This window comes from Coffea eugenioides, chromosome 3, assembly GCF_003713205.1.
Source record: "Coffea eugenioides isolate CCC68of chromosome 3, Ceug_1.0, whole genome shotgun sequence".
Lineage (NCBI taxonomy): Eukaryota > Viridiplantae > Streptophyta > Magnoliopsida > Gentianales > Rubiaceae > Coffea > Coffea eugenioides.
Genome location: NC_040037.1, coordinates 369442 through 423024, shown reverse-complemented (window position 1 = coordinate 423024; position 53583 = coordinate 369442). Strand labels below are relative to the sequence as shown.

The 53583-nt window shown below is 37.7% G+C and overlaps 4 protein-coding genes across 4 annotated transcripts; 2 read left to right on the top strand and 2 right to left on the bottom strand.

Annotated features, from left to right (window-relative positions):
• Positions 1-6480: 6480 nt before the first annotated feature.
• LOC113766839 (gibberellin 2-beta-dioxygenase 2-like) lies at positions 6481-10513 on the top strand. The gene is made up of 3 exons (XM_027311000.1): positions 6481-6860; positions 8893-9256; positions 9993-10513. The coding sequence occupies exons 1-3, from the start codon at positions 6481-6483 to the stop codon at positions 10254-10256; spliced, it is 1008 nt and encodes a 335-aa protein (XP_027166801.1). The 3' UTR covers positions 10257-10513.
• A 246-nt stretch (positions 10514-10759) lies between these two features.
• LOC113765079 (alkaline/neutral invertase A, mitochondrial) lies at positions 10760-15908 on the bottom strand. The gene is made up of 6 exons (XM_027309129.1): positions 14787-15908; positions 13932-14097; positions 13202-13413; positions 11830-12323; positions 11645-11693; positions 10760-11391 (listed from the first exon to the last, which is right to left on the bottom strand). Exons 1-6 carry the CDS (start codon positions 15594-15596, stop codon positions 11038-11040), a joined length of 2085 nt encoding a protein of 694 aa, XP_027164930.1. The 5' UTR covers positions 15597-15908; the 3' UTR covers positions 10760-11037.
• Positions 15909-19516: 3608 nt separating this feature from the next.
• LOC113764887 lies at positions 19517-22575 on the top strand. The gene is made up of 4 exons (XM_027308929.1): positions 19517-20705; positions 20781-21751; positions 21956-22188; positions 22548-22575. The coding sequence occupies exons 1-4, from the start codon at positions 19517-19519 to the stop codon at positions 22573-22575; spliced, it is 2421 nt and encodes an 806-aa protein (XP_027164730.1).
• Positions 22576-35987: 13412 nt separating this feature from the next.
• On the bottom strand, positions 35988-37950 carry LOC113764886 (transcription factor MYB108-like). The gene is made up of 3 exons (XM_027308928.1): positions 37734-37950; positions 37126-37255; positions 35988-36937 (listed from the first exon to the last, which is right to left on the bottom strand). The coding sequence occupies exons 1-3, from the start codon at positions 37948-37950 to the stop codon at positions 36250-36252; spliced, it is 1035 nt and encodes a 344-aa protein (XP_027164729.1). The 3' UTR covers positions 35988-36249.
• Positions 37951-53583: the final 15633 nt, after the last annotated feature.

Here is a 53583-nt window from a genome sequence, read left to right as displayed (position 1 = left end):
TATAGTTCTATACATACATATATGCATGCAAAAATTTTCTATACTCTCTGCTTCATTTTCTATGTGCAAGTAGTAATCTCATCTTTTATCTGCTGGTAGTAATTAATAAAATGTCTATCTTTCTTTTTATAACAAAGGAGAGGTGAAATTTAAAAGACTGAGAGGAAGGGAAAAAGTAATTTTATGAAAAAACAAAATCATGAGTGGGAAGGGTATTGATGATTTGCTCCATACATATACATATATGTATGTACGTATGTATTCCTAGCTAGTTGAAGCTGTTATCGTACAGCCGGCAATGGGGCCAACATTGCCGAACGATTTTTCAACCATGGGTAACATGCTAACCTGGCCTTTTAGCTGGACGGACCTTTTACTTTTTAGTTTTCACTCGTATGATTCGTTTGGCGAAAAGTAGGCGATGTGATCATTCTTTGTCAAAGTCACCGAGAACACCTCTCTCTCATGCTCAATAATGCCTTGACGAACAAATTTCTTCTGGACCGGGGGGCGGGGTTCCATGTTATTATCATCTCCCTAACATGTCCATTCATGATTTCTACTTGGAATCTTTTTCTTAACAAAGTGTGCGGTGCCTGAATCCGATGTGACGGTAAACTTTGAATACAAACGCATCTTAATTGGCTCCGTTTGACAAATGAGTTTTTTTGACTATCTGTTTAAAACTTAATATTTATGTTCATCAGTTCCACATCATCACTATGATCAACAAGATCTCGCGCCCTACTTATTGTATTTTGCCTCGAAGAAAAAATGTTAGAAACCTTTGAACACTTGAGGATTATCATATCGTGCTGCCTACTTTCTGAAGGATGTTATTTGTGCCTGTATTAATAGCACGCTCAATATGTGTGCAATGATTAATTTTCTATGATTTTGATTATTTTTACATAAATAATACTTATACAATACTTAGAGAGTGGTTGTGGATAATTATTAGTACAATACTTAGGTGGTTATAAATAGTTGTGTTGGCAAAAATGTAATTGCATGGATAGAGGCCAAATTATTTTTTGAAGAGTATGATTGAAAGTTCAAAAGATGATAACAATTGTTTACACTCACGGCCATGCCCTATCTTCATACAATTGTATGTATCGATGCTTAGAAGGGAAATTTTTTTTTTAAAAAAAATGCTCACTACTTTGTTGCCTAATTCCAACAAACAGGCCTCTCTTGGCCCAGTATTTCAGGCTGTCCTTGGTAACTGGGTTAGGCTTGCGGTCTCTGACAAGTAAGAAGAATCCAAACCCGATCATGTTTAGTGGGCCCACGAAGACGGCCTTCTCCACATACTCAACCCACCATTCCCTGCATTACACGCACCCATAGCACAGATTTTGGGTTCAATAGCATGTAGACTCTCCCTTTTATCCAAAAAAAAAAAAGAAAAGAAAAGAAAAAGAAGACACCGTTAGGGATAATTGAAGCCAAACCATTTAGAAGTCTATTTTGAGTAAAAAAATATACTGTAATAATTTGATGTATGTGAGATAAAAATGTGATATAAAAATGTTGTCACGAAAAACATAAAAAAATTTTATTGGAAAATTTGCAATCCAAACAAGGTTTTATAGCAAAGCTAAGGCCACGTTAGTTAGTTACAACAGTGCACTACTGCACACTCTTATGATACGGCAGAAATAATCCATCATATTCATCTACTACTTTGTGTGGAAATGACTCTCATCGTGATTTAGTTCGGCCTCAAACCTCCTTTTATGACCAAACGGAAAAAAATAAATTAGTTTCTTGCCAAATAATCATATTGCTCTGGTCGTGCAAAGGTTATCAATCATGCCATTAGCCTAACTCCATAGTTGCACTTTAGCTCGCAAAAAAAAAAAAAAATCCAAAAAAATTCAAAGTTGAAATAGGTTACTCAAAAGTTTTTCCAAAATTTGTGTATAAACTGTGTCTGGGTACGTGTTAAAAAAATCCAAAAAAGAAATTGTAATTGTTTGACATGGCAGAAGGACCAACAATTTCAAACTCTACATCAGATAATTTTACACTTGTTTCCTGCGTTAACCCGATGTAGATGGCCAATCATCTGATTATAATAATGTAAAACAAAAGAATAGCAGTAGTGTCAAGTGATATTATAGTATCATTTTGTGAGGGCCCTCAAGAAATAGTTGTAAAACTTCACTTTTTAGATTCATTTATGATTGATTCTAAATTGATTATCAGCCTAAGTGATTCATTTACACTTTATCAATTATTTGATCAGTATCTTCTATTAATGATTTTCAATTAATTAGAAAGAATATTTGACAAGAAAGATATTATTATTGATAGAATTTAAAACTTAGCTTAGGAATCAATTATTTAGAAAGTTCTCTAACCTAATCTGTAAATAACTTGCAATATTCCATTGCTTTACGGTATTTTTGTTAGGCATAAACTAGAAGTGGCCTTACAGGAAAGAAAATATCTAACAATTCCTACACCTCTAAATAAGAATGAGCTATTGAAGAAGAAAGCAAGCATGCGATCGACACAGAGACCACAATAGCAAGTGGTAATCCTCTTTTTATCTTATTAATTACATGTATGTGTGCGTGGTTTAACAATAGTCTAGTGGTAATTAACATATTGTGAGGGTAAGTTCTGCAATTTTATTACTTTACTACCACCACCTTTTAGGGACAAATCGTCAGCGTCAAACTACTACATTTTACCAGCTTTTGAGCACAAAATTAGTTTAGGCTCGAAAACCCATAATACTTGCTACCATTCTCAACAGGGACAACTATCACTTTGCAGTAGCAGTAAGTTTGGAAGATGAGTATAAGTTTGCAGCAGCGAGTCGAGAATCAAAAAGATCATGAGGATTAAGTATTTGATTATGTAGTTTACTTACCGCCCCTTTTTATTGACTTATCAGCGTTGGTCGGTACTTGATTGAGTGAATCTGCACCAAGAATTACGTGCAATTGGAGTTCGTTTCCAAGGTATCATGCTCCAAAAAGTCCAACATTGGATACAAAATTTCTTTCTGGGCTGTTTTTTAATGTTTAGTGATCAAACGCAAATCTCAGTAGTCGGTACAAGAGTGCGTCGAGCGACCAACCACTACTAACAAGAGTGTTAACGTGCAGTTGTTTTCAAAGATGCATGAACCAAATTAACATCGCATCGCCAAGAAAATGAAAAGAAACAAACACAATATGGCATGTTTTGAGCAGTGAAAGTCACGGGGGGAGAGTACCATCACATCCACAACTCCCATTTCAATAAGGGGGTGCCCCCCGACGCCATGCTCCTGATCATCCAGCTGGTTTGAGCAACAAATGTAGACCAAATAGGATAGCTCAACTTTGAGGACCCATTCAGATTCTCGTCTTTAGTTTGTGTGATCGTTAGTCAATCGTATTAGTAGTATTTTGAGGAGTGGTGCTGCTGGTCCCATGCCATATTGCCATGAGATGAGATGAGAGGAGAGAGACCGCCATTTGCCCCATTAGAATTTAGAAACCCACTCCTTTCCTTTGGCAACTGTGAATGACACCACGGATAACACTACTGAAAATAGAGAGTACGGACTGCAGCAGTGTTTCCCGGTTAACTCTCTTAATAAAAGTCTCCTTGACATTTTCTTCAAGTCTATTATATTTGTTTTGGTGACTTCATTTTGGTGAGTAGGAATGTGTTAATTTTGTACATTGTTACTATTTCACAATAATAATAATGTTTACCTTTCTTAGAGATGAATGAACCAACTCGCCCTCCCCCACCCCCACCCCCCTACAATTGAAGAAAAATAATAATGAAAGAAGGGAATAAACCCCTTCCCACACATGGCATGGTTGATAAAACTTTTCAATCTCAAAGGAACTAAGCTTCAACCCCTCTTTTCATCTAAATCATCTCCCATCGCCCTTACGATACAGCATGTAACTTTTGACCCGTCCACAAAATTGATGTGTTTAGAAGTTAAGAATGAAAAGAAGAAACAAGAAAGAAAATCCCATGCATTATGCAAATTAATCACAAAAGCTGGCTCACTTTCTGGGCTCCGAAATGGCCAGGCCGGGGACCCCCAACAACGAGATGAGACGGAGTTATAGAAGTCTCGAGCAAATATGTGGCGGTGGCCACATTCATCTTGACATCACCACGATTGCATTGCATTTGCATTTGCGTGGTGGCAAATTTTGAAAAAGTTTCGTACGTACTCAATAGTGCAGTCATGGCCCCCCAGCTAGAGCTAGAAATAGAGAGAATTACTAGAAAGCTAGCCACTTCTACGAGACCACGAAAGCAACTGGCCCTTGTTGACCTGACTCGCTAGCAAGTTTTTGAGGGAAAGTTTCTGAGTCAATCTAAAAAAAAATCTCTTGTATCATTTGAAAATCCAAAGGACGTCCTAAGTTCCTGAAATACGGATTACTTGCCATTTGTTACATTAATGATGTTATCTCCTGTACGTCCATAGACCCCGAACCATGACTTTTACTTTTACCACCCACTAATATCTACTACATTTGTTGTGCTTATCGATGTTCCCACCCCCTTTTCGAAATAATTTCTATATGTAGCTTCTCACCCACCCCTCCCCCAACCCCCCAGCCCCCCCCGGGGAAAAAAAAAAAAAGAAGAAGGAATGAAAGAAAGTGGTAAACATTTACATCAGTCATCGGGGCCACATCCACAGAAAGAGACGGACAATATAAATCTAACAAATAGGATAGAGAGGCATGAATGATCCAGCGGCGGTCAGCTGAGGATGCTTTTAAGCAATCGGTCTTCACCGAGTCTGAGAAGGGAGGGGGAGAGTGACAGAACAATGCATGGGAATGCAATGCAAAACCTGGTTCCAGCTTCGCAGGTGAAAGGGCTATCTACAATTTATTGCACACTTTGATTAATTATGTAAGTGCCCAATTAGTATATATATATATATATACACACACACAGACACACATTCGGATATTTCAGCAACTTTAAGAGCTCCTTGACCTATATATTTTATGCTCGGCAATCTTTGATTCCTATAAATTCAATCAATCATAGAGGTATAGTCAGCGATAAAAAAAAAAAACAGAGAGAGGATCATTCGAAATGCGAGATCAGAAGGTGTATTAATTAATTATGAATAAGGCCTCAAGAGTCAAGATTTCCACAGAATCAAGACTAGTTTTTTTTTTTTTATTTGAAGGATCAAGACTAGTTCACATCATATATATATATATATATATATATATACTAGTGTAAATAAATATATATATATATATATGATATATGATATGATATGAGAGGAGCAGTGGAAAGTCTTCTCTTGTGATTTTTATTTAGTATGTTGAAAGCGATCCATCGTAACGGTGGTTGGAGATTCCACAGCCCCAGCTGAAAGCTTCAAGTAACTAATCATATCTTAATCGGTCAATTTTAGCATTGAAAAAATCGGTGGCTCCACGGAATTACAAAAAAATCTACGATTCAGGTAATTGTCTGATGGGTGGATGCCTTATATGTGTCTGTGTGTGTGTATATATGTGTGTATATATATGTGTGTGTGTGTGTTTTGTCAATTGGATTGATTGCTGGGTAACTAACAACCCCTCAAAATGCCAGACCGAATTGAAAACATACGTAACCAATTCCGTGTCATTGCTAAAATGATTGTCTACCAGAATGAATTATTAGAGAATAAGAAACGGAGGAATTAATCTGGTACGTACGCACGTACTTCTTTCTCTGGATTAATTGATTGTGCTGAATAACTAACATTTGCTTAGCCTCTATTGTAATGTCGGTACGCCCGACATTACAATAAATTATTTCCGGCGCAGGAGATTTTTTTTAATTTATGTGTATAGTAATGTAATGATGTCCCCTATTTAATTTAATTTAATTACTACCACCACCATGCCAAGTTTAAGTTTAGGAGGCAATGGTGACAACTTCGGGTAGGAAAGAAGAAGAAGAAAAAAAAAATGAGAAGGTCAGCATCGCCTTGTTGTGTGACATCGATTTGCTTAGCTTCTGTTGTTCTGACTGGTGATGTCTACCTTTCCTTTCCTAATTTGCACAGATTCATCTTATCTTTAACCCCACTCTTTCTTGACATGCCGTGACATATCAAACCCTCTTCTTCATACTAATCATATACTCCACTTTATTTAATGCACACACATTAATTCTACACACACACACGCACGCGCACGCGCACAAACACACCCACTCTCTCTCTCTATATATATAAATTTATATATATACACACACACACGTATGTATATATTAATATATATATATATGTACTATATGTAATTATGTACTATATGTATATGTAAATGGAAGTAGCATTTACTAGTAGTACATGTTTATGTGCATTTATATAATGACCTGCTGCTCGCTCATTCTATCTGAGCCTAAGGTAATATAATAAGCCTAAGCCCTCCACATCCTAATTTCCATCGCCTTTTCTCCCCCTCTTTTTCTTGCAAACAAGAAATGGTGGTGGCAGCTCCAACTCCAGATGGTAATGAGAAAACAAGAGCCACCGAGCTCCCTGTCATTGACCTTTCGGACAGGAGGTCCGAGGTCTCGAAGCTGATGGTGAAAGCGTGCGAAGATTTCGGGTTTTTCAAGCTCATCAACCACGGAGTTGCTGATGATATCATTGCCAAAATGGAAGAACAAAGTTACCAGTTTTTCGCAAAGCCCTCCTCCGAGAAAGAACTAGCAGGCCCTTCTAAGCCCTATGGCTACGGCTGCAGGAACATTGGCTGCAATGGAGACGTTGGAGAGGTTGAATATCTCATTCTTGATGGCAACCCTGCCTCCATTGCTCGCTCCTCCGAAACCATTTCCGCCGACGCTATCGAGTTCAGGTAACAGCAACAACCTCCTGCACTAAAATCTTCCTGCTGCATACATTTGCATGTGTTTTCTTTTTACACCATGCCAGCAACTCCGTCCCTCTGTGTTTCTTGGTTTTGTTAACTATAAATAGCAAGGAGCTAGCGCGCGGCGTTGACAGTTGAGTTGAAGAAACATCCATATAGACAACGTAAGCGAGCACTAGGCACGTTTAATTAATTATTATGGCAAATTCGAGAGCTTGGCTCCCTGATTTATCCTGCAGGTTGAGATTTTGAACTTTAGTTGGAGATGACATAAATGTGGAAGATAGATGCCTTCTTTAGCGATCGATTGAATGTCACTAGAGCGTCTCATCTCAGCAGTAGTAGTACTGTAGTAGTAGTAGTATGATTTATTTTAAGGGTTCCATCTACTTTGCGAGCTATGAATGCAAAATAAAAATGTCACGCCTTCTTCAATAGCAGTAGTAGTGTATATATATATATATTTAAAAAAAAAAAAAAAAAAAAAAAAAACAGAACCAATCTTGGTTGTCCATGCATCTTTAATTAATTAATTAGGTCGTCGAGGCTATTGATTGATTATGCCAACTTGCATATGTATATGTTTCAGACTTTGCTCTTCTTGGCTATAATTCGTTATAACTAACCCTTTTTTGTTTATGGCTCACACATACGTAACACGTACATATAAACAGATATTTGTGAAATTAAATGATTTAGAGATTTGTGAAGGGGACTTGGTACTAAGATAACATGTGATTTTAATTAAGAAAATTAGGAGGAGATGTTTTGCACTTAAAACTAATCAAGTCAAGAAAGAGAGAGAGGCCATTAATTAAAAGCTCAACAAAAAATCCACTCACTCGTCTTGCTTGCTGATTAAACGTTAAAAGCTATCGCTGATCGAGATGCTGATTGGAGACGATGAATATAATATGGAGTACACTAAAAAAGAAAAAAAAAAAAATCTAGGGACACATTTCCATTTCTTCTACTACTGCCTACTGGTATGTTAAATCTAAGTACTATACTTACTACTACTTACTTCTAGGCTATGGCTGGCGCCTGGCTATTAGTAGTAGTCATTATTATAATTATAATTACACAAAACACGATGAGTCTTTCTTTTGACTTCTTGTCACATTAAGTCGGCCGGCCAGCCCATAAATTGGTTGGATTAAGAGAAACTCTCTCTCTCTCTCACTCCTTCACACATTTAATTTAATTCGAAAAAAACACGCTTTCCTATTTTATTTACTACAACTACTACTACTATTTATATAATATATCAGAGGTTTTTTTTTTGTTGGGTATCTGATCGAAAGTCGACGTGTTGTTTCATAAAATATAAATCAGTAGTACTGGACTAATAATTAATTATTTTTCCTTTTTTTATGCCTCCGAATCCTTCTTTGCCAATAATGAATAAAGAAGAGAAGTTATGCCACGAAATGGAGTGCATAATTCACCGTACCGGAGATGTTTTTAATTTTGTGAGACTAGCTGAATTTCCCTACATGCATTATATTAATATGTAGGGAAATAAGAAATGTAGCTTGGTCTGCTTTTGAAAGTACAAGACGTACGTACTTTCAATTTCAAACCATATCATATCATTTAATCAAAAAATATATATATATATATAAAAATTGCAGGAACGTTCAATTGAAATACAGTAGTAGTAGTACTACTAGAATCAACTGACAAGTCAAAACGATCATCATTGTGGCGAACAAGGTCCAATCAAATCAATAAAAATAAAATAAAAAAATAAAAAGAAAGAAACTGGAAAGCTCCCAGATGGATACGGTCATTTTCTTCCCAGTGGCCAGTTTAGCAGTTAAACTCAGAAGAAAAGTGGCAGGGCGAACTGACTGCAAAAGCAAAAAATGCTCTCAGATGAGACCATTCTTTCCATTAATTCCAATAGCCATAGCCTTATTATTATTAGCTGTGATGGGCCATTTTCTGTATTTGTGCCGCGGGGGACTGATGAATGAGTAGTGATGAGTAATGAGGTGAGGTGAAACGGTGGCAGGTGCGCAGTGAGGAGTTATGTAGAAGCAGTTAGGGCGTTGGCATGCGAGATATTGGAGGTGATGGCAGAAGGGTTGGGGGTCCCACACACCTCAGTCTTCAGCGCCCTCGTCAGAGACGTCGACGCTGACTCCCTCCTCAGGCTCAATCACTATCCCCCCGTTCCCCATTGGGACACGTCACCTTCCGACCCTCGCCATCAAAACCCTCGGATCGGCTTTGGCGAGCACACTGACCCTCAGATCTTGACCCTCCTCAGATCCAACGACGTCCGTGGCCTCCAAATCTCACTCCACGACGGGGTTTGGGTCCCGGTCGATCCCCACCCCCAAGCCTTCTTCGTCAATGTTGGTGACGTGTTACAGGTCCTCCTCCTCCTCACTCCTTTTTTTTTTTTTTTTTTTTTACTGCTAATTTTTTTTTTGGTTGTTTTTTGTTTAAATAAGTACTTACTGCTGCTGCTGCTGGTGACAGTACCACTAATATATAGACTGACTAATAAGACTGAGGATACTAAATGGTAATCATAATTCATAGCCGTATATTATATATGGTCTGGGAAATGACATGAATTGACTGATTGCTGCAAAAACTGAAACTGAAACTACTGAAACTGAACTGGAGGAGTGGGGAGTTTTCCTTTCCTTTGATGGAGATATCTGATCTGATGCAACAATAATGGAATAGATTTCAGAGCGCAGTTGGATTGACGGATGCCCCAATTCTGATAACAATTCATTCCCTCTCTCTCCCCCTGCTCCCGCTTAGACCACAGGCTACAGACTTTTTCGATTCCCTCTTTTTTCTGTTTGTGTTCCGGGAGCAACATAGTAGTAGGTATCTATTAACGCTACCTAGACACCACAGTTTTAGTAACAATAATAATTTATTATGAGACAGAGTAAAGATTAATTTATTATGGAGTACTCTAAAACCACAGTTGACTCCACATTCCTATGATACATACGCTTTGAGTAACTTCTGATCTGATCTTTATGGTGTCGTCGACAATCTCTCTCTCTCTCTCTCAATAAGAAAAAAGAAAAAAAATCTCTAGTGTCTAACTTTGTGCAACTCTCCGCTGCTGATGTGATGCTGAAGGCCATGACAAACGGGAGGTTCTTGAGCGTGAAACACCGAGCCACGGTGAGCTGGTACCGGTCCAGAATGTCAATGGCCTACTTCGCCTCCCCACCACTCCGTGCAAGGATCGGGCCAATCCCCGAAATGGTGACGCCACACAATCCGCCCCTTTACAGATCATTTACGTGGGACGAATACAAGAAAGCTACCTATTCTCGACGCCTCGGAGATGGCCGTCTCAATATGTTCAGGTTCCAACCAAACGATGAGCTCGGAAAGTGATTTGGCCTATATTATATGCTTCTCGACCCCCCCGCCCCAACAACAAAACAATAATGATTTTGTACCCTCGGAGAGGAGTTCTCAAGCTTCAATCCTTTCTTTCCACAGGTTTTGCCAACTATGTAGTATGTTAGGTGTGGGATGTGTGCCTTTCTAAATGGACACCATGACATTCGATCTCCTGATCAGTGGTTCTGTTGTAGGCCTCATTTCATTGTCAATTAACAAGGTCATCACGCTGCTGCCACTTTTGCACCGTTCCAGGCTTTATTCCCATTAGTTGTTGATACCCTCACAACCACTGCTAGGTAGGTCAAATTCGGGGAAAAACAAGAATTGGCTTGTGCCCACAAGCCTTTTGGGACTCTTTTCGAATCTTCTCCTAGACGACTCTTTATCATGTCAATATCATCTCAATTTCGTCAAATTAGACGGGTATATGAGCAGGAATTCATGAATGCGGTTAGCAAGTAAGAAAATATCATTGCTGAGGTTGACAAAGATGAAATAAAAACTAACACTGCTTGCATAAAATGATGGTCTCTACGTTGATAGAATACAATTGCGTTTGTTCATTCCCAGAATCTTATGACATGTCAAAAAGCAGCAGCTTCTGTTATGTGTGTCAAATGGAATACACAACAATAATTATTGTCAGCACGGTTAAAATTTAGCAGCATTATTTATTTAGAAGTAGTTTATAATTAAAGCGCCAGCCAGGCAAGGTGATTGTCGCAGGGTTGTTCTCAAATTTCCACTCGAAGAAGCATCTCAGTAGTGTCTACTTTATTTGTGGTAGCAGCGGCTCAGACACACTAGGTGATCTACTCGCAACACGTGCACACTTTGTTCGCCGCCCATTTTTGTTCAGCCCGCATACACAGTTCTCCAGAATCTCATAATCTTCATTCCAAAACAACATTGAAGCCATCTCTGGATTTTCCAGTAGCATTTTAGAGGTAAGGTATCCAGCAATTGTCCACGTCTGATAAAGTCGAGACTGTTTTCCTATAAACCTTCCATGTCTGGTATCATAATATTCGGGCCACTGATCCACTAGAAGCCTTTTCTCAGCCGAAGCCAATGCTCTGCTTGCTAATTCTGGTTTGCCCATCTTCATGCAAGCCAGCGTGAACTGAAACATCATGAGACAGCCATGTGAGAGAGAGAATTAGAGGGTGGAAGAACTACAATGCAAGTATCCCGCTCTCGCACGAGTAAATGCATGATATCTGACTGCCATTTTTTCTCGCACACAGTTTAAATTACTGCACTTGAGTGAAAAATAAAACTTCTCAAAAATGTTCTCCTTAACATCTCTCTTCTTGTAGTTACTGAGCTGAAAATCTTATAAACAGACAATCCTCACACATTTAGAAGAAGCTTACCTGCCACAGCAGTGTTGGCCACGACCCAGCATTATGATAAGACCATGGCCTACATGCAAATTAGATTTTGACAATTAGATGAAGTCATATTAGAGCATGAATGCACGAAGTAGGATTTCACGGTGAGCCAACCCTACGATATCGAGTGCATAGAAGCAAAAGAAATAAAAAAGACAGATGCTCACGTATTTTTAGGGTCACTGCCTGTGATAACGCGCCATTCTTCGCACTCCAAAGCCGGATAACATATCTTAAGAGGCATGTCTGACACAAGGTCATCCCATTTGTCTTCAATCAAACTGAGTACACCTTCATTTTGCGTAGGCGTTCCCAGCGATGATATAATAGCCCAAAGATTTCCAAGCGTGAAAAATCTAAAATCCATATGAGCAGGTTGTAGATTGCCAATAAAGTATCCGCCATTCTCAGGTATCCAATCCACAAGCCAAGATGGAATCTGCTCTGGATATATATTAAATTTGTTGATCGCCTCGGTTGAGTATTCTTCTGTCTTGTATCGATATATTTCGTTGATCTTTTTCATGTCCACCCAATAATACTCCCTTATGTGAAAAGAAAGTGCACTGAGACGGTTATTGATAGCTGCAACTAGCTTCTTTGTTGAATCATTGACAGTAAGCATCTCACGGGAACAGCGTAGAGCTGAATAAAATAAAGACTGAGAAGGCACCAAGTTAACACAAAATCAAATTCCCATAATGGAAAAAGAATTTTAAAACAGTAGCGAAAGAAGAGCAATTATGCGTGTTCTTCGTGAAGACCTATGCAGGAGGTAGCGAAAGGAAGATTGGTGAATATACTGGACTAGAACACCTACCTAGCTATCTAGATGGACAAAGACTGCGCTACTTGCCTATGGTCAGACAAATGACTGCACATCCTTAGACAACTCTACTCCAATTCTAGAGTTCATCAAGCAACTGGATGTGAATCAGCTAAAATTGTTGAGGTTTTGAAATGCAAAATTTCTTCATACAACAGCTGGATATGAAATCAGCTAAAATTGTTAGAGTTTTGAAATGCATATAATAGGTCAATAAGACTCATGAAAAGGGAAAGAAAGACTTCAATTGAGGTCAAGAGCATACACAAGTACCGCTGTAAGTTACCCTACCAACTGAATAGATGAAAGTGGCTCGCATTAAATAGCAACGGAAAAGCAAAAGGATGAAGCAACCTCTCAGGCATTGAAAAACTTTTACGGTAAAAGCAATCAGAATTTCTATTACTATTGACTCTTTTAGTCCTATGGAACCGAAAAGTTACAAGAAGGTTAAAATAAAAATGGAAACTGAGAGTATACATGCAATGGATGTAAAATGAGAATTTAAGTGATGAGGAAGATTTCGCATTCAATTTTTTGCAAGGACTTAAAATAGCCATGTCAAAAGCCAACTTTTCCAATAATTCACCACATATGGCATAAGTAAGAAAATCAAATTAAGATGACTTCCTTTGGTTCCATTTATGTCACATTAAATAGGCCTTACATGCAAAATAATTAACAGTAGGTACACTAACTAAACAATCACTTACTTGGATTTCGAGAGGATGGCCATGAATACCCATCCTTCTGTCAATCATGCAGGACCCATCAGTGACTAAGAGAGTAGGAAACATATCAAAACCGTCAGTCAAACACAAATTGAGTATCCATCTGATGCCTGTCTGCACATCAACCCTCTCTTGCAGAGAATAATCCCCTGTGATCTTTCCATAAGCTCTCAACAGAATTATCCACCACAAACCTGTCACATTTTGGAAATACCATTATTATTAGCCAAGCATACCCCCTCACCCAACACAGGAAAAATTCACATGCCTTTGAATATTCGAATGAATTGGGAAGGGCATCAAGGATGTTGACTCAGATAATAGGCAGACCTTTAAAACATGCATACAAACAAAAGATATGCAGATGTAGAATTTGTAGAAATACCCATCTAAATTCTGAGTTCAACATTTCACAGACTTCAAATGGAACCATTTCAGTTGACATGTGACATCATGCTCCAAGATCAAATTACACTAGCCTCAAGCATTGATGAATGTGGTTCAGGAAGAACTAAAAGTAAAATGAAATTTGAGTTTGGTTTCCTTAAACGAATGTTCAGATTACTGAACAGAAGAAACACAACAATTGACAATGAGCAGGTGTGAAACTGGAGAGAAATTCATGATGCAGCAGTGAATAAAACAAAAGTTGAGTCGATATACATCTTGAAGAACTTTTGATGGATCAATTTCATAGCAACTGCAACCTTACCAGAATCAACAGGTGCAACACGTCCAATAGCAGATTCACCAAAATCAGGATCCAAAACATCCTCAAATTCTCCATTTCTTCCTTCAAGAGGCACAGCCTTAACTTTAAAACTGGCAGGCATCAACCCCTGTCCAGGGCTGTGGCAGTCCACAGTCTTTTCCCAACTCTAAAAAGTAAGCAGTGCATAACTTTAGTTGTATCCATGCAAATGTACTAAAAAATAAGCTGTCATGCATAGAAACTTACTAACAAAACAAGGAAAAAGCTTAACTAATCTAATTTGTAACAGCAAGGCAAATAGAGCTCAATAACTCATTAGATATTGAACAAAGGAAGGGAAAAAAGAAAAAAATGGGTATGTCAGGGGAGGATTAAAGGTAAGACCAAAGTAAAGGTCCTCCATAAGGATCCAACCCTACCTTTTTACCGATATATAACAAAGTTGTTTCAGGACATATAAGAAAAAAAATGCACCAAAGGAAATTGTTTGGACATACAAGAAAAAAAATGCACCAAAGGAAAGTGTTAATCCAATTTGAGGGCGGGCTCTCTACTAATAAATGACCTCAAATGCTTGAAGACTAGTAACAGCCCCAGAAGAATTATCATGAAACTTAAACATTTGAGATGACAAAGAAAAATATTGCAGCATGCAAGAGTTTACACCATAAGAAACCTAACAATAAGAGTTTACAGTTTACAACATAAGAAACCTATTTATGTATAAAACTTCATGCTCACCTTAACATAACTCTAACAGTGAAATTGACTTTTTTTTTTGGGCCACCCGGGGGGGGGGGGGGTGGGTTTGTGTGTGTGTGTGTTAGACAGAGACAGGTTTACATATCACATTACCTGTAGTTGTAGGGTATGAAGCAGAAAGTTCTTGACAATTTCTCCTTCACCATTAAGCAAGAAAGCAAGAGCTGAAGGGACAAAATCACGAATGAAGACTTGATCATAGTTCAAAGGCAGCTTATCAGCAGGATCAGCAGCAGCAACAGTCCCCACAGGGAGTCCACAATAATTTACAACAGCCCCTCGAAGCAATTTCCAAGCCTCTTTTTCTACCTCAGACACCTCTCTCTTCAGGGTCGATCTAAAAACCATTGACCCATCCGAGCGCTGGTTGAGATTATCTATATTTACACCTAAACTATCATTTACCTCTACCCTAGCTTCATTATCTTTATCTTTTTCTACATTTTCCAGTACCTTGTGAGCCTCTTCAATTGTCTCAATCAACAAGGGCTTCACACGTAAATCTCCTCTAACATAAATTTTCTCAAAGCTGTTTTGATTAACTTTAGATTCAATGGACGTCGAATGGTTCCTGACATCCGACGCAACATTTACTTTATTTGAAACAAGTCTATCATTACTCGTATTAAGTGGACAGCCAGAAAAAAACCTAGATTGTCCAGAATCCGAACCAGATAAACAAAAAGCTCTCCAGTTCGGAGTATTTGTTCTAGTAAAACCTACAACCCTATTGCTAGAATCAGGTAAATCATTCAAATTCGGTTGTAATTTCGACAAATTGTCAGTAATCAAATAATTAGAATTGAGAAATGGGAATCCGAAAAGGGATGAATTCTTGCAGCTAACTAAGATTCTACGACAGGGTTTCATAGTGGAAAGTCCAATACAGCTGCTGGTATTCATTTCTTGAATTCGGAACAAAAATACGCAGCGAGCTGCAGGAGGGTCTGTAGTAATATAACCCAAAGCTTTATAAAAGTCTTAAGCTTTGTGTAAATATTATAGGTCGAGTGTCTATGTACAATAGCTCTATGATATCTAGAAAAGTCAAATCTTTAACAACAGATAATACTAATGATTTATCTAAAACGAGCTAGGATATAAATATACAAAGTTGTTCTTTTTTATAACGAAATAAAAATGTAAATGAAAAACTGAAATGAAAGGGAACTTACAGTTGGAAGGAGCTGAAGAGAGAGCGTGTCTGAAGATAGAACAGAGGTAGTTACATGTGGGAAGCCAAAGGTGGGAGTTGAGAGGGGTTTATATAGAGATGCTGGCAGTTGCGGGCCGGAAACTTCCTTGAATCAACAAAAGCAGCAGGTAAAAACAATTTTTTTTTTTTTTTTAAAAAAAAAAATTTTTTTTGCGCCCTTTGCCAAAAAAGGGTACGCTAGTATTTTTGTGTTTCCAGTAATGAACCTTGCGCGTGACACTTGAGTTTCACAAAATTTATCTCACAAGACAAGAAGAAAAAAAAAAATGGGGGACGGAAGACAAATAGTTTCTTGTAATTTTGCGTCTTTTGTTCTTATTTGTTAGGTGGGGACAGGCAGCAATATAATAATTGTACCATGTTTTTCAGAGGCCCTTAACTTTATTAGATCTAAAGGTACGTTTGGCAAAGAGGAATTTATCCTTTCCAGTAAATACTCCACTATGGCATGCAAAGTAAAAAAGGAAACGTGATAAAATAAGGAGAACTGATATATAATATGAGTAATATCATAAAAAAAATTAGTACATGTTAAACTCGTTTATCTGTCGTGTAATATATTCATGTAGTAATGTTACTGTTAATTATTCTTTTTTTTTTACGCGTCAATTGGAATAAAGAAATTGTACGCGTCAATTCATAAAAATTTGAAAGAGTATAGATGTTACAATTTCATTCCAAGTCAAAATGTTAGATAATTTGCAACATACAAAAAAAAGTTCATTTATAAGTGTATGAAAGGATCATTCTCACCCACAATGCATATATACAGAATATATGAAAGGTGAAAACTTCATGCTTTTTTTTTTTTGTCGAAACGATAGAATTCATACTTCTAGTTACATCTTGCATATTCTTATCTTTCATCCCTTTTTCAGTTTTTCCTGCGTCTTCTCAACATGTGTAATTCAAATACGTACGTACGTACGTACGTACGTACGTACGTACGTACGTACGTACGTACGCGTTTTTGGTTGGGGGCTTCCTCTTTGAATTGTCGTAAAAAAAGAATAGACGAGGGGGTGAGCAAGAGTTTATCTTTTGCTTTTCTTCCCCCAGAGAGGATAGGACTGATGAGCAAGCAGTACTACAAATTTGGACCACCTGCAGTGTCGGCTATAGGAACCTCAATAGCAAAATGTGCGCAAAGCCGTTGTCCAAACGCTTCGCTCACGCTTTAACCATTTCTCATGTGTCACCGGTCGTATGTTTTTGTCTGGATGTATTGAAAGATGACCGGATTGCCAAAGCTCTATCAGATTTTCCACTCATAAATAAATAATCAATGTATGATGCGTCGTGAATTTTCCACTCCACTCATAAAAACAAAACACATTTTGTGTGATACATGCATATTTTTAGAAGAGATTTTGGACAATTGAAATATCTTAAAATGTTGTTGTGCTATTTAAGAATCAATTTGGATGGACAGAACTGAGTTGGGTGATTTGAAAAAAAGATATATAAATCCTTTCACTCATATTAAATTAAAAAAAAAAAAGGACTTAGAAAAGTCTACCTGAAAAAAGTGACAGCTAGCTAGCGTATGCATCCATCGGGGTTGTTGGACAAGCACATTATCATGGCAGCCCCTTAACAAATTATGGGCCTAGAGAACTGGGTTCCTTTAAAAATAGTTTAGGCAAACGGGCCAACTGATTGATGGTGGGGAAATTACTATCAGAGTTGACTACTAGTATAAGATTTTTGATCGGACTCCAGCTTAAGCGGCTGGGAGAGAGTTCTGAAGTGGGTTGAATGCTCGAATCCATCGGAGTGGCGGCCTAGCACCCGTGAAATCTGCAAAATGAAACCCAGCAGCCCATTATCATTTTCTCCTTTGGGTCGCCAGTCGAACGTGCGTAAACAGGGACTATATATCTTTGTTTATGGGCTTAGAGCGGAGGTCTTCCTTTGCATGTTAGGAAAAATGAAAGAAGTCAAAGCAACAGCAAATGGTACTAATACAAATACTACTAAATCTAATCCGAAGAGAAGTCAGTTTGTCATTTGGAAAGAAAAATAAAAATAATGAGGCAGCTGATGATAGGGTGTTAATTGTTGGTATTTTAATTATTAATTTTCCCTTCTATCCCTGACAAATATTGTGTTAATTGCTGATATTTACTCATATTTGGTATCGGGACTTAATTTCAGGAATGAAGCAGAAAACTACCAAAAAGGAGGGACTTTATGGAGAATATGGAGACTTCTAAGGGCTTCAATCCTTAGGCCTTGGATTGGTGGGGACCACAAAGCTATAAGTCATTTGGGCTCTTAAAAGAAAGGAACGTAGAGAGACTTGGGAGAAGAAGGAATTTTGGAGACTTTGTCCACATGTGTGGGGACCACCAGAGAGAGCTTTGAGTCATCTGACTTTTGGCTTTTTAAGGGGAGGACGTACAGAAGAAAGGGGACCTCTAGTTTAGCTTTTTAGTTTAGTTCTAGTTTCCTTTCTCTGGACTGGCCTCTGACACACGCCAGGTGTTCGACAATATTCCCCAACGGGAAAAACATCTTTTATTCCTTGCTTTCTAGTAAAAACGCAATGCCTTTGCAATCCAGTACTTTTGGCTGCAATTCAACTATGAGGAGTGGCTAATTTCTTCATCTAGTCAGAGGTTAAATCGAAGCTTTGGTTCGACAAAACTGTGAGATCGAATTGATTTCCCTACGTTCTTTAATTTGCAAGTGTTTATATATTTCCTGTTCACTTATGCATATGATTATTTCTTGCAATTAAATACTTGATCACTGTTTAATTGTGTGAGTAATTAACAGCCATCTAAGAGTGCTCAATCCGTAATTGTTGGGTAATTTTAGTGCATGTGGCAAGTGATATGATTCAATTGTAGTAGAAACTTTTGAGTCGTTGTTGTGGAAATATATGATATAGCCTAAATAAACCGAGCGTGTGTGTTTGTTGGTTATAATTGGTGGCCAGTCTAATGATTAATGCTGTCAATAGGTTAAATCCTAAGAGCGTGTTTAGGACTGCTTAATTGGCTAGGGCAATAACTACAGAGCTTGTTGTGGTTATCGAATCAGTAAGGTTAGGCAGGTTGTCAGAGCTTGTTGACAACCATAACCAGTTTATTTGTAAATGAAAGATTTTATCTCTGCATCTGTGATCAGTGATTCGAACCATAAGTGGAGATTATACCTTTGACTAGAGATTTTCCTTCCGTCAATTTACTTTATATTTTTAATTTGAGCAATTAAATTAGACAGTTCCATATCAACTTCCCCCATTTTTATTTAATGTTACATTCATTCAAAATAAATTCCCAAGTCCCTGTGGATTCGACCCTGCTCGCTGCTATATTCGAATTTTGTCTTTCACGTAATTAATACACTTTGGTATATCGGATCAAGCAAACTCTGGCACCAGGGTGAAGCTAGTAACCCATTGCACAGCCTAAGTCCCTGCTCCAGTACCATAGTGGACTTAATTCGTGACTTAAGAGTAGGAATTTTATTTTTGCTGGTTTGACACCCAACAAATTTTGGCGCCGCTGCCGGGGACTTGGTGTCAAAATAAATTTATTTTCTTTGAATTATATTTTCTTTGTTTATTTTTTATTTTTATTTTTATTGTTACTGGTTTATGCCTAGATCTTCTCGTACAGGTGAACTGCAATATAATCCTGAGATAGAGAAAACTGCTCGTGCATTGAGAAAAGCAACAAGAGAACGAGCAGAGGCATCCTCCTCATCTACTGGACATAATTCAGTAGTAGATTTTGTGGATTCATTTAGTGAGACGGAAGAGATAGATAGCACCATGGCTAATGAACGGACATTGAGAGAATTGGCTGCACCAGATTTAAATCAACAGCCTCTATGCATTACTTATCCTACATTAGAGGTTGCATTTGAGTTAAAATCTGGACTAATCCATTTACTTCCTTCTTTTCATGGCTTACCAGGTGAAGATCCCCACAAGCATCTCAAAGAATTCCATGTGGTTTGCTCGACAATGAAACCTCAGGGAGTCACAGAGGAGCAAATTAAATTAAGAGCCTTTCCATTTTCCTTAGCCGATAAAGCTAAGGATTGGCTCTATTATCTGCCCTCTGGGTCAATATCCACATGGACAGACATGAAGAAGCATTTTCTAGAAAAATTCTTTCCTGCATCCCGAGCTGCAAGCATTAGGAAAGACATCTGTGGAATTCGACAATTCAATGGAGAGACTCTACATGAATATTGGGAAAGATTCAAGCAACTATGTGCTAGTTGTCCTCATCATCAAATTCCTGACCAACTCCTCATCCAGTATTTTTATGAGGGTCTGTCCCAAACTGACAGAAGAATTATTGATGCTGCCAGTGGGGGCTCCTTAGTGAATAAAACACCCACGGAGGCAAGAAATTTGATATCAAGTATGGCTGCAAATGCTCAACAATTTGGAGACAGGCAGGATAACACGACTCGTAGAGTCAATGAGGTAAGTAATTCTTCAATAGAGCAAAGATTAGATTGTCTAACTTCTTTGGTTGAAAAGTTAGCTATAGGACAAATGCAGCAATTGAAAACATGTGGAATCTGCTATGGTTCGAGTCATCCAACAGATATGTGCCCCACACTCCAAGATGATTCGACTGAGCAGGCTAATGCAGTTGGATTTCCAGGACCACCTCAGAGACGGTATGATCCCTATGCAAACACCTATAATCCAGGATGGAGGGATCATCCTAATTTTAATTATGCAGTAAGGCCACCAGGATTTTCACATCAGTCACAATATCAACCTAGACCTCAACTTTCACAGCAACAACCTGCTCCTAAATCAGGTATGTCACTTGAGGATATTGTGAAATCTTTGGCTACTAACACTCAACAATTTCAACAGGAGACGAAAACTAGCATTCATAATTTGGAGAATCAAATGAGCCAGTTAGCTTCCACAGTCAATAGATTGGAATCCCAATTATCTGGAAAGCTACCTTCGCAGACAATTGTCAACCCCAAGCAAAATGCTAGTGCCATCACATTAAGAAGTGGCAAAGAGTTGCCTGAGCCGAGCAAGAAAATTTCTGAACAAGCAATCGAGGAAGAGCTCGAAAAAGAGGGGAATGTGTCTCAACCTAGAGCCTTGGAACAACCAGATTTTGGAGAAAAATCAACACAAGTGGTTACACCTCCGCCTCCATTTCCTAGTCGACTGGCAAAGTCCAAAAAGCAAGAGCACGAACAGGAGATTTTGGACACTTTTCGAAAAGTTGAGGTAAATATCCCTCTTTTAGATGCAATTAAGCAAATTCCTAGATATGCTAAATTTTTGAAGGAATTATGCACTGGTAAGAAAAAGTTGAAAGGAAACGAGAAAGTGCATATGGGAGAAAATGTTTCGGCAGTTTTGCAGAAAAAATTGCCTCCTAAATGCAAGGACCCAGGTATGTTTACTGTCCCTTGCAAAATAGGTAATATTAAAATTGAAAAAGCTATGTTGGATTTGGGTGCTTCGATAAATGTTATGCCTCGTTCTATTTATAATTTGATGAACATTAGGCCTTTAAAAGAGACGGGCGTAATAATTCAACTGGCTGATCGATCAAATGCCTATCCTGATGGAGTTTTGGAGGATATTTTAGTGCAAATTGATAATTTGATTTTTCCTGCAGATTTTTATGTGCTTGATATGGAGGATGATAATTCTAATTCATCTCCAATACTGTTAGGGAGACCATTTTTGAAAACTGCTAGAACAAAAATTGATGTTTTCACTGGCACATTGACTATGGAATTTGATGGTGATGTTATTAAATTTAATATTTATGATGCCATGAAATATCCTGGTGAATCTCATTCAATTTTTGTTATAGATGTAATTGATTCTTTGGCGCAGCAAAATTTTGAATTTAATAATGACGATGCGTTGAAGGTTGCTATTTCTACTGGTCTCTGTCAGGAAAATTTGCAAAAGATAAAAGGGAAGTTTGTTTTTCCTTTTGAATTGCAGGAAGTTATTTTTGAATTGAATTCTCTTTGCCCAGAATTTTCCAATGTGTCTTACTTGGAATTACCTCTGTCTCATTCACAGCTTTTGCCATCTATTGTGCAAGCCCCGAAGGTGGAATTAAAGCAGTTACCGGATAATTTAAAGTATGCATTCTTGGGAGATGGAGATACACTCCCAGTAATAATTTCCAGTAAATTGACTGCTTTAGAGGAAGAAAAACTAATTCGGGTGTTGAAGGACCACAAGGAGGCAATAGGATGGACAGTGGCTGACATAAAAGGATTAAGTCCAGCCACTTGCATGCATCGCATCTTGTTAGAAGATGGTGCTAAGCCTTCGAGAGAGGCTCAACGGAGATTGAACCCACCAATGATGGAGGTAGTGAAGAAAGAAGTTTTAAAACTTCTTGACACAGGTATAATCTATCCCATTTCGGATAGTAAGTGGGTAAGTCCTGTTCAAGTAGTTCCTAAAAAGACAGGAATTACTGTTATTGAAAATCCTAAAGGTGAGTTAGTGCCCACTCGAGTTCAAAATGGGTGGAGAGTTTGTACCGATTTTAGAAAATTAAATGCATTAACTCGTAAAGATCATTTTCCATTGCCTTTTATTGATCAGATGTTGGAAAGGTTGGCAGGAAAATCTCATTATTGCTGTCTTGATGGTTTTTCAGGTTTTCTACAAATTCCAGTGGCGCCTGAAGATCAAGAGAAAACCACATTTACTTGCCCTTTTGGTACATTTGCCTATAGACGAATGCCTTTTGGTCTTTGTAATGCGCCTGCTACATTCCAAAGGTGTATGGTTAGTATATTTTCTGATTATGTGGAGAATATCATAGAAGTGTTTATGGATGATTTTACTGTCTATGGTAATTCTTTTGATGAATGTTTAACTAACCTCACAAAAATTCTTAAAAGGTGCATTGAGACTAATCTTGTTTTAAATTATGAGAAATGCCATTTTATGGTGGACCAAGGCATAATTTTAGGCCATGTGGTATCTGCAAAAGGAATTGAGGTAGATAAGGCTAAGGTAGAAATTATCAAATGTTTACCTTACCCTGCAAGTGTGCGGGAAGTTCGCTCTTTTCTTGGCCATGCAGGTTTTTATAGGCGTTTCATCAAAGATTTTTCAAAGATATCCCATCCTCTATGCAAATTACTTCAAAAGGATGTGGTATTTCATTTTGATGATAATTGCAAGAGTGCATTTGACACGCTCAAGGGATCATTGACTTCAGCACCAGTGGTTCGACCACCAAACTGGAGTCTTCCTTTCGAGATAATGTGTGATGCCAGCAATTTTGCTGTTGGTGCAGTACTTGGCCAGAAGGAGGGCAGAGCTTCTTATGTCATTTATTATACCTCGAGGACCTTGGATGGTGCCCAGTGCAATTATTCGACTACGGAAAAGGAGCTTTTAGCTATTGTTTTTGCTTTAGAAAAATTCCGTTCTTATTTACTTGGCACTAAAGTCATTATTTATTCTGACCATGCAGCTTTGAAATATTTGCTCAACAAGAAAGAGGCCAAACCACGACTTATAAGGTGGATTCTCCTACTCCAAGAATTTAATTTGGAAATTAAAGACAAAAGGGGTGCCGAAAATATGGTTGCTGATCATCTCAGTCGTTTGATCAATAGTGAAGGACCTGCTCCCTTGAAGGATAATTTTCCAGATGAGCATCTTTTTGTAGTTCAAAAGACAACTCCCTGGTATGCTGATTTAGTGAATTATCTGGTTACTAGAACGCTACCTAATGATTTGTCTAGAGCTCAAAAGGAAAAAATTAAAAGTGATGTTAAATATTATGTGTGGGACGAACCATACTTGTGGAAATATTGTTCTGATCAAATTATTCGCAGGTGTGTGTCTACAGAAGAGGTTCCATCAATTTTATCTTTCTGTCACTCATATGCGTGTGGTGGACATTTTGGCCCTAAGCGAACTGCAAGAAAGGTTTTAGAGTGTGGTTTATTTTGGCCAACTTTGTTTAGTGATGCATACTTATTTTGTAAATCATGTGCAAATTGTCAAAAGACAGGTAATTTAAGCCATAGAGATCAAATGCCTCTTACTCCTATACTGGTTTGTGAAATTTTCGATATATGGGGTATAGATTTTATGGGTCCATTTCCTTCCTCTTTTGGTAATATGTATATATTACTTGCAGTTGATTATGTCTCAAAGTGGATAGAGGCTAAGGCAACTAGGACTGACAATGCTAAGGTTGTAGTTGATTTTATTAAATCTCATATTTTTGTCAGGTATGGCACGCCAAGAGCAATTATCAGTGACCGAGGGACACACTTCTGCAATCGAGTAATGGAAGCATTGTTGAAGAAATATGGCGTCACTCACCGGGTTTCTACGTCCTATCATCCGCAGACTAGTGGTCAAGCAGAAATCTCCAATAAAGAAATCAAGTCGATACTTGAAAAGACGGTGAATCCCAATAGAAAGGATTGGAGTTTGCGCTTAGATGATGCACTTTGGGCTTACCGTACAGCTTTTAAGACCCCCATAGGTATGTCTCCTTACCGATTAATTTTTGGCAAACCTTGTCATCTACCTGTGGAATTGGAACATAGGGCATATTGGGCAGTTAAAAATTATAATATGCGGATGGATGAATCTGGAGAACACAGGAAGTTGCAATTGCAAGAGTTGGAGGAAATCCGAAATGATGCATATGAGAGTTCTTGCATTTATAAGGAGAAGACAAAAGCATTTCATGATAAAGCAATTTCAAGGAAAATTTTTTGTATTGGTCAAAAAGTACTTCTTTTTCACTCTAGACTTAAACTTTTTCCTGGTAAATTGCGTTCTCGTTGGATTGGACCTTTTATTGTGACTAATGTGTTTCCTCATGGTGCAGTAGAAATTCAAAGTCTTCACACTGACAAGATTTTTAAGGTTAATGGTCATCGTCTCAAACCTTTTTATGAAGGATTTCAAGTTAATAATGTTGAGGAGGTGACCCTTGCAGTGCCTGAACTCTCTGATTGAAGCATTATTTTGTCTAGCCAAAGACTTTAAAGAAAGGCGCTTTTGGGAGGCAACCCAATTGTTCATTTTAATTGTTTGTTCAATTCCGTGTGGTAGTTTAGAGGTGTTCTCCTTGAATTCGACTAATTTTGGGTTTCAGTTTTCGTTTTTGCCGATTTATAGGTGCCCTTCAGTTTTGACGTGCCCGCGTGATGACGTGCAGGAAGCTCACAATGAGAATCGTCCGAAAGCCACAGTGAAACGCGACTAGAAAACGCGAGTTGAAGGCGCGTTTTCAATCGCGTTTTCACTCCTGCGAGATTTGTGCACAAAACGCGACTTATAAAACGCGAGTTGAAGGCGCGTTTTCAATCGCGTTTTATGTGTCCCAACAAAGGCTTCAGAAACGCGATTTCAGCTCATTTCTTCCTCTCTTCTTAGTTTTCCAGGTTCAGACTTTGGAGGCTCGCATGGTCAACGTCGATGCCAATGTCGCCGGCATGGCACATGATTTGGCGCAGTCTCTGTTTCTTACAGGCTTTGCACCTCCGTTTCCACCTCGCCCTTCACTATGCCCCGATTTCAGGGAAGTGTGGTTGCTTTCCCTCTCACTTTTGCTTCACTTTTGCTTTTTATTTGTCACATTGAGGACAATGTAGGATTTAGGTGTGGGGGGAGCAGTTATGGTGCTAGTGTCTTTCATTCATTTTCTTTTTCTTCTTTTTAGTGATTAGCTCGTATGTGATGCCAAGTTTGATGTTGGATTGTTGCCTTTATTTCTGCTATTGCCAAGTTTTAATAATAAAAGGGTACCAAGTTAATGTGGTTGAATCCAAAAACATCTCTTTGGTGAATATCAATGATTGTTTTACTCTTATAATTTTTGGTTAACTTTCCTAGGCATAGGGAATGATTATTGGCATTTTCGTGTGAATTGGTCCGGTTATTAACTTTAGTTCTCCATGTTTGAAAATGAGGCTAGCTGATGCAAGTTTTCTTTTGGTTTTTGTGTTATATTGAGTTTTTGTGATTTTTAACTATGAATAAACTTGACTGTACTCCGCTATTAGTTACTACTGAGTAACCGGGGATCTGCACCTAAAAGTGTTGATTCTCGCGTCAAAAGGTAGTAACTTCTATGAGTACGTGGTCACGTGGCGATAGAAGCTGAGTAACCGGGCTCCTTCATCTGGCCAATGTTGGAGTTCGCGTCAAAAGGCTCAAATGGCTAGCGACTAAGTCTTTTGTTACTATTGAAAGAAAAAAAAAAGGAGAGAAAAGTAGAAAAAATGTGAAAAAAAGTTGAAGGTTGTGTTAGTGTGTAATAAAAGTCAGCTTGCCGAATTATGGATTTAATGTTGAGATTTTGGTTAATAGTTGGACCATTTGCTGATAACTGTTGTGTGTCATTCCTTTTTCTTAGATTAGTTAACCTGGAATTAGAGGCATTTGTGGTTTAGAAGCTAACCGGAGTGATGTTTCTTGGACTTGACCATTGATGCTTGAATATTATTTTTCTTGGTATCTTGGCAATTTGTTGGATAGAGCAATAGCCACTATCAAATATTGGTGTTTGTTTCTTGTTCTCATGCTTGAGGACAAGCATGGTTTAGGTGTGGGAGGAATTGATAGGGTGTTAATTGTTGGTATTTTAATTATTAATTTTCCCTTCTATCCCTGACAAATATTGTGTTAATTGCTGATATTTACTCATATTTGGTATCGGGACTTAATTTCAGGAATGAAGCAGAAAACTACCAAAAAGGAGGGACTTTATGGAGAATATGGAGACTTCTAAGGGCTTCAATCCTTAGGCCTTGGATTGGTGGGGACCACAAAGCTATAAGTCATTTGGGCTCTTAAAAGAAAGGAACGTAGAGAGACTTGGGAGAAGAAGGAATTTTGGAGACTTTGTCCACATGTGTGGGGACCACCAGAGAGAGCTTTGAGTCATCTGACTTTTGGCTTTTTAAGGGGAGGACGTACAGAAGAAAGGGGACCTCTAGTTTAGCTTTTTAGTTTAGTTCTAGTTTCCTTTCTCTGGACTGGCCTCTGACACACGCCAGGTGTTCGACAATATTCCCCAACGGGAAAAACATCTTTTATTCCTTGCTTTCTAGTAAAAACGCAATGCCTTTGCAATCCAGTACTTTTGGCTGCAATTCAACTATGAGGAGTGGCTAATTTCTTCATCTAGTCAGAGGTTAAATCGAAGCTTTGGTTCGACAAAACTGTGAGATCGAATTGATTTCCCTACGTTCTTTAATTTGCAAGTGTTTATATATTTCCTGTTCACTTATGCATATGATTATTTCTTGCAATTAAATACTTGATCACTGTTTAATTGTGTGAGTAATTAACAGCCATCTAAGAGTGCTCAATCCGTAATTGTTGGGTAATTTTAGTGCATGTGGCAAGTGATATGATTCAATTGTAGTAGAAACTTTTGAGTCGTTGTTGTGGAAATATATGATATAGCCTAAATAAACCGAGCGTGTGTGTTTGTTGGTTATAATTGGTGGCCAGTCTAATGATTAATGCTGTCAATAGGTTAAATCCTAAGAGCGTGTTTAGGACTGCTTAATTGGCTAGGGCAATAACTACAGAGCTTGTTGTGGTTATCGAATCAGTAAGGTTAGGCAGGTTGTCAGAGCTTGTTGACAACCATAACCAGTTTATTTGTAAATGAAAGATTTTATCTCTGCATCTGTGATCAGTGATTCGAACCATAAGTGGAGATTATACCTTTGACTAGAGATTTTCCTTCCGTCAATTTACTTTATATTTTTAATTTGAGCAATTAAATTAGACAGTTCCATATCAACTTCCCCCATTTTTATTTAATGTTACATTCATTCAAAATAAATTCCCAAGTCCCTGTGGATTCGACCCTGCTCGCTGCTATATTCGAATTTTGTCTTTCACGTAATTAATACACTTTGGTATATCGGATCAAGCAAACTCTGGCACCAGGGTGAAGCTAGTAACCCATTGCACAGCCTAAGTCCCTGCTCCAGTACCATAGTGGACTTAATTCGTGACTTAAGAGTAGGAATTTTATTTTTGCTGGTTTGACACCCAACAGCTGACTTTTGCCAATTGAAGAAAGACAGATTCACGGAGTCATGATTTAGTATTTACCAACGTCTGCCTTTTGCCAAATATGGGAAGTTTCACTCGCTTTTTTTTTTTTTTTTTTTTTTCTTAAATTAAAAAAGAAGAAGAAGAAGAAGAGAGAAAGTAAAGAATTGGGCATTTGAGGCCACGACACAAGGCAATACTGCTAAACATCGATGATCGACGGGAGGCAGGCTTCTCCTCTCCTTTTTCAAAAAAAAAAATAAAAAAATTTGGAGTCGAAATATTAAAAAACATAATCACCGTCTTAATAATTAAACGTAAGCAGTGTGATCCATTCCCACTCACTCGCATTTCCATACGGTTTATTATTACTACAACATGTTGGATACATATATGTATTAGTAATTTAATTGCATTCCGCAGCTTCTTAAGTATTATTGACGTTTTCTGCCTTTGACCAACCCAGTGTCATATTATATATATGTCTGACTCTCAATTTTCTACAGGTCAGACAGTCAAACTACCAGGCTGCTAAGACCGCTGTTTCATAGTAATTGTTTATTTTAGCGAGCGAACCACGTTTCCAAACACCAAAAAAAAAAATTTTCTGTTTTTCCATTTTATCATTGCTGAAATATGTTCGTTCTCCAATAAAATATTCTTCAACTTGCTTATTAACAAGTAGGAGTAGCATGCCATGCATGCATTAAGTACACAAGTGCTGCTAGCTAATTGTGTTGAACCTTCCACTAAGTAAAAGTTTATAATTAACAAACCCAAAATTTCAGCATTATTTCTATATATTATTCACGTTGCTGCCCTTTTGACAGTATTGAAAGACAAAAAAAAAAAAAAAAAAAAGAATGCACGAGGCATACCAAAAATAATAATAATAATTCTTTTTCTTATTACCTATTAGTTTTTGAGTAAGTGCACTCCGTCTTTCTTCTCCTCTCCTTCATATTAATATTGTTTTTGTCCTAAATCAGTAATGCTTTCAAACTTGTCATTCCTCCTCCACATATACGCATAATAAACCATTAAAGTGCTACTAGCTAGGAAAGTGTACTTTGGTTTGTACGTTCCTTTTCTCGATCAACCGAATCATCAAGAGCTCCGACATTAGCAAGTGGTTTATTACGCAAAGAAGCTGATCAATGTTCCTTAACTACGAGTTGTGATCGAGACTGAGGATCAAATTACTGAATAATTAAGCACCAAATTTTGCTTATAAATATAGCATGTATTTAATTATATTAGTGATGAAAATGATATGTCGAATTTGTGGTTTGAAAATGCCGTTGCATTGTTGATGAATAGCAGCATGTCACCATGGAGAACAGTGCATTCCGGATAATGCACGTAAGCCAGCTCCATCACTAGCTTTTCTCTTTTCTCCCATGCCACGTTATGTTATGTTGGAGTTTGAAAAGGTTAACTAGCTACCACCATTGCTACACACACAGCAGTTACGTATATACGAAAAACGCAATTACCATTTTGATGCAAACTTTCTTACATATGGAAGCCTAATTAGCCAAACCCAGATGTACGTTTTAGCAGTATGTTCCATGAAGCTCAAGAAACATAATAGTATGTATATATACTGATTGACAACTGACGAAGCCTTCATCAAATTATTGATATACGTACCAACACTATCATATATATATATACATGCTTTGATCTTCTATACACACTCAGCTTATATACGGTCGGATTTCTCAATCAATAAATATTGGCATTCAACGGTAGGTATGTAAGTAACTGAAAAAGAAAAAATATATACTTTTTTTTTGAAATAAGCATTGCTTAACTACAATCTAGGATCACAATTCCCACCAAATCAAAACTTGGAGTTGAAGAATTAGATGGATAAGCATGCAAAGGTGGATCCAAATTGTAGTTTCTCATAGTGGAATAGCACGACGAACTTTCTCGTGTTTCTTACGGGTTGGAGACACACTCTCCCTGAATAGGGAATTAGGGATAATTCCGCAAGAGGTGACGCCGGGTGCCTCTTTGTTATCTGTCCCCATTACACTCGTGGCTGAGGGGTTGTGAAAGCTAAAAGAGGCATCACTGGAACTTCGCTTTCGCTATTGATTGCTACGCAAAGGATTAATCAAGAATGAACCCAGAAACAGCACCTGAATGATCAGACTCCTTGAGACGGTGCTAATGAAAGATACAGACAGTACGTACTACTACTCCAAGATAAACCACCTGAAAGCTTATACTAGTGCTAGTAACATGACGGCCGGACACTACGATTGTGAAAATTGCAGGCACAATACAAAGAAAACTTCTTCGAAGCGGGTTGATTTTCATTCATTTCGATTCTCTTTTTAAAGAGCACTGAAAGCTATATATATATATATATATATATATATATATATATGTTTTTCTCAAAAGTTGCATTCTATTTTGTTTTTAAAAAAATTTCTTTCAAGTATTCCTTGTAAAAGATTGCATCCACAGAATTATATAATACGTTACCTCAAAAAAATCTATATCACCTATTCGAGAACTCTTTCCAAGAAATGAATCACCACCACCTTTTGGGACTGGGAATTATTTGGATTTTGTTGAGGAACAAGGGCACGGGGGGGAATTATGGGACTACCAAATCATTCCAGAATTACTTTTTATGGGATTTGATTGACCGGAATCGACCACTTTTCTGATGCCAGAGTAGTCCTCTACAGGTGGACCAAATTAAATTTCGACCCCACCTTCTCACTATCAGATGCAAAATCAAAGCCACACGTAGCATATTGTTCGATTGTTCATGAGTCCAGGGAACTGTCCCGTCATTGGGAGAGCGACTCTTTAAGTTTTGACTTCTGTATCCGGAAGGAAAATTTTGGAGCAGCTCTGTGTCTGTGGCGTGGAGTCATTATTATTATTGATGTGTATTTTTTTTTCTGGTGAAGAGTTCTGCATTAACTGCTCTTTTCATGTCACTTCCAACTAATCGGGGAGTGCCATTCTCTTTTTCCCGATTGGTAATCCAATGCCAACTTTCCATAGATTTTGTGCTCTTCTCACAGGCCACAATAGGGCAGCCTAGATTCCACCTAGCATCTGTACAATAATGTAAATAAATACAGGGTTCAACAAGAAAGAGTAACCGAAAACCAACACCATGAACACTTGTTCTAATTAAATGGTGATAAATATATTACTGCTATTTTAATTTGACCACAAAAGCCAACTGGGCTGAGGCCAAGCACATTTGTACCAAAGCAAATATGTTTCTTCTGTTTATCCTATCATATCACCGACAAGAGTTCTTATTCAATGTGACATGACATATATAGACTACGGATTTTTTTTGAAAAAAAAAAAATGATAGATGTGCCATGATATAATCCCCATTTCAATCGTGACTCGGGGTAAAACATGCTTATTTATGCAATTACCAATAGAATCACAACGTTAACCTTCTTACCATCCTAAACTGTCATATCAAACTTTCAGCTACCCACCAACGAGAAGAAAATTTTTAAAGGCAAGGGAAAACCGACGTGGCTCAAAGAAACTTGTTTTTCAGAATTTTTAGTGGACTCCAGTTGTACTTTGGAATATTGATACTTGGATTGCATACGTACTCAGATACGTACAACTTGTACTGTACACGATTTGTGGTGAACTATCTTTTTTTTTTTAAAAAAAAAAAAAAAAAAAAAACCCTCGCTCTTGTTTCCGTTCTCACACCCTTCTCGTTCCCCAATTATTAGACTCAAGATTTAAACACTGAACCTAACGGATTTGGAGCAAAGACATTTGTTAGGTCAACCATTATTGAACAGTATAATTCCCTTTGAATAATTTGCAATTCTATATGAACTACTTATAAAATTTCATAATAGATACGCAATTATTATGCATAGGTCACATGAACAGTAATAAAATATCGTACACTTCTGCTGTAAAGATGTATAAGCAGTTCAAAACGAGTTACAGTTTGCACATGCAGTGTTATATCATTCAAAATATTTATGTTATTCCATTTAGAAATGGTTGACCTGACAACCGGCCAATGAGGAGATTGTGATGAACTAACATTTAGTTGCCACTTGTTACCAAACTATGAAGCCCTGATAACACGTGTTAATCACGTGTCCAAAGTCTTCCTTTTTACTATTGCCTGTATAAGTGAGTCATTCATTGATACCAGCAAGAAAGCTCTTCCTTCTACCGTGTTTGGATTGAACTGATCTATCATGCATGTACATACCCGTATAATTTCATGTGAATTCTCTCCATGGCATAGTCAATTAAAAATAATTTATGAGTCATTCGGGTAATTGGAGCTGCACCATTTCTCTCATCTAACAACAATTATTACTTCATTTGAACTATTTTCTTTCCAACCATATAAGGTAACCTAATTTATGAGATATGGACTAATAGCTGTGTCCACACGTATAGCAATTTTGTAAAATTTAGAACACGAATATCTCTTCAGCTTATCTATTAATTAACTTATTTTAATGCAAAAATCTCTCCAAGTTTTGAAGATATATAATAATCATTATAAACTCCTAAACTTAATATTGATCCAAATTTGACATGGTAAATTATTGATTCTAAATTAAATAATGTGGTTAAGGATGTAAATATTTAATATATGCTATAAAAACTACGTACAAAAAAAAAAAAGTGCTATCTGGTGCATTTAAAGTCTAGCAGAACGACGTTGCTATGGACTGATTTGCTTTTCGTTTTTCTTGGTAACTTGTTTACTTTGTCCATATAATGCTTGTTTGAGCCCCCGGACTAATGTTTGTGCGTATTTAGCAAAACTATATTATGTCTTTTCGAAGTTAAAATTAACTAATTAATTATACCTAAAACATGAATTTATTAAGCGCGGCACCACCCACAAGGAATTTTGAGCTGAATTTGCTCTAGGTATGACTAAATTTTGGAAGAAATTGAACAAAAAAGCAGTCGCCAATTAGAAGGATACTTTGACTTGGGTTAAGTAGGGTGTGATGATCTGAATGCTCTTTAGTTATGAGTTCCTAAAATCCAATGTAACTAAGGACCTTTCGACTGTTCCGTTTGGATTACATAAAATATCGTTGAAATCTTCCTTAATACTACTATTAATTTGAAGGTAGACAAATGCTAATATCTGCACTTAAAAATGTGGGAATGCCTACTCAGCATGCGCCTGTAGTTTGTGTATATTTGATGCTAGTTCCAACAGCCCATGGTATCTCAACTGATGAAGTGGATAAATACTTAAAAAAATATATATATCAACTTCGTTCCAATCAAAGTTGGCTTATGCAGTCTAAATTAATTCCATACTGATAAAATATGAAAATTTTTGACATTCCTCGATCGTGTAATACATATATAGTAAATCTGATATACACTGATAGTGTATACACTATTACGGTTGGATGCACGACATATATACAAAATTTAAATTTCAAATTTAAATTCAAATTATGTATCGTGTATCTAATAGTGAAAGTGTATACAATGTATAAAAGATTCCTAAAAAGTCTAATAACGAACTAGTACTACTCCTCCACCTTTTAGAGTTCAAGTGATGCTTTGCAAAGCCTTGATTTGATAAATTAAAACAAGCATTGTAAGTCTGAACTCATAAGATAAGATGGGCAGTCCATCATGACTCTTGCATACTAATTAGAAGCTAAGCTGTTGAAGCACGATCTCGACGGGGGAGGTTGAACTTGAGTTGCACCTTTTGTTTTTTTTTTTGAGTTGCACCTTTTGTTGCTATTCTAATTTTTATCCGGAACCCCAAACAAAAGATGACCGGGAATCTACGTGGCAAGTAAAAAAGAAAGAGAGAAAATAAGAATTTGGGGAAGGTTTTACAATTGAAGTGATGGTTTTGTTTCAAGGGTTGCGGCTCTCATACTACTTTTACTTTCATAAAATAAGGTGAGTTGCATAGGTTTTTTTTTCTTTTTCTATTAACATAAAGTGAAATTCTTTTGTGACAAAATTCAAAAGGAAAATAGTACGTAGTTTCAAATTTTATTAGTGGATCTACAAAAGAAAATAGTTTTTTACTTGTTTTTATAAAAATATGTATTTTATATATTGTTACTGTTGAATGTATGACAACGTATCTAAATTTAAAGTTAAAATTAAAATTATATATATAATTAACTCTATAAATATAATAATTAGAAAAAATTTTTATGATAGCTACCGTGTATGAAAGATGAGACTAAGCGCTTAACCATAAATTTATACGCTTTTGGGTGTACACGTGGAAGATCCAGAACACAGCACTTCTACTTCGAGGGACCACTTTGGTGGCTTCTATAAAAGGAACGCGGCCTACAAAGATTCCTGCCGCCGCCAACTCCTCTCTCTCTCTATACACTATTCTATCACGTTTTCATTCTCTCTGTGTCTTTCTCTCTCACAGACTACACACACACACACTAGAGGACTTCTTTCCAACGAGAATGTATACCTCTCTATAGCTTCTATCTGTGGGCCATGCAGCTGCTGACGGACGGCCTTCACCACCATTTCCATTTTCTCGGCCTATGTTTTCTTCATCCCTCACTAACGAAAATTTCTGCGTTTTCACGGGCAGGGCGGGGAATCCACAATTGCTTGACCAATATTTATTTGGTCCCTTTATCTATTAGGGATTCAACCGTTTGTTTCTTTTGGGTATCAAATCCACAAGTAAAATTTACCGTTAGACAGTGAAAAAAATATTAAATATTAACCCTTATATTAAATATATTATTAAATATTTAAAATTTAAATTCACAAGAGTTGAAACCCCAAAAAAAAAAAATCAAGAATAGGAATATATTTAAACTCTAGATACATTCCAGTTTGTAAGATTAATGTATTCATTCCTTAAGGCGGTAGATTTATATGAACTCTACATAACCTCTTACGTTTTATAGTATTAGGAACCTTCAATTGCTTTTTGTTTTTTTCCTATTTTTCCCAAGGACAGACAGTTTCCTCACAAGCAATGTGCTATTTTCACACATACATATATATATATACACACACACGCACACATACATATATATATATATATATGAGTGTGACACTTTTGCTAAAAATCGTCATCTCTTCTTACTTGGAAGTTGTAACTTTGGGGTAACTTTGGGGTGTACTTTCTTGTATATTACTATAATAGAATTTGAGAAATTGATGAGCAAAATTGGTGTTAAAAAGTGGACGTCGAGTTGGATGGGTTCAACTTTCAAGCGAGTTTGTCCGAGGGATGGCAAACAAAGCACAAAGACAAAGGTGAAGGAGTGAGCATCGGGTAATAAAAAGTATATAATAATCAGAAAAGCCGGGTCCGAAACATCATTGGCGGATGCAGAGTTGGGTAATGTATGCGTGACATCGGAAGTCACTCACGTGGTATTCCCATTATACTACAGTAAAACAATCAATACACAGCAACACAGTAATTGATGACTTCCTACAGTGAACAAGCAATTTTTGATGTTAAGTATATATGTGTAATTTAGAATTATGCCACGTCTCAAATCATTGCTTCTCAACTTTTCTTCCTAAATTAATCTAGAACAAGGACAAGGGTCTATACTCCCTAATCTGGTTCAGGCCCCATGGACTATGTTTCACAAATTCCATGACTATGAATAGGATTAAAATAACAAGCAACAAAGACATTCCTGTAAAAGATAGTGGAACCAATTATGCACTTCTACAAACATTATCATATTTGCATCTATATATATCTATACTTACTAATACCCCAACACCCGTCTTCTGTAATGTAATCATATATATATATATATATATATATGCCATTAAATTATCAGTTATAGCTTTAAAGAAACGAAAAAGCTAATATGCAACTATTTCACAAGGGTCGATTTCAAAGAATGATGGTGTTGAAAATTGTCCCCCCGATTAAGCTTACAACTTTTTTTTAATATTGGATCCATCCCAAAAGAGAAAAATCTAAAGGCAAAAATATATATATATATATATATATATGTTACTATTAAACCAAAAAATTACATAATACAAAAGATAATAATCAACAATTAAACTTGTCCTTGCCTAGCTACAAACTTTACTCGTGTCCTACACATTATATTCTTGGAGGAAGGATTTGAGAACTCTGCAATTCCTCCGTATGTATCCCCAACCCAACAATCTCTCTACCTCTCTACGCAGTACTTGTATGTTTTACTTGTACTGATCAGTACCTTGATTTCCAATTATTTTCCCCTCGAACAGTAATCCTGAAGCTGAGTTCCATTAAGTAACTAAATCTAATAATTGTCGCCTTTTTAATTAAATGTGTTACTGTTGAGCTGCTGTTGGAAGAACCAAGCATCCTCATCATTCCACAGATTGTCGGATACATCACCGCCGTCCATCCATGCGTTGTTTTGCTCCATGAGGTGGAAGTCCAGGGCTTGGTTAAAGTAACCCGTGGGGCTAGTCAAGGTCTCCCCATAAGATAGCTGGTTATTTGCTTGATAATAATCTTGGTTATTGCTCTGTTTGACTGGATAATTGTAACAATCGGTCAAGTCTGAAACAGGCGAGAATTGTGCCGTAAATGAGTCAGATGAGGCAGGCGTGCTGGAGTTTTCAGGCGTATAACTGGTGCTCCTGCTGGGATTCATGGTAACACGGCCGCCATATGTGCTGGCCTGTGGCAGAATCACTTGGCCGGCGGAGCCCACATCCGCCACCATGCTGGTATTCCCTTGGTGGTAGTTAGAGTTGCTGGTGGTGGTTGCTGTGGCCGCCGTGGCCCTAGCGGCTGTGGAGGAATCAGCTCCGGCTGCAGCAGCTGCCTGAATTCTCTCGACTAATCTTGGCATCCATAGATAACGCATGGTGTCCTTGAATTGCTTGCTGTTCACGTCACATTTGAGCTGCTTGGCATGCTTCTGAACCCTGGTTCTCCAGTAGTTTTTTATTTCATTATCAGTTCTGCCAGGCAAATGTTGGGCAATTTTCGACCACCTATATGTAACGATTTGCAACAGATTTTTAATGTCGTTAGAAAACCCACATCAAGTAACGCTATCCAAGGTTAAAAACAAAAAAAAGAAAAGAAAAGAGGAATTAAAACTAAGAATATCGTATCATATACATAATGAGGGGATTTGAGCATGTGTGTATATATAGATATAGATATGTATGTACCATACCTATTTCCCCAACGAGAATGGAGTTCAAGAATCAAGAGTTGTTCTTCAAGAGTGATGTTTCCGCGACGAACATCAGGGCGCAGATAATTTAGCCATCTCAATCTGCAGCTTTTTCCAGTTCTCTTCAGACCTTTAAAACAAAAAAAAAAAAAAATCATCATTAGAATTAGAAGAGACGTGGCCACATAGAATAAAACAACGGTGAGTAAAGCTGATACGTCAGTTTCTGAGAACAAAAGTTTTACTAGAGAAGGAAAAGGAAGTATCCATTTTCCCTTTTACTTTTGCTCTTGGATACTACTTGTTTTGCCATTAATTTTTTTTAATTTGGTTGCGCTTTAACTTGATTGAGTTGGTGGGATGAGTTCTTAACCGGCTTCTCAAGATCATGTTGTACGGCTACACAACTAAAAATGTACTTGGTACAACATCAAATCTCGAGAAATACCTTTGAACCAAGCTGATCATGGGATGAAAGAGATCAGAGGAAGCAAAATTGACAAAAATTTGGGATGGATGCAGCTGGCTCATGACTCATGAGTAGATTATTAATTACTGGTATTTGCTTGGATGTGAGAAGAGATGGGGAAGGCAAATATAGTAATTACCAGCACAGCGAGCAAGAGAATTCCAGCGACCTTCGCCATGATGGGCGATGTAGTTGATGAGGGTGAAGTCTTCTTCAACAGTCCACGGCCCTCTTCTGAGGTCCATGATCATCATCATGTCTTCTTGATCAGCAATAGTAGTACTACTAGCGCTAATTTGCTGCTGCTGCAGCTGCTGCTGGTTGCAAACTCTACCACCGCCTTTAACGTGATCCATATATTACCGCAAATGGAGAGACTGATTGATTGGTGCAAAAGGTATTGATGGACGGACTTGGAGTTGGGGTGGTTGGATTGGATATATGTATATATAAGTACACGGTTTAGAGAGAAAGAGAGAGAGAGAGAGATGAAGAGGGAGTAATGAGAGAAAGAATTGTTACAAGCACCACTAGACTCGGTAGAGAAAGAAAGAAAGAATGAAAGGGGGAGGAGAGTTAAGATTGGATTAATACACATTAGGATAGAGAAGGTTAGGCTTTATATAGATTTGATAGAGAGGTTTGAAATTGGTGAAAAAAGGTGCCCCCATCCCCATGTGAGAGAAACAAGAGCCCAAGTAGCCCGAGCCGCAATAGGACTCGGTTTCTTCTTAATTAAACCCACTAATTAATACATCTTTCACTTAAAACTTGTCTGCAATTATTATTCTACTACTTAGCTTGGCCATTGGCCATCGTGGGGGCTTTGAGAACTTTGACACTTTGACTTTGCATTCCCAGCCCCCCCCCCCCCCCCTTTCCTTTGTGTTTTTGTTTGTGCTAGCTACACCTAATTATTATAATGATAAAATCAATTCCGCTGAAATGTCAGTTTCCTTCTCCTTTATTCTACTAGTATTTTTCTCCCCCCCCCCTTTCCATACCACTTGTCATGGAATTGTTGACTTCCCCACAGTTCCTTTCCTTCTTTAAATTACAATATTTTTCTGCACATATCATTTTTTTTTCCTTTTCATGGACCAGGATTGGTGTATTGGCAAATGGCAATAGCAAAAGAGAGGTTTTGTTTTTCTTCTTTCTTTATTTGTGGCAAGAGTTAATTCACACAATTAGAGTTCCTCATACTACTGAATTAGTGTCAATATTGTACTTCCTCGGTATCAGCACTGATAAGAGATTATATATACAAAAACCCTTGGTAAGGTAACACGTGTGCGTGCGTGCGTGCGTGCGTGTGTGTGTGTGTGTGTTTTTTTTTTTTTTTTTTGAAAAAAATGATCAATAACTTGCAAATTATATGCTGCTAGTGAAACAAAGACTTACATGGAATTGTATCTGAGCCGAATGGGTTTGGCACATTGGAAGACTATGAATTAACATTAAGTGATGAAAAGATATGAATTAAAGGTTTTCGTCTTACGTGTGAACTTCATACTAGTCGATAGTTAGCAATTTATTCCACCTACTCGTAAATATTTCAAGTTTTTTTTTTTGTTGGGGGTGGGGATTCTCTTCAATGTGGCTAGGCAAATGTGACCCCAGTCTACTCATGCTCACAGCTCCATATAATTCTATCAGAGGGTAGCGGACCCTGCCCTTTCTTTCGAGAGTGTGGAGCAATCTCTGAGGACAATAACTTCTTTCTATTCTCCGCATAAAAAAGTCCATGCGAGAGATTTATTACCATAATTAATGCCATTTGTGTTTGTTACCATGTACTCCCCAGTCCCCACCCAAAAAAAAAAAAAGTTGGGAATTTAATTCCGATTCCAACCTCAGCGAGTATTGCTTACAAATCAAACTGTACTTTGAGAAGAAATAGAGAGCCAATTGTTGTTTTCAATTACCACATGCAATGCCTTTGGGTGTAAAAGTGAAAGTACATTCTTGCTTTTACAAGTACCCGAGGAATTAGCACTTAGCGGCTGAAGTAAGAATACGTTTTATTTTTATTTTTTTTAGTGATTAATACAGAACAAAATCAAATTGGCAGAAAAGAAAACACGGAGGTAGATCTAGCAGCTTGATTTCATCTTGAGAATCAAGTTACTTGAACTCACTCCCATTCATTTCCATTCAGTCAGTCAACCTCCCCAATAATAAGTCCAACTCCCCAACCCCCTCCCTGCCAGAGTTTTTTTTTTTTTTTTTTTTTTTTTAAAAAAAGAAAAAAAGAAAATGGGGAGGGAGTTGGGTTGGGGGGGGGAGGGAAGAAGAAAAAAATTGGGACCTTCGTAGCCTGGACTCGACTTTAGATGTGCTGCTGGAGGGGACCAAATCTTTATATGTACAAAGAGCTGGGAGGCAGGAAGTAGATTGGTGTCGCAGGCACTTTCATTTCATTATCGTAGGACCACATTATATTGTGATTTTGTGTGCTTACGTCCATAAATTCGCATTGAGGCGAGGCTAGAACAAAACAGTACAATTAGAATGCAGGCAGGGGTATGGATCCAATTCGTCCTCCAAGCCAATATGAATAATATGTGCGTACACACACACACATATGTGTGTATGAAGTTTTACCAAACCAACTTCGCAAGTACATTTGCCTGCTCTGCCGATCTAGGCTTCCTAGCTAGCCGAATCTGTGCATTAATTATTAAAGACAAAGACCCCCCTCCTCTCCCGCGCCCATGCAAGTTGTACATTATGATGTGGGTAGAGTTTTAGGTTTGAGACACTGAAATAAAATGGAGTCTTGTTAGTATCTCGTTAGTTTCACTTCACTTGTGATTTTTTTTTTTTTTCTGACGAAATGGGTATCCGGGTCAATCTTTATGGGGCCCCGACTAATCCTACTTCGGCCCGGAGAGGAGTCTCCACTCCACTCGAGCACGGTGACAAGGGGGCTCGAACCCTGGTTGTCCAGGAAGGTCCACCATACCCTAAAGAGGGGGAGCGAACCATTCCAGTTGAACCTTGGGGGCACTTGTGATATGTTTACTGACTTACTTGTGCTGCTTTTTTGGGGTTAAATCTGAGTTGGTGCCTTGTCGTTGGTTGTCGAAGCACCTAACCAGTCCAGCAGCGAAATGCCCCAATATTCTAAGCATCTCTTTGATATGACAAGATTCACCCACCCGCAGATGATAGAACGTGACATTATCATTCCTATACATCTCCTCGTTCAAATAAACCGGCCAATTCTAAATTAACTTGCCGGATTTGATTTCTTTTTTTCTTTTTTCTTTTTTTTGTTTGGGGTGGGGATTGCTTGCTTCTGTTCCATGCATGTCAATCCATTATTCTTTTCAGCGCATTTATATTTGTTGTTCAAGAATCTCTTTTTTTGGTTAAACAGAAAGAGTTCAAGAATCTCTTTTGGTGGTTCGGTTTTTACAAAGTCTCTCGTGCATGGGACATGGGATTTTTGTTAAGGCCTTTAATTAATGTTGCGATCCAATATACAGCAATCTTGTACGGAACCAAAAAAGATTCACCAAATTAGCCACTGTTGGAGATACATTATTATTATTATTATTGTTTTAAACCAAGTAGTAGTAGTAGTGGTGGTATTTTATTATTATTGTTTTAGAGAAACTGTGGCACAATGTTTGATGTGCAAGACACGTATGAGCATCGATCTTTGCAAAAAATTAATGGGCAGTAAGAATTATACTCGCACCCTTCCGTCTCAAATGAGATACTGCAACTTTATATCATCCTTTCGCGTAAATTAATCTGTGTTAAAGTAGTATACTTGCTACACTTATTCATTTTATGTGCTACAAAAAGGGAAGAAAATCCAACATATTTCTATTTGCATAAAATTAATATCATAATAGGCCTGTGATATATATCCAATAAAGCAGAGATATATATAATTGTACCGCAACGGATCTTCTGTCCCACACTCTATGCCACTCTCTGTCCCACTTTTTATTATATTGCTATTTCTCCTACATATCTCCCACTTTTTAGTTCTTTTTTGTTTCCTTAAAATCCAATAACTATTAATTGAGTAATACACAAAATTTAACCAACTCAAAAAATTAAAATTAAAATGCATAAAAAATGAGATTTTTTATGAATTTTCTACTATATTTTTAAATTTTTTATTATATATTAATTAAAATGCATAGAGTGTGGGACAGAAGATCCGTTGCGTAATTGTACTCGTACATTAATGATCATGACACGAGGCAGGTATTACCGACACACTAGTGAGAAGAAACACACCAGAGAATTTATAAATTGTAGCAAGCATGCATGATGATCACGTGATCAGCACCAAAACACATATTTTCCCCTGTAAAATTCACCCACTCAAGTTTTTCCTCCATTTCTTAAACTAATACTGCTTTATAAAAACTCATTTGTCCTTGCAGTGGACTTAAAAATTGCATATGGCTATATATATATATATATATGTACATATATTGGTCGGGAGAGGGGACATCTCTTTTGTGTTTGTAGCACCGATTAGCATTGTCGTTTTCTCATCACCTCATGATTTCATTCACTAGATATAAGGAATTTTATATGGTGGAAAAGTATCAAATGCCTTGGCTTTTAGAGGGTTTTTTCTTTTTTCTTTTTTTAATAAAAAAATATATGTATATGCATCCCTTGGCCCCTACCTCCACTCCTGGCTAATGGATAACTCCACATATCTTCATAATTTTCCCAATCGCTTTCGCTCTCCTTAACATCCTTTTGGAGCCAATGCATTTGCACTCGACTACTTCCAAGTGTACCAATTCGAATCCTCACCCAAAAAATATATATTTTTTAGTGTGTTTGCGTGTGTATTTTTGCCCTTCTGGAAGGAGGAGGGTTTTTTGGGGGGCAGGGGGAAGGTTCCCTATCCCTTCCTGATCAATTTTTTTTTTTTTAAAAAGTTAGATGTATGCTCGAATTAAAGGGTGTTCCAATGTTACTCTTTTTAAAAAAAAAAAAAAAAAAAAAAAAGTTATAGTACAAGTTTATGTCTCAATGAATAGTAAGCCCTTTCCTTTGCTGTTTAACTTTTTGCACGCACCATTTGGCTTTCCAGGATGATTCCTCTAATTAGCATTTCTAAATAAAATCCTTGCTCCTCTTCGTTTCGCTGACACTTGCTGCTCCCTTTGATCCACATCTGCTTAATTTAGTAGTCATTCGCCATGTATGAAATCAGTATACAAAAAGTATCATACTAACTGAGCAGTACTTGGAATGTTCATACAGCTAGCAGAGGGATTGAAATTTAAAACTGTTCCTGCCTCCCTTTTCTGCATGATCTCATGCTTTGATTAACTAATGGCATTTAATGTTGGGATTCCTGTGAACTTAACAACTAAGCTGATGCTTTTTCCAAAAAAAAAAAAAAAAAAAACTATGCTGATGTAAAACGGCAGACGTGCATGATGCATATATCACACTAAACATTTATTTAAAGATTCCATATTATCCAGCCCGTCATTTATCTATTATTAGACGGAAAAAAAACAAACACCGGAGAATGTAGTGTCGTACGTATGTATAATCGATGGGGATTATAATATACCGAGTAGCATGGTGCGAAAGGAGATTATTTGTAAAAGCGGGGGCAAAAATAATTGGGAGGAGCCAGGCGGCCCTCGGCCTCTAGAAGGATTCCATTAAGGAATGAATATATATGGCTCCTTACTCCCCAAAAGGAAACTGAGCCCTGCGAGGGGCCGGGCAAAAAGCAACCTCAAGAAATATTCAACAAATCAAATCAAATCAAAATATATAGTAGCCGTAGCAGTAGCAGCAGCAGTAGTAGTCGTGTTATTAACCAAGAAGAAACAATTAGTCAGTCATGGGGACACGTGCCTTGCTCGTAAACAAATCCCTTTCTTCCAAGACTTAAACTCCACCTGCCAGTGCCAGGGGGTTGGTTGCGATTGCCTCGCCATTGATCACTCTCTCTTAGGATTATTGGCTGATTCCTCTTCCGAAATTGATATCCATATCTATCACACACGCACCCTAAAAGAAAAACAAAAAAAAAAAAAAAAAAAAAAAAAGGAAAAAGGGGTGTGTGTGTGTAGTCAGTGCGTCACCTACTACTCGATTTTGTTTTTTGGGTTTCAACTTTGGAATTTGCTCAGTGATGTGTACTGAGTTTTCAATTAATCTCCTCATCAGTTACACTAGTAGCAGTACAAGCACAGCAATTATAACTGATTAAGACTTATCCGGCTTTGACCAGTGTGTGTTCCGAGTGTCAAATTTTTCAGCAGGTGTCCATTTTCCATCTGTTTTGATAGATAAATATCATCATTATTAAGCTTTGAAATACATAAAGAAATGAATGAAGGAGGGCTCAATGTGCTCGAAACTCAACTCTATCATGCACAACATCCTTTTTCTTTTTAAATTTTGTTTTCTTTGCACACAAGATTGATTTTGTAGTCTGTCTGTTCTGATTTTTTAATTTTTTGTAAAAATTATTCTTAAAAAAAAAAATAATTTCTCTCAGCTTCTTATTCTTTTTGAAGTCATATATATAGAGCTCTCAGTGCCCCTAATATATATTAACGCATCCTTCATTTCATCATCAATAAAACAAAATACTTCATGAATGAATGAACCGCATTAATTAATTAAGATAGACATCATCATTCAGACGTCAGAGCCAGTTAAATTTCTAACTTGTCTCACAACTGCCAAACGTCGACATGTATAAATGTTGCACCAACCTCGTCCTCAATTTTCACACGCACCCCCCCAGTTTGTCCTCCCTCTCTATTATTTTAGCTACGTACTCGGTTTTTCCTTTCGTTATGATAATTAGTTAGAGCTTAGTGTTAGTACCGATACTATATATAGAAGTAGAACACGACAGTACTTGTGTGTGTGTGTTCTTGCTGGTTCGAATTGTGGTGATACTGCACCGCATTGCTTACATGATTGTATGCGTGGGCTGTCGATCGATCGTGTTCCCGTTTTTTCTTTATCATGAAAGATAGTACTAGTATAATGAAAGAAATAGTTGAAATGCCGGGTTCAACTGATCAATAAACTAAAAGGAATCTGACAGCAGTAGAAAAAAAAAAATTTTGGGAGCGGCTGGCTGGTTAGTAGAAACACAGTCACCGGGGATGGGGAAAGGCAATGAGTAGAAAGCGTTGGAATTGTTGATTAGTAGAATTTTGATGAAGAATATATACATGAGCTGAGAGCGACCCCCGCTTTCTTGGTTCTAACTTGTTTAATTTGTCAAAAAGATGGCCCCGGATTTCCAGGATTTATGCGCTTCAGTTTTCCAGTGGACGGTTTGCAAATTATTTTTCCATTCAATTCGTACCACCCTCTCTTTCTTCCTCCCCACACACACACACACTAACTCTTAACACAAGCACACGATATGTAATACTATAATAACGCGGAGTTCTAGATTATCTTTTGAACAGTGTCGTACCCATGAGTATCAATTCACTTTTTGATGAATAAAAAAAGATATGATTGTCGATCAACCCGTCAGATGATTCTAAGAATTTAAACTATCGAGTAATATGACAAAAAAAACTTATTGAATTATAATCATATATAGCTAGGTACAATACTCCGGCGGATATAGATAGATGGATAGATGATTTGAAGAGTTTGAATTATTGAATGATATGACGAGAAATTATTAAACTATAATCATCGGGGTGTATGTATAATGATAATGGATATTTATTTGTACAGATGCTAATTGTCTATCCGTGGTCGTTAACAATATTTGATGTTGTAATCATTCTCTTCTTTGTCTTCCCTACGAAGCGTCTTTGACCTGAACATATGTGCATAGGCTGCCATTTTTTTCGTCTCACCCAGTTTTTTGACCGCCCCAGAGCATGCGTATTTCCATAAGTATACGTTAGGTATAGAATTCTCTGACTAGCTTGGCTTAAGCTTATCTTCTACATTCATTGCCTTTTAAATATAAGTTAAATTAATCAGATAATATGAAAAGGCGTGGTTCCCACTAATTAAGCAGAGTTCAGCGCATTGGAAATCAGTACATTGATGCTAGGAAATGTTGAGAGTGGCTGCTGCTTTTGTCAATGCTCTCCTGTCCTGTATGTATGAACTGAATTGAAATAAGAGTTGAGCGCAGAAAGAAATGTGACTTAGAATAATTGGGTTGGTTAATTGATGTGAAGTACTCTAGTAGGAAAAAATGGTGGCTCGACTGCTTGAAATTCCAAAAAGAAACGAAGAAAAAATAATATGGTACTACGTGCATAATAAGTATCCCTAGCCTGGCAGTATGAAAGCTCGCTCGATGGGAAAAGAAAAATATATATATCAACCAAAAAGGAGGAGGAAGGCGAAGCACAATTGAACTTATGAAGGTGAGCTCATGTGAATCTTTACCAAACGGACCTACGTGTATTTTTTCTGGTAAAATAAAATCTTCAAAGAGTCACCTCATCTTCTCTTCGGATCAAGCTAGCTATGGGAATTAAAGTCTTATAGCATGAATGGAAAGACATTCATGACTTAAAAAATCTCCAATGGTTCCGGTTTTGATTTTGGACCCGACAAAATACTTGGACCTGAGCACTCGCGGATCAATGATTTTACAAATATGAATGCTATATGGTAGAAAGTATGCCATCATGACTGCCTTCAAAACTCTCTGATTAATGTTAATTACTCACCTACTGCTTTTAAAAACCCATCCAACTAACTAAACACTAATGATTCCTCGACCATTTTGTAAGTATTTTTCTTTCCCTTTCGCTTCTGGGCTTTTTTCCCCTTTAGATTTCATCAAAATCTGGCCAGCCAATTGTCGTGGCAAGGCTGGCTGTGACATTAACGTGGCAAATTTTTCGCCTTGCCTGTTTGGAAAAAAAAATCAGCAGTCAATGCTCTGGTCGCGTAAACAAATTAAAAGTTGATTAGAAAGATAAGCCATAGATATTTCCAACAATCACCTAGCTAGCTAGCTAGGTCAACATATCCATATCTACGTGAAGTTGGTAGAGAAAACATGATTATACATGGTTAGAATGGCAGCCGGCCGGGTATAAGGTGGTAGTATTGACAAAAATTAGACCAGATTTTTTCACAACAGAATTCAAGTCCACCATGAGTTGGTTTGGTTGTGAATGCATGGTACCATGTTTCAACCCGGGAATGGTTAAATTGGTGGTGTGGAAGTAAACCAAACTTTTTGCACCCAGGTCCCTGCAGCAGATAATAACCAATGCTAAAATTGGGAAATTAGGAAAAGAGATACCAATTTTCACAATTATTGAGCAAAAAGAAACTAAAGGAATGACATATATATATAGCATCAAACGCTTCTGCGTATTTCTCTTGAGACACGCAACATTAATAATATTTTTCGCCCCAAATTAGGGATGGCATCTCATCATAAAAAAAAAAAAGGTAATTCTCGGAGACTAATATATATACTAGTAATACTTAAGCAGTATGTAATTGGCACGAAGCATTATGGTTATTCATTATCTTTTGCTCGACTTGCAGCTTTTCTTAATGTTAGTTTACGGTCTCTGGTAATCTTTAATGTTTTACCCCCCCGGCCCCCGGTGGTTTTTTTTTAAAAAAATTTATTTATTAGGTGCGGAGTGAGTATATGAGAAAACTGCAAGTTAATGTTTTTTTTTTCAAATTTAATTTCCATTTCTTTCCTCACTCTTTTTCATCAATTAGTCCAGCTGGGAGCTAGCTAGTATGAGTTGACGTGACTCCCCGCACCCTTTCACCGCCGATTGAACTCTTCTATTTTTCAATCACCTTTTTATCTCACATACGTCACATCAAACAAAAAAATGCTACAGTATTTTTTCAAGAAATTATTCCAAATAATCTCGTATTCCAAATGTACACTTGCTACTACTAGTGCTACTTAATTATTCATCTTTGTCGATGTATACCATACAAATTACTAGTGTAGTGAATAGGCATTAGCCCCCCGGGGCTAGACCATCTGGTCTTGGGCTTCTTCCGGAACTCCAAGGTCAAGTGGTCGAATCCCACTTAACTCCCGGTGCGCTTGGGGTGGCGGTGTACTTGGGCGCAGGGGATTAGTCGGGCCGCCTTCGGGTCTTGATCCGGACACCCCTGTGTTGACAAAAAAAAAAAGAAAAAAGAATAGGCATTAGATAGTAATCCTTCTCACGGCACGTGCAACAAACAAAGGTTAAAGGGAGCCATTTTATGTACATATGGTGGCCTGGCATTGATGTACAAAGTGCTCCCCATCGAAGCCGCCAAAAAGCAAATTTGAGTTTAACAAAAAAAACGTACACTTCGGTGACCAAAGACCACGACACTGTCTTATCTCTCAAAAGACAAAAGAGGGAAGACTTAGTCGACGCACGCACGCTTCCGGTGTAAAAGTAGAAGTAGTAGTAAAATAAGAGTCGATGTTCCCCCAATCCAATCCATGGCTATTTAAGTTGAGTATACGTAACAAATGTTGTTCTCCGACTCCGCATTTCATCCCTTTTTGTTGCAGATATAATTAATTAATTAATTAATTCCCCATCCTCCCTTTCCGTAGCTAATGAATTACGAGCAAGTAGCAATTACTCCTCCTGCTGCTACGAATTTCCTTTTGTCCGAATAAGCAAGCGTGCGTGCGCGTTGATGCACCACCACTAGTCACGCTCCGTGACAAACTTTTTGTATCCATTCTTAAATTAAAGCGACACTTTGGACCCTTCCCCGTCTTTCTTACTCGCGGTTCACACTGATTGATGTGAAAATTTATGAATGTATACTATATTGACCTTCACCTCAATTCGCTGCTTGTGGTTGCGGATGGATGACTCAGAACAGAACATATTGTGGCTGCTGCTCGCTGGAGGAGGACTACTCTTCCGCATTATTTTTCTTAATTCCAAGTCATGATCAAGATATGAACCATGCACCTTCTTCTATTCACTGTTCAGCGTAAAAGAGGAAAGGGCAAACAAAAAAAAAAAAAACAAAATGGATTTGAGATTAATTCCATTGTGTTTGTCGGGAACCCCCCAAATTCAGAAAGAGGGAATGGACCGAATTTTGCATGTGCTGCGGCCATCTGGCCGTTGAAATCTTAAACTACTCCTATTTTACCAAGCAAGCAAGCAAGCAGCTTTCCATTTCCATTGCCAGTCAAATTTTAGCACAAAAATGGTACCCTCCTACATGTTTGCTACCACATTTAGCATAACTCGATGCCTTAATTTGGTTGGGAAGAAAAATCTCATCAGAGTAGATATGATACGACCATATCTTTTCTTGTTAGCCGTCCAAGGTTGCGTTTCCATGCTGCCAAACACAGACAATTCTTTTGTTACCAGCAGAGGCCAATTTTATGATTTGCCAAATGCCATTTCTGAATGAAACTCGTGTGTTTGTGACATTTGGAAGGGGGTGTCGTTGGGGACCATTAATCTTTCACATCTAGCTAATCGATCAGTAACCTCCAATAGTTAAACTTTTTATCACTTTCGTTTATTATTATAATCTTGCATTCTTATAAAAGCAAACTAGGAGCATATATGCGGCAAAGCCTTTTGGTTATCTATGAATTTTAATGTTTAACGTAACCATTTTGACAGCAGCTCATCATGATGATAATGGCCTTCGTAATTTTGACAGCAGCTAGCTAGTCAGGTAGAATGGTAGGTAGGTAGGTTTAATTAACATACAAATAAAATAAATAGACTTTTGAAATTTTTGCTGCCAAGATGGTTTAATTTGTACTTTGCAAAAGTGTTACATAGAATGGTGACGATTAAAATGACGACTTAGCTAGGTGAGGTGGGGATTGGTTTGTGCAGTGGAAGGGAAAGCAATGGAGAGTTGAGATGAGATGTTGATGGACGTGTATATCTATTCAATCTCAATGGTGAAGAATTATGATATGATGAAGAAAGTGAAATGCATATATATATATATATATATATATATATAGGTCCAGATTCAATGTCATTAGCACCTGTTCGTGTTTAAGAGTAGGTCCATGCTCTAAAACGACGTGCCATCTGGAAACATTCTTTCTCTCCTCTTTCTGCTTTTTGCTTGGACGAATTGCGGGAAAAAAATCAAGGAAGCCAAAGGTGGCCGGTGCCCCTTCCTCCTCAATAACACGATCGATCAAATATGCTTGCTACGTAATATATATATATGGCTCATTTCTATACCATCTTTGTTAATTATTATTAACTGTTTAATTAAAACTCCTTTTCATCCACCTTCCCCTGTATATGTAATTACTACTAGATATGAAAACTCATCATACTCGCATATTGCGCGCATCCCTAATATTACTGCAAATTAAAATACTTTCGTGTTGTTACGTGCATCAATATTATTCTTATGAAAAATCACTCAAAAGTAGTCATAATCATTCATGCAAACAAAAGGTACCAACGCATCCCATTTTAAGCTTTGTAGCTAGCTGTTGTCGGGTGGATACAAAAAGGCGTTGGAGTCGTTTCTAAACAGAGACAAAGCCCTTGCAATTTTGCTTTGTGTCCGGCAAACTAATAGCATCATCAGCTGATCAAGTAATTATAATAATCATTCACTCATTCGTGCGTGCATGCATATGCATGGGAATAATGAGTGATCCGATAAAAGTAGAGAACACTCATAATAAAAGAAGAAGCTGGCCGCGCGTCAAGTGTGAACTCAACAATCCTTAATTCCCTACAAGAACACCAATTAAAGGATTTTGCGAAACTCGTTGCCCCATATATAATTAGTGCTAACTTAAGGGGGACATTCGGTCCGCAAAAGGCCCAACACTCGGTTCCATTAAACTCGATTAGAACCGCGTCGTGTGCCTGCCCTCCCTCCTTGTAAAAGATATATTATTACTCTCTGTTTGATTAGTGAGTTAGAAGCTGATCAAACGGTCCTCCTAATCATGCATCGATCTGATTAATTAGAAAAAAAGAACCAGCAGCATAATAAGTCGTGTTAGGAACAGTACCGGTGCTGATAATTTAATAGTAGAACCCTCGTCCAATCGGTACTGTGAAATGAAACACAGTAGCACGCACGCACCGTTGATCTTCTTCAGTCGGCTAGCTGTAGCACATTCCATCAATTTTCTAATTGATTGAATAGAAATTGTAGCATATGCATACAGTAAACAAATAACGTCATTAAACAGAGCACGCTATTTTTTATTGGTGTATTAGTTATGATGGATGATTTTAATTACATATATAAATAAATATAATAAGCAGCACTTTAGCCATTATGGTGCTTTTGTCTACGGCAACCTTAAAGCTTTTTGACGCATCTATGCTGAGAAATTGCAAAGGCAAGTCCACAAAACAAAAGTTGCAGACGCCATGGACGTAGTTGACCATACGTGTTTTACTTGTCAACAAAGGAAGCCTCTGACCCGACCGAGAAAGTTCATTAATTTCACCTTTTTCCTTTAAATTTGTGTGCGATACTCTCAACTGTTGCGGTTCCGTTGTCTTCGCAAGGCTGCGACGGTCTGCAATATTAAGGTCGTTTCATTTTGCTAGTTTAGTTTTTATATATGATGATGATCTTTAATTGTTTATTTGAAGAGAGCTAGGGAGAGTATTTGACATATATAGAAAAAGGATTTTAACACAAATAAAAAGAAGGGAAAAAAAAAACATATTATTTTGTTTATGATGTTAAATTACCGACACTTAAATTACTGGCAAAGGAAGCCGGGACTGCTGAGACTTGAAAAGGTCTCGTTATTATTATTGCATTTAATCGCCACGGAAAACATTTGAATCGCTCATTTGCTTGGGAGAAAACCATGTCGGTCGGTCGGTCAAAGTCAAAACGGACGACATTCAACACAAGTTCACTAAAGAATACTACTCTTACTCATCTCATCCACACTGGTCAACCCAACCTAAGCCGGCTTGCGCAACAAGAATGTCCGTCTGTTTTTTCTTTTTCTTTTTTTTTGGTTATCTTGAATACATAGATTAGATTAGATTATCTTGAATGGTACTAGTAGTGATATATATATATATATATATATATATATAGAGAGAGAGAGAGAGAGAGAATACAACAATATATATTAGTAGTAGTAGAGGTAGTAGCAGTAGTAGTATAATATATTCTTTAAATATAGCAGTAGCTAGCAGCACGATGGTGTGGTGTATTAGTATTAGACTAATATTAGTATTACGAACCAGTAATTATGCAAGTTGCAGTAGGAGTCAGTGCTAATTTGCAGGAAACCTAATTGCCGTTTGACGTTTGCATAGAAATTTCAGGAGTGGACTTGTATCAACTTCCCATTATGGATGCTTCTCAGGTCTCTCAAAATGCTTTGTTCTTTCTTTTATAGTCTTTGTTTCTTCGACGGGTCCAACTTTGTCATCCCATCCCCATCCCATCGGCTCCCAGAATTGAAATGTTTCAAAGTCAAATGCTCAGAGGTTTAGTTGAGTGATGTACCAAGTACCAAGGTTAGAAATCGTGCATTCCCTTCCCCACCCTCCCCTCTTTCTTCTCCTCAAGAGTTGAATTTGGTGAAGAAGGATTGTTATTATAATACGCCATCTGTTATTGTTATCATTATTGGATTCATTTCAACACAAGGAAAGTATATGACGTTGGGTCTGCTCCACAGCGGACTGCAGAGTAGAATTTTAATCAGCAATCACGCATGCAGCACAGTAACATTTTTAAAAAAAAAGATCAAATGCAGACTAACATGAGATTGGGCGACAAGTAAGTAAGTTAAAATTCCCACCATGCCATGTTAACAATATTTTATATATATGTATACACGCTACGCTAGCCAGCTGATCAGATTGGGTGAACTTGCAAACTAACCTCTCTCTCTCTCTCTCAGTCTCTCTCTGATGATGCTTAAGCAGGTAGTAGTCCTGGCTAGCAGTGCTTTGAAATGTTATAGGCATTGAAGGAATAATAAGTAGTAAGTTTTGATTTGACCGTATATAGCTAGCTAATAAGGTATAGCAAGTAGTAGTAGACACCGATGGTCGTGTTTCTTTCTTGTTTTGGAGCAGGGGAAGCAGCACTATCTACAAGTAATATCTGTCTGTCACTGTGAGTGACTCTGTGTGTGTGTGTGTGTGTGTGGGGGGGGGGGGGATAAAACTTTTTTGAGTATATCTAAACACCCACACGACTAGTCTTAAAAGGCCAATATACCAGAAATGCACTCATGTCTACTTTGGTCATGAACTCATCCCCGGATAAGGTCGGTCTACTTTGTAAACTTGAGCATCTTTGAAATTGAGGGGTGATTGATTATTCAACGCAACGGCCCCCCTAATTAATAATTACTCATATCCATCGAAGCCCTGGTGAAGTCTCTGCGATGATCAAAGACCATTACGTACTCAGCCAACTCACTGGGGGTCTGGACCTGCCTGCCCTTTGACTCGCTCCGCTCCGCCTAATTGAAATTTGAAAAACATAGGGGTGGGGGTTCGTTCGTTCGTTTCGTCTTTGAAGTGAGAATTTAACAGCTTGCGTCCATTTCCTAGTAAAACTAATTAGGAGTGCATCTTGGAATTTCTGCACGCCGAAAGGGGACACGACTTTAAACTCCTATCGATGCTTCTCGACTCTTTACTACCATGTTGTTGTTTTACTAATAAAAGTTGTCAAGGCGCCATTCATGCTTTGTTGTTTTGTTTTTGTTCTGAATACGCAATTTTGCAGTGGCCCAATATCAATTTGGTCGACAACGGCATTGTTGTTAGTATTTGTTATTTGTTGGGCCTGATAATGCATTGCTAAGATCTTTGATCCACCTCTTAGCCTGTTTGCTGAGGCCGAGTTTCAACCATGAATTTGAAACACTCCATTCTTGCACTGTCACAAATTAGCAACATTTTGGCTTGGAGTTGGAATTTTGTCAAAACTTGGCCCATGTCTAACAGTAAACCGATCCAAATTGTGTATTATTTTATTTGTTTTAAATTTCCACGGAAGAAATAAAAGATTCCCAT

Coding starts and splice junctions, on each gene's coding strand:
- LOC113766839 (XM_027311000.1), top strand. CDS start 6,481: ATGGTGGTGGCAGCTCCAACTCCAGATGGTAATGAGAAAACAAGAGCC. Junction 6,861..8,892: donor GCCGACGCTATCGAGTTCAG/GTAACAGCAACA, acceptor AAACGGTGGCAG/GTGCGCAGTGAGGAGTTATG. Junction 9,257..9,992: donor ATGTTGGTGACGTGTTACAG/GTCCTCCTCCTC, acceptor GTGATGCTGAAG/GCCATGACAAACGGGAGGTT.
- LOC113765079 (XM_027309129.1), bottom strand. CDS start 15,596: ATGAATACCAGCAGCTGTATTGGACTTTCCACTATGAAACCCTGTCGT. Junction 11,694..11,829: donor GGCAGTGACCCTAAAAATAC/GTGAGCATCTGT, acceptor ATTTGCATGTAG/GCCATGGTCTTATCATAATG. Junction 11,392..11,644: donor GGCCAACACTGCTGTGGCAG/GTAAGCTTCTTC, acceptor ATGATGTTTCAG/TTCACGCTGGCTTGCATGAA.
- LOC113764887 (XM_027308929.1), top strand. CDS start 19,517: ATGCCTAGATCTTCTCGTACAGGTGAACTGCAATATAATCCTGAGATA. Junction 21,752..21,955: donor TTATAGATGTAATTGATTCT/TTGGCGCAGCAA, acceptor TCTCATTCACAG/CTTTTGCCATCTATTGTGCA. Junction 22,189..22,547: donor ACTTGCATGCATCGCATCTT/GTTAGAAGATGG, acceptor ATGGTTTTTCAG/GTTTTCTACAAATTCCAGTG.
- LOC113764886 (XM_027308928.1), bottom strand. CDS start 37,950: ATGGATCACGTTAAAGGCGGTGGTAGAGTTTGCAACCAGCAGCAGCTG. Junction 37,256..37,733: donor TTCTCTTGCTCGCTGTGCTG/GTAATTACTATA, acceptor TTTGTTTTAAAG/GTCTGAAGAGAACTGGAAAA. Junction 36,938..37,125: donor CATTCTCGTTGGGGAAATAG/GTATGGTACATA, acceptor CGTTACATATAG/GTGGTCGAAAATTGCCCAAC.